This window comes from Anarhichas minor, unplaced genomic scaffold (assembly GCF_050575085.1).
Source record: "Anarhichas minor isolate MPS153535 unplaced genomic scaffold, ASM5057508v1 ptg000033l, whole genome shotgun sequence".
In the NCBI taxonomy this organism is placed as follows: domain Eukaryota; kingdom Metazoa; phylum Chordata; class Actinopteri; order Perciformes; family Anarhichadidae; genus Anarhichas; species Anarhichas minor.
The window spans coordinates 14,825,714-14,896,495 of record NW_027466479.1 but is presented as its reverse complement, the minus strand read 5'-3'; the positions used below and the strand labels follow the sequence as shown (position 1 = coordinate 14,896,495).

The following is a 70,782-nucleotide window of genomic DNA, read 5'->3' as shown; positions in this document are numbered from 1 at the left end:
ATATCCTGCCAAAGATGATAGACTATTGTGCCTTTTGTCTTTGCGCAGATCTGTTTTCCTCCAACTTAAAATGTTGTTTAGTGAGGTTTTGGCTCCTGCTCAGCGGAGCAGCCGGCGTGGCGAGGTTACTCCATGTCATTGGAATCTGTGCACAATGGACTCAAACCCCCTCCTCCTCCTTAGCACTAGCCTGTGAACCCCTCTGCAGGAGCTCTGGCTTTATTACCCCCCTCCCCCGCTCCCTTTACCCCATCATCAACACAAGGTCCCCACACACAGGAGCCCTCAGTATTAAATGGCTCCATGTAGAAGCAATATAAACATCAGTGCGTTCACTTCAAGGCCATGGATCACATGGAATGCACCCCACCGCAACTCCTTGTAGTAAGCACGTTATGTCTCTCTTTCTTTTCTCTCTCTCTCTCCTTATTTGTCTCTCTTCCCTCCCTCTTTAACTCGCTCAGCGAGAGAGAGAGAGAGGACAGAGCGTCGTTGCCATGGCACCGCCTGCCTGAGTCAGCGGTTAAAACACGGTCACTCTCCGGGCTCTCCCGTGTGTGGGATGTTCAGTCAGCATGTTGGTGCGCACCGGCTGAACGCTGCGCCGGTACTCGTGTGTGTGTGTGTGTGTGTGTGTGGGGGTGCGTGCGTGTGTGTGTGTGTATAACTCAGTTCCGCTCCGTCCCGGGATGAGACTTCGCCATCAGCTGTGAGACGAGGACCATAGTGGAAGCGCGCGGGGAAAACGTCGCACACCTGCGGCCGGATGGAAATAGATGGAGGAACAGTGCCGCTGTCGCCGCACTCGATCGATTACTCCGCCTCTTCTCGTGGTCCACGGGGGAGCGCGCTCGTAAGCTGATTTAACTCCGGTTGATGTGAATACCTCTCCGGGATTAGGAGGTTATTGGGTGAACGACAATGCCCCGCGGCTCGGTCCGGCACTCCCGGCTATTGTTCGTGCGGCTGCGGACGCAAGGTGCCCGGTCTCCCCCGGTTCATCTCCAGTAGCTGCACATCCTCCTGTGCCCGCTCGCTGCTTCGCTCCGGTCCCGTCCCCCCCCCCCCCCCCCCTCCGGTGTGGATAGGATAATATGACTTCCTGGTTCCGCACATACGGCAGCGTCCCTCTGTGTCTCCTGCTCTGCTGCGTGGTGGTTGCTGTCAGCGCAGAAGCCTCCGGCGCCGGTGAGTGGAGGCTCATTAGGGCCAATTACCTACATCACAACCCAGCAATTAGCCTGCTTCTTGTGTCATGTCAAGACATCAGCTCCCGTGCTGTGCTCCAAAATGTTTCATGTAAGCGAGCCACTTTATGAGCATTTGAGAATGATATTAACTTTCATTACGGCATATGTTTTGGGGGAGACTGTGGACCTTTGAACATAGCAGCCAGACCTATAAGCTGTCTCATTTAACATACATTAAAGCCTATTCATTTTTAAGGGAGAAACCTCTAAACCCACAACCAGGGGACCCACTCGAGAAGCCTATCATCCTCTTGTTTCAGCATGTATTCATCAATTAGAAGTTAAACACTTCACCTATTCTGAGGTTTGCCAGAGGGAGAGCTAATTGGGTCAGAGCTGCTTGTTAGTGGGCTGTTAGTGATTCTATAGGACCTGCAGCATTTCTCTGTCCTACATTACAGCCCCGCAGCTCACTGAAATGACTCTGCAAAATTAGATTTCTGAGGACAAATCACTCCAATGAATCATTAATCCCACTGCAGTAAACTAAAGGTTTATTTTGTGCCTTTTGTCACCCTGTAAAAACCTCCAGTGTCTACATCATGCTGTATTTTTCTCCCAACAGTTGCATTTGTCACAGTGTTTTCACTCCATTAAAACGTAATCATTTGTGTTGCATTCACAGATTGTCTCACGATTAGTCCTCGCTGTGCGTCTGTGTGTGTGGGTGTGGGAAATGATCCTTTGCACCACTCCAACAACTCGAGCACCTGTTCCCACACTCACAGCCGTTTTCCCACTACACGGCTTGCTGATACGTACTGAATAGCCTCACATGATATTCTAAGTGGTGCTTCCGTCGTCAGAAGTGTGCGTGAGATCTCTAAATATCCACAGGGGCTCGGCTGCATGGCTAATGAGTGTTGACCCACCCTGTCTTTCATATGCTAATCATTGAGTCTTCTCTTCATCCCATTTCTCCTTCATCTCTCTCTCTCTCTCTCTCTCTCTCTCTCTCTCTCTCTCTGCAGTTGACAGTGCATGTTGGTCTCCTAGTGTCACTTCTTGTGCAGATTGCCTCAGACGTGGACCACAGTGTGCCTGGTGCTTCAAGGAGGTAGGAATGTGTATAAAAAGTGCGTGTTTGAGTGTGACAGGGAAAGGGATAAAAGGAGAATGTTACAGCATTCCTCAGATGACACACACCGAAGCTTTGATGCCATCCACAGATGCGAATATAATGTGTATGGTCGGGCTTGGTGGCCTGCTCTATGACCTGTGTGAGTGTGTCTGTGTATATGTGTGTGTGAATGTTTCCATGTGTGCTTTCTCATGCCGCAGCAGAGACAGAGCCACTTTCTATCCATGTGTTTAGTCTAGGCACTCACACATATCACTGCACTTTTTCTCGAAGTGTGCATCCGCCTTTGTGTTTGTCTGTATCTGCTTCCTGGGTCTTGTAAAGAGCCCACCCCGAAACAACCCTGAGAAGCTGTAAAGCCTTCCAGTGCCACACCAGTCACAAAATATATACACACACACACACACACACACACACACAAACTGCACCGTCTAGACTAGACTGTCAACATGTGTGTGTTTACAGACCTCAGGTGCTTTCCCATCTTGTGAGGCCTAACCTTAACTTAAGAGGGGCCGGGCTCGTTGGTGTGTGAAAGCATTCAAACGCCAGATCTCTAACCTCCTACACACACACACACACACACACACACACACACACACACACACACACAAAACGTCACATAAGCATGCTTGAACACGGTTTGAATAGTACAGTGCTTGTAAACATTCATGATCACTTTTTGCCATTGACATTCAGTGTCAGGAGAAGTGGCAAACTAAGGAAAGTCCGGGGAAAGTCACTGTACAGCCCTCTGGTGTTCAAATTATAACCACATAAGCATGGTCACACAATTCGCTTCAGTTGTTTACTGCAGACTGTTTTGCTTATCTGCAACAGTATTTCTGTTTTAAAAGTAGCAGTAATCTCATTTAATTGCACCATTTTATTCCTTGTTTGCGTGATCTTGTTGGTTGTATCAGACTCATTCCAATCAGGCCCATGACATGCTGTGAATACACACATTTAATGATCACATTTGTTGTTGCGAGTGCTAGTCACTGTGTTGCATGTTTGTCACAGAGGAAAGTACCAAAGGTCACTAATCCACTCCAAAGCTGCAATGCGTGACGCTGTTGTACTGTACTGTCGGAGGCAGCGGCGTGGTTAGATACAGCGAGATTCATTCAATGAAGCGATGATTAAATCATATACTCAATAAGAAAAAACCAATTGGAGCATTTACTCTTTTCTATCAGAGTTGCTACTTTCATTTAAATATACTCTCCTCTGTAATCAGTATCGGAGATATTAGAGCTCGACAGAAACAGGACACTTCTTCCTGACACACTAAACTGATGAGTAGCTTCAGGATCACATGATATGGTAATGGTTCTCATGTTCACTAGGCCTAAACCTACGTCACAGATCAATACAAACGTCATGAAAATGACTGAAACGAAACCAAGGTTGAGTTATTGTGAAACTGGTTTCAAAATGCCGTGTGTGAGTTACAGAGAGATCATGGAGGTGGGTGAAATAACAAATGACACACTCTGTACTCTGGAGTGTTTGTGTGTCTACTTCTATATTTCTGAAAGGATGTAGTGGGCAACATTAGAAGAGGAGTGGAGAGTAAGTAAAGACTACAGGCTTTATTTGGCAGCATTATTGCGTCTTGCCCCTTGGGTCACAGAGGATAATGTGGTGTTCAACTTGACCCGCTTCATTGTGTCACTTGTTCTCATTCCTGAAATGCGATTATCATGATAACAGCTTAAAATACGGCTTAGTTGTATTATCTCTTGTAAGCTTTACTGCTCTGTCTTGTTTAGCATTGTTTGTGTTGCTTTCTACATTTTTTTTTTGTTGAAAACTGCAAATAAAATATATTAAAAGAAGATCATAGGGACAGAAGGACCGTTTTCAAAAGTCACCATTTCCCTTCTCTACCAGGACTTTCTGGATGGGGCGGGGCCGAGCCAGCGCTGCGACCTGCCAGTGAAGCTGTTCAGGAGAGGCTGTGATCAGGAGTTCATGGAGCAGTCAGAGATCAAGGTGGAGGTCAACGCCACCATCAGTAGCACACAAGTGTCCCCACAAGACATCAGCATCACCCTCAGACCAGGTAGACGACGGGCAACTCTGTGTTTGTGCCTCGATTGCAACATTTAGTCAAGTGTCAAATAGTGTATCTCTGATTTGTGCTGCTTTCTTATTGTCTTAGTGTGTGATGAAGCAGCTGAGGTAAAGTTTTTAATGAATTATTTCATCATATGTGTGTGTCTGCCTAGGTTCAGAGGCCAGCGTCGTGGTGGCTGTGAAGCAGCTGGAGCGTTATCCAGTGGATCTGTACTGCCTGGTTGATGTATCGGCATCTATGCAGGAAAACCTGGATCATGTAGGTGTTCATCGGTGTTGACGATTTTCACTTCTTTTTCTAAAGAAAAGAGTTTAAAAGGTTGAAACTAATTTCTGGATCATCACAACTTTCTTTCACACATATTGTTTTTATGATGGTTGGAAAAACCCAAGACTTATAAAAACAGTTAACCGTTTGGTATTACATCATTGGGGCTTATGAGATGGCTACTGTCTTTACATTTGGCATGGAATGCACTGCAAAAATGTCAGAGCTCAGACTAATTTATTTAAATGTTGTTTCAATTATTTAAGATATTTGAATGAATCTCTTTGAAGAAAGTGTTTTCTTCTCTTGACCCCGTCTCACCCTTTACCTCTTCATGCTTTTCTACTTCTCCCCCTCGCCGTCCTTTACTCGCCTCCGGCTGTCCCATTCTGCGTCCACCAACCTCGCCATGTTTTCTGCGGTCCAGTTGAAGACAGTGGGTGTGGCGCTGTCTCTTCGTATGACGGAGCACTCCTCGGACCTTTGGCTGGGTTTCGGTTCGTTTGTAGACAAACCTGTCTCCCCTTACATCAATGTCCACCCCTCCAAGATCAACAACCCCTGCAGGTAAGACACACCATCTGTTGGTTGGATTATTGATTGTTGCGAAAGAAAAGTAGGGTTAATCCTCTCTATGTAGCTCATTTTGTGAATGTTCGTGCAATGTATGAAATAGATAGTTGACACTTTCAAAGTTTGTCTTGTTCTACTCCTCCGCTAACTTTTTCTTCTTTTAATGAGACAGGAAAAGTGGTGATTTGAGTAAGTATTTAAAAATGCATTCAAGCAAGCTGCTCCCATTAGTTGCTCCCACGTGTGACTCAGTGAGAGACTCATCAGTTGCTAGGGGGCAATGAGCTGTGCTGTGAGACAGGCTTTCATTTGTCCTGACATCTACATCCTTAAATGCTGCAATCAAAAACTTTCTGGGCCGTCTCCGTCTCTCACCAGTGATTATGAGATCCGCTGTCGTCCAGCCCACGGCTTCCACCACGTCCTGAGTATGACCGGTAATGTGAGCGAGTTCACGCGTGTGATCAAACGCCAGCGCATCTCCGGAAACATGGACACACCTGAGGGAGGACTGGATGCTATGATGCAAGCCGCTGTCTGCCAGGTGTGTATATACACAAGCTAGAAAGTCATGCTCACATGAGCTACTTGTGTGTGTGCAACAAAGAGAAACAGAGTTAGCTAAATATTTTTTGTGGTGGGTCATTTTCAGTTTCCTTGAGAATTAAGGAAAATTAGGCATTACCCCAAATTTGGTCGTAAGTCTGCATGCTGGTGAAAGAAGCATTTATTCTGGGAGAATGGTGGCACTCTGACTCAGCATTGGATATTACCACTGGAATCCCACTAAGTAATGACACCACTGCTGGGGTATGGCAGACACACAGAGTTGCTTATACTATGGCTGCAGGAGGGCTTTGAGTCACACCATGCAGGGGGGCCCCGAGTAACCAGCCTGCAGGGAAACACCACGGTGGTCATCACTCTAGAAATAGACTCTCCATTATGTCAGGCCTACTTATGAACTCACTGGGTTTCCTTAAATACATACGTGCACACACACACACACAAAGTCACTCACATAAACCCATTTCTCTCACACTGTCTATGACAAGTCACTGACTTCAAGAGGGAGTCTGTGACTGGTGGAGGAATTCCTGCTGTGTTTCCTTCAGTTGGGCATTACAGAAAGAGCTGATCACCACGGGAACTAATGTAGCGCAGATGATTAAGATGTTTGAATCTGCAGTTTCTTACCACATGTGTAAAAAATATATTGCATACACATTATTTCCAGTCTGTGTAAATGTAGTTGAGTAGTGATGTAAGGGGATAAAAATGAGAGAATCTACCAAACTGCTCTCCAGAGACAGAATACACATGATTTACTCACATTACACAATGTCCTGACTCCTCTCCGTCTCTCCTTTAGAGATCGGTGGGTTGGCGACCAGAAGCCAAGCGCCTGCTGCTCCTGATGACCGACCAGCCGTCTCACCTCGCCCTGGACAGCCGGCTGGCAGGGATTGTGACGCCACACGACGGCCTGTGTCACCTGGAAAACAATGTCTACACAGGGAGCACTAGGATGGTGAGAGCAGGGGGACACTTACACATGGTGGGAAGACGGGCTAAAAAGAGCTGAACCTTGAAATTAGTCCTGTGGATTTGTGTAAGGAACAAACAAGATACACTGTTTTTTTAATTTGTCAATGTTAGAGGTTCTGGAAGACTGATTGTATTACCTTTGGCTAGCTGTTTTCGGCTGTTTTTTAGTCTAAGCTGCTGCTGACGATAGCTTCAAATTTACTGTATAGAGAAATAGTTATCTTTGTATCTAACTCTTGCCAAGAAAACAAATATGTTTATTTCCCTAAATGTCAAACTACATGCGAACAGAAATGCTTTCCTGAAAAAAGTTTTTTTAGCATTTAGTCTGATGACTGTCTCCTTTTCAGGACCATCCCAGTGTGGGTCAGTTGTCTGATAAGCTGCTTGAAAACCATATGCACTCCATCTTCGCTGTGGAGAAGCAGCAGTACCAGTGGTACAAGGTAATCTCCTCCACACTTTTGCACACAACACCATACAGTATATAAATTGAAAAAAACATGTTGCCACATAGTTTTTAGGCTAGGGAGGCTTCCATAAAGGGGAATCTATTTAAATTTTCACTCTTCTCCCTTTTCTTCTTTAGGAGTTGGTACGTTTGCTACCTGGCTCCTACCTGGGAAAGTTAGGCCTCTTCCAGGCCCCAAACCTTATAGAGCTGGTGGTGGACGCATACAAGGTACAGAGCACTCACCTCCTTTGCAACTTATTTCTCATTTTTGTCCTCCCTCTGTATAGTATTCATCTTTCAGACAACAAGGAGAAGGGCAGGAACAAGTGAAAAGTTAGAGAGAAGAGAGCAGCAGCACAGCAGGAGCTGAATATATGAGCCCACACAGTATCAGTTCAAAGTGTTTGTCTGCTGATCTGCTGACGCACATGAACTCAGCTCATAGCACTCATAGCACATTCCTGTTTGCAGCAAAAAGAATAGGTGATACTACAGAAAGTGTGCACTGTTATATTTATACAGGAGATTTAGGTTTAGGAGTGCAGAAAAAGGACAGGCACTTGTAATATAAACTTAAATTCTGAAGTTGAAGACTATTTGAGATGTTTTTGGTCACCGAAGTCCTAATGAAACAGAGAAACACGGATGAGAACAGGAGGTTATGGAGGGGTAAGGCATTGTGTGTGTGTGTGTGTGTGTGTGTGTGTGTGTGTGTGTGTGTGTGTGTGTGTGTGTGTGTGTGTGTGTGTGTGTGTGTGTGTTACTAGGGGTTTGTTCAGTTGGCAGCATTCTAGGCTATAATCTTGCCTCAGGCACAGCGCTCCATTGTTTGCTTCGAGAATCTGCCGAATCCAAAGATCCGGGTGCACAGCCATGCATACGTGCAGACACACACACACACACACACACACACACACACACACACACACAAGCAACAGCAGAGCCTGAACAGAAGCTGGCATTATAATAGCTATCAGATCCCCACGGAAACCATAAGTCCTAATCATGGACGAATACAAAGATGCTATTTTTGGCCCCATTTCTTTTCCCCCAGTATTTTACAAAGAAAGAAAGAAAGGCATTCTGGGAACATGTGACAACTTTAATTAATCACACTTCTCCCTTTCTGTATCTCTTCCTCACTCTCGCCTCATTACTTTCCACTCAGACAGCTTATATTCAACACATTTTTAAACTGTCACTGTTTTTCCCACTCCCTTTTGTCATAACCCACATTGCCTTGCAACCAGCATAATACATTGAATTCCTTGATATCAGGCAGTAAAGTTAATGTCGCTTCTTATCTGTCTCCGCACTCGCTCCATCCAGAGGTTGTTGTCGGAGGTGACAGTATCCGTGTCAGTGGAGGACAAGGCAGTCAGCAGGTACTGGGTGTCTGTCTCTCCTCTCTGTCCCAATGGATCCACCGCAAAGGACCAGAGTTGCTCGGGGGTGCAGCCTGGCCAGATGGTAAACACACAAGCGTACCTTCAGAAAAACAACAAAATCAAAGCATACATGCGGTTAAAACAGTGCCAGAATTTAGCTGAATGTTACTCGTTTTTGTACGAAAATCTTTGATTTAAGCTCCGGGATATGTCACAGGAAATGTATTGGTTGTATTGGATTACTTTTGACAAATACAAACGCACTCACACACATGTCACTGAGAGCTAAAGATTTGGTAAATAATCCGAGTTGAGCAGATTACAGGCAGTGTTTACCAGGAAAACATTGCCATGTGATTCCATGACCTATTCGTCCTAAAAATCCTTACCTTGCCCAATATGAGAGCCTTTTTGCAAACAAATAGGACATTTATATTTAGAAATAGGTCACTGGACATCCTCTTTGTGGATAAATGGAACAGGTATGAAAACAGTGGAACACTTTAAATAGTCTGCACCACTGCAGAGGAGCTTTTCTGCTGCAGTAGTAATGATAATACAAAAGACTACTCTTTTAACACTCCTCTCCCCAGTAACCTTTTGGGGCTCTTAACTTTATTCCAAGATACTTAATGATTGCTCTATAGTTACTCCATTGTGCTAATAGACTGAAGTCCAGCCCTTTAATCCACGGGTGGATTAAAGTGGATTATGGAAAGTACCCACACTAACCAGAATGGGAATCAAGTGAAAGGCCTGCCTGTAGATTCAAAGCTTTGGCATGCACATGAACAGAATAATTATTCACATGACGCATCACACTTAGAATCCACTTCCTGGTAAGATAAGTAACCAGGAAGTATTTAAGTCTTATCAGAGATTGCCAAAATGATACTATGAAAGGTGGCTCATTTTAGATTTACAGCAGGACTTTCGGACTTTGGGGAAAAATACATTTTTACTCTCAGCGGCATTTCTCTGGATCTGTGTAGGATCTCTAAAGCGACAGCAGACTCTTGAGAAGGAAATGTTTGTTGAATAGTCAATCATTCATTTGTTTACCAGCCACGACAGCGACGCTGACATTGTTTCCACCTTGTGAGGTATTCATTTTTCTGTTGGTCGGTGGAAAGATTTTGTCACCGCGATAGCGTCGCAACCGTGCCAGATGCAGTCATAAGACTTTACAGATGTATAGCTGAGATCTAAATGAAGGTTGAGTTTAAAGATGGACTCAGTCCTACCAAGCGTGCCAGGAGATAGTTTTTAAAATCTTCACCCGATGATGGCGCTAGAGACAAAAAGAAGGGAATCACAAAAGTTACTAGGATTTATTCTCTCGGCGCTATGAATATCTGTACTAAATTTCATGGCAATCAATCCAATAGATATTTCAGTTTTGACCAAAGTGTTGATTAACCTTTTCATCTTCCCATGCAGGTTTACTTCAATATCACTATCGGAATGCACACTTGTCCTGACGATGCTGAAGATGAAGACGTAACAGTGTTGGTTCGACCTGTGGGATATAACGAATCCACCGTCATTAGGATCCACTCTAAATGCGGCTGCAGTTGTGGACCGATGAGGCGCTGCAATGACGACAGCCAATGCAGAGGAAGCTCCGATCAGGAGCAGAGGCCAGATCACGGACTAATTAAGGACTCAGACAGAGATTCAAACTGGAATTGCAGAGCGGACGGGTCTGACGTGGACTGCAGTGGTCGGGGAGTGTGTGAGTGTGGGAGGTGTGTGTGCGAGCAGACCAGGCTTGGCACAGTATATGGGAAATACTGCGAGATAGATGACTTCTCCTGTCCGTACGACGGGGGACTGCTGTGTGGAGGTAAACTTCAAAATGATATATTTTGAACATCTAGTTCCTAAAAAACGTACACAGTCTGCAATTCTTCTCTGTGCTTCTGTATCACACTTTCCTTCCGCCTCTATCTGTCTTTCTCAGGGCGTGGTGTGTGTGTGTCAGGTGAGTGCGTGTGCGAGGACGACTGGACTGGTGATAGCTGTGGTTGTCCCGTCTCCACGGCAAACTGCCAATCAGCCAACGGCTTGCTGTGCAGCGGGCAGGGCAGATGTACGTGTGGCAAGTGTGTGTGCGACGACCCTCGGCGCTCTGGAGACTTCTGTGAGAGATGTCCTGCTTGCCAAAGCACCTGCCAATCATACTGGTACGTGTCGGTTTGTATTTGCGACCACAAAGCATGATGGGAGCTCTTACAGAACGGTTTGTAGCTGAAGCTGACGCCGTTGCACTCTCTCTCTTTCTTTCTCAGGAAGTGTGTGGACTGCCACTTGTCTCACGGCCTCACACAAAAAGAGGCTGGACATTGCAACAACACCTGTGCACCACTGGTGGGCTACATGGATGTTGTATCAGGTACAGCTGCTCTGAAGGCAATTTTACACTTGAGCTTTGCACCATTTGCAATTTGGTGGATCTGAGGAAAGACTATGATGCATTTAAATTAGGTTTATTTCGAAGTCTGGGCTTCCTTCTTGTCAAAAAGATTCAGCCTCTCATTCACCATTTCAATTAGAACTTAAAGAGTAACTTAACACCAGATCAAAGAGTGTGTTGTAAAGTTAGGTCAATATCCGGATTCACTGGTTCGGTCCGGTGTCTAAACCGGTTTGAACCAGTATTTGTCATTAAGACACTTTCTGGTGAATTAAAAATAGGCAACCTGTGCCAACGGTGTCACAGCGCTAACGATAGCATCGCCCTACACCGCTAAATTCAACTTGTATTGCATTAGTAATAAGCATAATGACAACATGGCTAAAATAATAACTACTAACGAAAAGCGGCCGTTCCGAGGCAGGTAACACGAAGGAGATATTCATCAGAGGTGGGTGGGAAGATGAGCACGGCAGCGCAGGTTGTGTTTTGTGTTTAGGACGTTCATGACAAGACGAGACATGGTAGAGAGCGTCTTTACTAAAACGTAAAAGTCATGGACGGCTGTCAAGTGCGACACTGAGAGCGGAAATTTGGTATACCAGTTTAGTCCGCTCTGTGGCTTAATATCAAACAGGTTCAAAGAAAATGTACGCTGGCTCAACCCTAGTCTGTTGCACCTCTGACCACACGAAACCATGATGTCACAATGCAGGTACACACCCTGCAGTACACTTCTACATCAAAACAATGAGCCAAAAGAGCCAAAAAGGTGCAGTGAGGGCAATTGCAGAGTTGGGTGATAATTCTGTGGATTTGTCACTACCAGGGATACATTTCACATTACAGATGGTAATTTGATCCCTGGTTACAGAACTATAGAAATATTGATTGGTACAGATTTAAGGTAAAAAAAAAACTAAAGAGCTTTAAAACACAGCAGCTTTCTTGTAATACTATTCTCACTGATTCTTTTGTTTGAAATAATCCTGAAGGATTTTCACTAGGCCTTGGAGCTTAATGTGTCTGGACTGAATAACATCTTACTTCAACTCTCTCTCTCTCTCTCTCTCTCTCTCTCTATATATATATATATTTTTTTTTTTTTTTCAGGCCAAGCAGGGGAGATGTGGATTCAGTGTATGTACATCAGTAATGACAGCTGTCGCTATCGGTTTCAAACAAGCTCACAGTCTGGTCAGACTCAGCTTCACATCAGCACAAGACCAGGTATAATGTCAACACACACACACACACATCTCACGCATGCCTTCATTCGAGGTCACTTCCGTTGCTACCACTGCTGCTCTACTGCACCCTGATGTATTTGAGTCAGCAAGCCTGCTGTCAGTTTTACAGCTGTATTTTACATTTTCCCCTCAGTTCCCAGTTCTCCTTCCTAATTTTCACAGCCATACACACACACACACACACATACACCCACACAAACACACACACACACACACAAACACACACACACACACACACAAACACATACATGCACAGACATGTACACACACAATTTAAAAGTCACTAATTCACACATACCCTGGGTTACACAGACACGCACACACACACACACACACACACACACACACACACACTATTGCACATTCAAGTGTTACGGTTTGTCCCCGCCTTCCCGATTTTTGGAACAGCACCGTTCATTGTGTGTCCCTCCCCCCTCCATCTCCCCCTATCCCCTCACCTCCACCCCTCCACCCAATGGGACACTCTCTTCCGGCTCACGCCCACTCCTCCCGGGTGCAGCAGGAGCCAGGTCTCCATGGTAACCCTGTTACAAAATGTCAGAGCACTCTTTGGGCTCTTTGTGTTGAGCGATGAGCCCGTCATCCACACATGCTCCCCAGCAGATTCACAGCCAGCTGACTGTTCAGTGCAGCAACACTGGCACAGCTGCCACTGACCGAGCTGCGTAAGAGTGTCTGTTTGTTTGTACGGAAAGTAATTAAGTACATTACTCAAGCACAACTTTGAGGTATTTGTATTTTACATGAGTATTTTCATGCTACTTTATAATTCTACTCCTCACTTCCAGACGTAAAACCTGCGAGCGTAAAAAACTTTTTTCTAACCCATCACAAAGAAAGGCATCCTTTCCCAGTTCCTCACAGTGAAACCCCATGTGTGTGTCCACAGAGTGTGCCAGCAACAGTCGCCTGGTAGGAACATTCCTGAGTGTGTGTGCTCTGACATTGCTGAGTGGGCTGGTGGTGGTGGCCGTGTCCCGGCTGCTGCTACAGAAGAGAGGCTTGTCACCAGGGGGCGCTGCTGAGGACGGACCCTATCGCTGCACTGGAAAGGTTCGCTCTCTAAAGTCAAAGTATGCTTGAGGCGCTCATCAGCACAGCAGGGTTTTAATTGAGATGTCCCTGGAGCCCCAGATGTATTAGGGAACCCTTAATTGTACAGGATATGTTTGTTCCTGTTTTCTGTCCGCTGAAACCAGGAGAGAGAATTCTGAGTCTGCTGTCAGAGGTACAGCTGTATTTTACATTTCCTCTCAACTCCCTGATCGCCATCTACTGCGTCCAGATTTCTGACTTCATAACGATGTACAGCACCTTTGAGAAGAAGGAAACGATGGAAATTACCACAGGGGGGCTTTCTGGAGATATATATGCCTAAACGTGTTTGGAAACCTCTCATTTATTCTACATGGTTCACCACAGATCATGGTGATCATATTTACATTAGCTGGGAGTTTTGCAAGTATTTTAAAGCTGTACATACTTCCTCAAAGACTACATGATATAAAAAATGGTTACTCTCCACTTCTTAAGCTGAACATTTATAAAATCCACATAAAATGAGCTGCTGTTACTAAAGACATTTTAGAATTCTTTACTAGTTGCATGGACAACAATGCAGTCTGTTGAAACATGTTTATAAAGTCTTCTGTTACAACTTAACCCATATGAAGGATTAAAGGTCAGGATATCTCCGCATATGCTACATTCAATTTGATCTCTCATGTCCTAAAATCAATACAACACTAAATCGAGTAGTGTGTGTGTGTGTGTGTGTGTGTGTGTGTGTGTGTGTGTGTGTGTGTGTTGCTATTACTGACTGCATTGTTTTCACTATTCAGGACCCGTCATTCATCCCAACAACCAACGAGAAGACTGTTACTTACAGGAGGGACTGTCCACCTGACCGCCCCGTGGAGATGCACATCCAGGTTCCCAAGATGCCCCTCGGTGACCCCTGGCAGTACTAGGTCAAAGGTCAAGGTCGGAAAAGAAAGTCAGTAGAGCCATAAAGAAGGAGAGTCACGTAAAGACTTCTTCTCTGCTTCTAAATCTTGGTAAATCTTCAACCAGCTGCATGTGGAGACTGATAATGATGAACTAAACTATGAAACCTCCATGGGATCACTTTTGTTAAATGAAGTGACCAAACCCTCATCGACTGTGTGACTAATGAGGCCAGTATCTTAGAAATTGAGATGAAACAAAGAGCACATATCCCCCACCTCCTCTTCCTCTGCTGCAGCAGCAGGGAGGCTGCTCCTTCCACAGGGTAAAGGGTAATCATTTCTCGCTTTTTAGCTGTGCAGCTCTAAGTTGTGTGTCAGAGTATGTGTGTGTGTGTGGAGCAGGTAGATGCATTTATGCTCTATACAGGCTTTCTATTTATGATTTTATAGTAAAACACTACATGTTTGACGTTTCTGTGATTGTGTGACACTCCAAATCTCCAACTAAACTATCTCCCTGCTGTCTTAGTCTGCCCTCCTGTGGCCAGCTTGAGGTACAACATTTTGTCTAATAATACTGTTAACACATTACCGACCTCAGCTGTACTGCCTTGGGATTTAAGTCACAGAGCACACCAATGACGCTGTATGCCTCTTTTTTATTTCATTTGTGGCATACCCTGTCTTCTAGTTTCTCTGTTGTATTTTGTTTTTGTTAACCGATCAACTGCATTGCAAATTATTGTTACTTTATGGCATTTTTCTATCATGATAAGTTTAAATATAGTTTCATGTGTTTTTGATAATCTGGTTAGACTTGCACTAGAACAGTTGTGTTGCATTATACTACTGAGGACTGTGGGGTCTCTGGGGTAGGAGAGCTGTGACGCTGGGTTTGAAACGATTGGTTTGCGATATATTGGGCATTAGAAGGCATCTATCTACGGCTACGCATTAAGTCCATTCAAAGCTAATTTAACAAATCCACAACACTGGAATAACAATGAACTGGAAAATAATGTTTAAAGTAATCAACATACTGACAATTAATGGCAACAGCACCATCAAACGCTTGTGCATGTGGCCTCTCTAACAGCGACAGAACCACAACTGTGTCCGCATACATCTGCTGAGCATCCCAGTGCCATCAGTGATGAGTTTAGACTCAACAAACCAGCTCTGAAGGTACTGAGATCAGAGGTGGAATTACACCCCTCATGCACTTGATCATCTGGATCCAGAGTGCCGGTTGCATCTTGTGAGACTTTCGCTTGCCCAATCCTGTTTCTTCTTCTTTAATTGTATTCAACACAATGTTGTTTACAGCAATAGCTGCTCTTTTACTGTAAGTCAGGAACACTAATTATTTATTGTGATTTTGTTATTGTTTTTTTTTAAACATATGTGAATTGTGCTATTTTGTGATAAGGCTACCTGTATTACAGGTAGTGAGTACTGTTTGTTTATGAAGAGCGGTCTCTGTCTCTAACCGTGAGAATAATTCAGCAATAAGGTTATAATCATCTCATCTAACCGGGCACTGAGTTCGGAATAACAACAGCACTTTTCTGTGTCGTTTTGCTGTCAATTAATGTGACTAGTTGTGTAGCATGAATTTTTTCATCACAATAAAATGTGCAAGATTTTTAAAATCATTTCTTGAGTACTTTAGCTTTTCTGAACCAACATGTTGTATAGAAATCCATGTTAGTGTGGTGAAACGTGACCATATCTATTAGAAGGCAGTAACTAATTAGGCTGTGTCATTTGACAGCTAGTATATTTTTTAATGAATATAAAGCCAATGTTTTCAGTTCAGTTGAACGTACAGCTTTGTGCAAATCTTGAAAATATATACTGTATATCAAGGTGTGACCAACGCATGTTGTCCAAAAAACTGGTGACTGTATAAACTGAACACTAGGTGGAGTTGCTCACTAAGGTATGAGATGAGTGTTACTGATCACTGTAAATATTATAGATATAAATATAAGCAATAGGCAGTTACAGAAAGTGTGCAAAATACAATCTTTGATAAATGATTCGATATTCTTTCTTCAACAGTGCAGCTCTGACTTGCAATCGTTTCAGAAGCTTAATCAGACAAATTTAATTTTCATAATCCTGCTATAGGCCTCAGTTATACTCAAATGAAATATGACTTCTATTTGTAACTGATTTAATGGTGCACATCTGTACAAACAATGTCTGGTAGACCAAAAATCAATGAATCAAATCAACAGTCAGTTTTAGAAATACGCTGAACAGATAAACTTCAGATGCCTAAAATATAAATTATGAAATAGTCTGATTAACTCTATAGCAGTTCATTTGTGCATATTTTTTTCCTGGTTTAGAATAGTCAAAATAGTTATTAGATATTAGATATATGCTGTTTTATTTTTTGTATTTATATATTTACTGATATATGCAAAAGGCTTCGGCAAAATCATACGACTTTCAGCTTTAACGAGCAACGAACAATGTCCAAACATTGTCCTGTTTTATTGAGTTATAATTCATAATCATGACTTACAAACAGAGACAAATCATGAAAATGTAGTCTTTTAACCAAACATAATTTAAAAAAACAAACCTTTAACGATATAGCATAACCTTACATTGAAATGAATTAATAAATAATTAATAAGCGCGATTATGGCCAGAAATAACGCAAATAACGATATGACAAGCCACTTCTTTAATTTCCAAACAAAAATATTTTTTGTAGAATAAATTAGGCGCATATGTTTTCAAATAACACAAGTCTGATAAGCTGTAGAGTACAAATTTATTTTTTAAGAAGGCTACAAATAAGATGAGGTAAGGACACAGAGTTCATCCACAGCTGAAGTTCATCATAAAGTGCCATTTCAATTTTTAAGTGTCCAAGAAAACACACTCCATACAGGCTGATATGTTATCGAATGCCCACGTGTTGCTTTGTAAATCATTTCTCCGCCCTCTGTCCCTCGGTGGTTTGGACAGTCTGACGCACCTGTACCCCGGGAGACTGACTCGGGCTACCGGCGAGACTATTGTCCGTGTCGCTGCTCCCTTTACCGAGTCCCGGTTCCGCGCCATCCTCTGAGCCCTCCGCGCTGTGCGTCCTCGCGTGCTTGTTGAGGTGGTCGGAGCGCATAAACCGTTTGTGGCAAGTTGGGCACTCAAATCGCTTCTCCCCGGTGTGCGTGCGTAAATGCCGCTGGAGCTCGTCGGAGCGCGTGAAGCGTTTCCCGCAGAAGAGCCAGTTGCAGACAAACGGCCTCTCCCCGGTGTGCCAGCGCAGGTGAGCCTTCAGGTGAGAGGTCTTGCCGTAAACTTTACCACAACCCGGGATGTGGCAGCTGTGCAAGCCCCTCCGCCGCGGACTCGTGCCCCCCTGGCCAAGGCTCTCCGCCTCCTGGCAGTTCGGACAGTCGCACGTGGCTCTGCCAGAGTAGCGCCTTGAGGAGGAGCGGGAAGATGCGGGCAGAGAAACCACGGGGGTTCCTGTCAGAGCAGGTGCCCCCGTCGTTGTAGACTCTGTGTAGGCAGCATGGACAGGGGGCCTGAAGCCGTCAAACAGGTGCTGAGTGGCGGGGTGCATGTGCTGAGAGGCCCCGGGGCTGAAGGCGGAGCTGTAGTCAGTGCTGTAGCCGCTCAGAGGAGAGGGTAACCCAGCCTGGCTCTGTGTGTCCACCCAGCTGGTTCCCATGTCCCACCAAGCAGCAGACCCGTTACTGACATCTCCCACTGGCTTGAACCATGAGTCGTAGGGATGAGCGTGCATCCTCGGATAAATCCCGGCTATGCCTTCCACCGACGACGGGAATTTGGTCAGAAACACAGACCGCTGTGTGTGCGAGGGATCGGGAGCACTGTTTTCTGATGGCACGGAGGTCTGGTACATCGAAATGTCATTTCCAAAAGGCGAGTTGGCAGTGGTCACTGAGAAAGCGCTAGAGGTCTCCGTAAAGCCCGTCCCGTTACTCCTGGAGGGAACCCCGACAGGGGTGAAGCAAGCACCAAGGTTGCTGGTACCCGGGGCGCCTCGTTTCCACGGGTGAAACCCCTTCACGTATCCCGGCACGCCATCGGAAAGAGCAGGGGAGCAAGAAGGGCTGGACTCGCCGATTCTGCTGCAGGTGGCGGCCAACATTGCCAGCGGTGTGCTACCGAGCCGGGGCTCCTCCTGTGGGGAACCCACAGATATTATAGGCCTGCCACTCCAGAGTCATGGCCAAACATAATGTGTGCGTAAAGACGCGCCACATATTAGATTGATCACTCGATTTGCGTAAAATGTTTGGTCTCGCAGATTAAATATTAAAGTCATGTGAATTATTAATGTGGCATAGTTTAAGTTTTACAAACAGTGTGCCTCTGGCCTCATATTATGAATAACAAATCACATGGATATATATGTTAATGACATCATCAGATTAATCACATTATAAGACGGTTTCTAAAATAAAATATTTTTCCGTGCCTCTTCCTTTTATTAAAAACATGTATACTTCTGACAGCTCTACGGGTATCAGCTTTCACTAACTGGCATGATCAGTGAAAACAACAAACTGAAGAATGAAAACAATAACTGTCGGATTAATAGAGTATACCAATTATATGAATGAATATTACTGGTTAATGCAGCAACACGACAGGAGTTAAACACCTTAAAGTGCGAAGTTAACTGGGTTCCCTGAATACCACAGACACACTGAGTCATTTAATAACATTATAACATCATATAACCAATACTTTAGAGATTTCTTGGATAAGGATGTTCAGCAAACACAACTTACCCCTAGCAGTGTAGCAGCCATGGTATCTCCGTGTGTGTGTGTGTGTGCGCTCGCGGTAACCGAACGTGATGATTCTGCGTTTCCTCTCCGACTGCTTCAGTAGTTGTGACTTCTTCGTGCCTTTGAAGTGCCGCTGAGAGTCCGGGGACCAATCAGAGAGCAGCTCAGACTATCACTAAACATTAGCGCTTGAGGTCGTCGTAAATTTGAAAAGTGAGATCTCGCGACTCTCACGTGCTCCAAATTGCAGAGAGAGAATATGAAAAGAAAACACGAAGTTCAAGACAATAAATCCAGTTTAACCAGAACACACACCCTTCACACTAACGCACTCTCTTCACTTCAAACAGTCATGACTGACCTTGTACATGTGCCATCTTGTTATTAGACATGGTAGCAGTTTTAATTAGCAGTTATCAAGTGTTTGTATATTTAACCTAGCAGTTGTTTTTTTGTATTTCTACAGAGCTCAAACACCAAAAGGCTCCATTATGAACCAGGAAAAGTGGGGGGGAAATGGCCCTACTGGACCTTAAAGATCCAGGTCACTGTGGGAACCAATTCAATTTTAAATTTGTAAATTGTTTGTGAATAATACCCACAATTTAACCAACAACAAAGATAGCAATTGAAAAACTCAAAAGCAACAGCACTTTCCAGATAGAGGAGCACTTTGTGGACAGTTTAGACAAGCACGTTTTAGTGCGTTTAGGTAAAGGTTAACCTTGCATGTTTCAGACAGGAAGCCTTTGTTTCAGCTATACAGCCTGATGGTTTTTTTAACTGATGTTGTGAAGTCATACAGAGATGGATGCTGATGAATGAGAGGCAGGCCCGGTCCATCCCATCCTGTCCCTGGGGCGTATCTAGTCAGCCCTGGGGCAGGGAGGGGAGGACACCACCACTGCCTCCACAATTTCATCTCATTCAACACAAAACAAATGTTGTCTTTCAAAAAACACCTCTTCCTGTGCTTTCCTCAATTCTATAGATCATTTAAATACTCGTCCCAGCTCACACTCAAGCTGTATACACTGTGAGGGAGAGCTTTTATCAATATATACTCCTATTCTTAAATCATGGGTGATTGACCAATATGACAACGCACTCCCAGAAATAACCCAGAATGATCTTCAGCCTCTTTATATATGAGCAAAGCCACAGAGGGAGCATTTCATTTGAATTTCAAATTTAATAAAACAGCAGGATTTAATCCATTTCCTTCATTTGTTTGGTATTAACTGCTTCCCTGCCCGTTCTTCATCTCTCTTGTTCTATCATCCTGAATGAAGTCAGCTGGACACACATAGATGGAAAAGTTAATCACATTCCTCATCCACTCAACCCCCCAGCGCACACACACACACACGCACGCACGCACGCACGCGCACGCACACACACACACACACACACACACACACACCGTGTACACTGGGTGATTGATAGTGCGCAAGATTAATTTTGGTGATGCTATGCAAAGACAAATAGTTCACTCTATGAGCAAGCTTACATTCAACACGTTTTAGGAGATAATTTTTTAAATGTATAAAGATAAGAGTAGGTTATGTACATTATGTTGAAAAGAAGGCACATGGAGGTACCTCTAGTGTCTGATGTACAAATACACATACTAATTTTTCCACTCCTTTAAACAGATCTCTGTGCAGGTAGTCTATAATTTGCTCAAAGGGTTATTTACATTTTGTTCATCTTAGTTTGTGGGCTTTAAAAGCGGCTTTTGCACTTACTGGATTTTATTACAGCACGTTGACCGCAGAAAGTTAAAACAAGAGAGCTCTGTTGTCAGATAGCCACGACTATGCTAAAGCTAAAAGTCATAGATTTAATCGATTATTTATGAATGAAAGATATCCGTTTGTTGTTCCACATAGCCAAATGAGGCTTTAGCTAAATCAAACTATGATGGAGAAAAAACAAACAGCTAAACACCTTTTAACTATTTTAATCAGCAATAGATGCAATCTCAGCTGTTGACCAGAGTGGAACGCGTCCGATTTGGTGTGGCTACCTTCAAACCACATGATCGAATGTATTAAGTCTGTAAATTAATCTGTTGTATTTATTTCAGTATTAATTTAACGATATCCAACTAGAAAGTGCAGTTTCTGCATTTTACTGTTCAGCCTAAAAAGGTATAAAATGAGGATATTACAACCTTTTTATCTGCCATGTAAGTGCTGTCCACTTGATTTCTGGGATTTCAGAAATCAAATGTAAGACAAATCACAAATCATGTGATTTCTTGGACAAATCACATGAAAATATGGCCTCCTATGAATATATTTTGGTGTCATTGTTGGTAGGCCGCGCACACTAATACACACGTCCCGTTGGACCGCACAAAATCACAGGTTCCCACGCTGGCCCTTGCGTGCCCCCACAGCCTGAGGCATGGCCGTATGCACAGGTGGAGTTTACAGTAGGCCATCTTGCCGTCCTCACGAGCCACCCAAACAGCTGTCCCTCTTTTAAATGCATTCTTTTCCCACACTGAAAGTGTGTGTGCGTGTGCGTGTGTGTGTGTGTGTGTGTGTGTGTGTGTGTGTGTGTGTGTGTGTGTGCGTGTGTGCTTTAAAGACCCCCAATGAAACCCTGTCTGAGCCTCAACCTGTTCCTTTAGCGATGATAATGACCACATTATCACGCGCCATCGGACATCAACAAAAAAAGATTGTCATGTGCTTTCCAATCACTTCATGGGCACTGAGACAGAAAAAGCAGAGAGAAAGGAGTGAAATAAAGATCTGGCACTTCTCGGGAAGAGGGATGGGTGAAGTATTTTATTTCTCCTTGGTGTTTTCCTCAACTCCTCTTTTGTTGGCGGTGTATAGTCGCAGTGATCCAGAGGGCAGGGCGGCCATCTTGGTCAGCTGCCCTGCTGGGACAATTAGCAGGAGAATCAGAGTCAAAAGACAAGCTGCGAAACATGACACAAAAAAAATATTCATTACAGCCAGGGGGTCAGTCAATCAATTTGTGTAAAACAAAGGGAAATAAAAGCAAATAGTTGCGAGATTTGAAGCTGTCCTGTGGTGCATTTGTGACCATGATGTAGGTGCTTCATGTGCAGATTGACACTGTTTTCATGCAATCTGAATCGACTGAAACATCCCCCTTCTCCCTGCAGCTTTGTTGCCATCTCATTTCTCTTTTCCATCTTTATTCAAATGTTAAATGAATATCATGAGGCTGGTGATTTTTTTCCTTTCTCATTTTTGGTTCCCAGAAATTTTGGTGATCTTAGAACGCACTCCACCAAAGTCTATTTCTTTTAATAATGAATTGCTAATCCACTATTGACTTAGATAGCTGCTGCTGTCCATCTGTATCTTTACAGATGGACAGATATATGTGCATATGTGCACTTTTGTCTAAATGTTCATTTTATATTTTAATAAGCTGTGTTTAACATGTTGTACGTTTCTGTTGTATGTGATTTGTTATTAGGAATAGCAGGGACAAGTTCATGACAAAATTAACCTTTGAGACAATATTGTGAATAATAAACTAAACTGAAAGTAGTTACCAAACATTATTATTATCATGTCTAATAACAGTGTTAACCTACTTCTGAATACTGACATAAAACTTCTGAAATCATAAAATACGAGTATTGAAGGTGCCAGAAGAAAACATGTTTTCTGTGTCTATTTTTAATTTACATGTCTCGCCACAGAGGAGTATCTCAGACTGACTGACCCATATTTATCTTTTGATGCTCTTTAAACTCAACCCCTATAACAAATTGAGAGAGGAAAAAGTCATCCAGGTGAGCCGAGTGCCAGGATGTGCCTGGAGCAGCTCCTCCCCGGCTTCCTGTAATTACTGCGTGGAGAGGGCACGTCCGCCGTCTGTCAGAGCGGGGCTGATGGACGACTGTGGCAGCGGAACAGGGAAAACGTGTTCGGGTTGCTGTGATGAAAACTTTCACATAAGCGATTCACAAGATCCCATTTCAGCCGCACTTACAATAACGGATCAATAAGCACTGAAACCCTACTTTTATGTCATGCAAACACAGAAACTCACTTTCCTTCTCTAACTGTCTTTTGCTATATGCATCTTGTGCACACTGTCTTGCACGTTCTCACATCAAATAAGCTTTTCTGCGCACACACGTGCACACACATGCAGGGGTCAGAAAGAGCATCTCTCATCAGTCTATCTATGCAGCAAACTGAGGGAATCCTGGCCAATGTAATTACACTGTTGAAGCGCTTCATTCACATTCATGTATACAGCACATCTACATACACCAGTAGACACGCTCATTCATGAAATGAAGGTGGGGGGAGGTGGAGGAGGATGGATTCATGGGTGAGCAGAGGAGAGGCCTCTGTTTGTAAGGCACAAGTTTAGGCTGAAGGTGAATTGAAATTGTACTTCATGAGGAGCATCTCTCTTTGTTCCACGCACACGCGCACACACACACACGCACACACACACTTAGGTTAGGGTTGATGGATGCCTGGGGTTTGTTAAGTCATACATCACAGAGGTCATTTAAGCTGCCAACACATCTGCTGTCTCTGCCCTCAGAAAGAGAGGAAGAGGTGGAGAGAGTGGAAAGATTTATAAAGGCGAGGGGGAGAATTATGCAGGGTGAGAGAGAATGAGACTGTGATTAGTAACTGGAGTGGATGAACAGCAACACACACACACACACACACACACACACACACACACACACACACACACACACACACACACACACACACACACACACACACACACACACACACACACACACACACACACACGCTGTAAAACGGTATCTTTGCCGAAGCTGCTTGCGTTGAGTTTCTCCGCTCTTCCATCAACTTTCGTCTTGTCTCTGTTAACTACTGACAATAAAGTTGCTGATTTATGCCGAGCAGCCTTTCTGCGCGCCAACATATTAATGAGATGCGTCTGAAGGAGGAGTCCTCATTGATTTCTTCAAATGCTGTTGACATTTGTTAGGTGGCTTTTTCTCTGACGTTTCAAACGGAGCGTGTTGATTGCAGATCAATAGCTTTTATCTCACGTTGACTTACTACAGCTGCCTCTTAGACAGTGTCTCCTCTGTTACTAGACCTGCAGCTCCCTTTAGGTCCCTTCCGAAATAAGGAAGATTATACTTTACTATATGAAATAGATGCTAGCAGATAGAGGGAACACAAATCAAGACTCTGGCTTTAAATCTTACTCTTTCAATGTTCAGAATAAAGTTCTGTACTTGATCACATCCAATAACAAAAGCCTTTGCATAAGGTGGTGAATGTGACAATGAGACAATGTTTCAATTTTCCAACTGGTCAGGTTTGCATCAAAAAAGACGAAACTCAAAATGTCCAGAAATTGTAAAGAAAAATGATTTGGTGGAAATGACGCTCGACTGTTGGTCATACAGTTGTCCTTGAGTTGCCTCAACGCTTGTGATGTGCTTTCTTACGCTGTGACAAACGTGAATGAAGCATTATGTTATTAGTTTTTACTCATTTTGCGTGAGGTGGAGGGGGTGTGCTAGCTATCTAATTGTCTCATTTGTAGTCTGATAAACAATAAATTCATCAAATTCAGCGGTAGCAAAAGTGCAAATAGGCCACTAGGTCAGCAGTCACCAAAACAGGAAAAGCAAATGTATATTAAACCAATGAAGTAACACAAATGGTACGCTTCCAGTGATTGGTTCGAATGGTTTTAACACCAGAAATGAACCGCTTCAGAGTTCACTTGACAGCGGTCCGAGACCACCCCTTTGGTCTGCAAACCATTTTCAATTCGGTGGTCACACCAACTCAAACGCAACGCACCAAAGGGGGGGAATTCTCCAGAGTTCAGCTCAACCGGACTAAACAAGGCTGGTGTGAACGCGTCTTTATTCAACATCAGCCTGTGACATTAAAATATGGGAACCTCACTGCTGAAGTGTGTCTTACTGCTGTTTCTCTAACCTCCTGTCACTGTGACGTCCGTTGTGTCACCTGATATGATTTATGTTTTCACAGGATGACTAGTGACTGCAGTTTGTTTCTGATAACACACATTCATCTCCCTCCTCCTTCAATTCACCTTGCTCTGCTTGTATCCATCCCTTACTTGCGTTCTTGGTGTTTTGCCGTCAGTCAGCCATCATTAATATCTGCTCTGGTCGACACAGCCAACTCTAGCACATAACATCTCAGAAAACCACTACTGTTGTTCTTACACTTCTTTTTTTAATGGATGATACTATTTGGGGGCTATCGGTTTCCAGTCTTTATGCTAAGCTAAGCTAACTGGCCGCTGGCTTTAGCTTTACACTTAACAGACAAATATATGAGAGTGGTATCGATCTTCTTATCTAAATATTGGCAAGAAAGCGAACAAATCACAACAAACTATGGCTTTAAACATTAGTTTTGTGGTGTATTTCAGGAGGTAGCTATCCAATGTTATTGGTGAGAAATACAACAATGCCATGGACTAACTTACCAATAACTAATAGACACAGAATGGTTATACAATAAGGCAATGTTCGTTTCTCTCTGTCAAAATGAACATCCCACTTTAGGTATTCAAATTACACGTTAGCAACAATGCCTATGGAAAGTAGGATCCTTTTTCGTGACTCACAAATTAAATGCATCCATGTGATATGCAAAGGTCAGGGCTAGTGACGTAGTATTAAACAATGTGTTATTAAACAGTGAAAGAGACACACAGGGCGGGAGGGAGGGGAGAATGATGAGTCAAACAAACAAGTCTTTAAACTATGAGACCGGTATCAAGAACCGGTGTTAGAGCCAAAAATGGTATTATAAATACAACTGTACTTCTTTGTGTGTACATTGGGTGGCGCTGTATTCCTGTCCGGGGCTCGGGTATATAGGTCCTGAAATCACTGTGTTTGTCAGGTGTTTGACCCCGGAAGGGCAAAAGGTTTTGACCGCGATACTATACACATTTTACCACATCGTGAGAAAGAGTGGCTTTCTGTACATTGTTCCACGACGAAAATAAATGTGCTATCGATCAGCAAACAAAGGTCTCTGTGATGTGTCAAAAGCACCACACCTCACAGATAGTTTAGCATAGCCTACCGCAAGCGCGTCAACCAGGCTACTCCGAGGGAGGAGCACCTCAGGAGCTTACAGACACACGACTGGGCTTCTTTAACAACCGGTGTTTGTGTTCCTTTTGTTGCCTAAATCGAACATTACATTGTTTCCTTGGTGTTGGCGCGTAATTTGAACCTGTTTCGTGCCACCACCATGAAATGCTGCAGTTCTTTGTTTTACTCTGAAAATAAAAAGGGGCTCTTCTTGTCCTGTTCAACATCGATGAACAGAGGGACCAGTAGCACTTTTGCATGTAGCAAGTGGTGAGTGTGTAGGGGTTAACATGATAAGTAGGAGCGGATGTGGCATTTAAAGTCTGTTATTATGGTCTATTTGCCACAGCTGGCTCTGACACACAAATTGAGACTCATCCAACACACACACACACACACACATAACCACTTATGAATTACACAAGCTCCAATAGCACCGTGTTTTGTGCACCAGGGAGGAAGGCTGATGAGAGGGAGAGAAGAAAAGGGAGAAGATGAGGAGCGGGGGATGAAGAAATAAGAACAGAAAGGCCGGTGATGCTACACATGTTTTGATTCCTCTAATCTCTTTAAAAGCTTGGTATGATTTTTCTCCCCTTATAACTGAAGCTGGTAATGTTCTTCAGCATCAACCAGTGAAGACTCACCACACCTCACTCACATACACAAACTTGCTCTCACTCTCTCCTTGATTAAATCCTGCTCTGACCGTGATCTCTGTTCTCTTCACCAATAACACTGTTCATCCCTCTTTCTACTCTTCACCAACACACACACACACCTCAGACAAGGATTAATTTACTCGTGTTCATTTTTCAAGTTCTGCGTCTTCTCTGCGTTTAATGTGTGGTCGAATGTGTGTGTGTGTGTGTCCGTTGATTGATGCGTAGAAGCCCAGGAGCATAATCATACACTTCCAGACGTCATTTTTCACTTTCAGTGTTGATGGATAGACTTGATGCATCTGATCACTGCTACCTCAGCGTGGGGGGTCTAGGTCATCTCCGAGGTGTGTGTGTGTGTGTGTGTGTGTGTGTGTGTGTGTGTGTGTGTGTGTGTCTCATTGGCCAGCAGTCCATCTGTCTGTCTGAGGCTAGTAGTGATTGAGTAGACTCCCCCATCCCACCAGAAGGCCTGTTTGTGGGGTCTCTTCTCCCTTTGCTACCCTGAGGACAACCAGCCATGACAGCCAACTGTGTGTGGATGTGAGTGCGCACTTGTGTGTCTTAAGTGTGATTTTTAAAAGGGAAAATCCACTATTTTACTCCCCCCCCTCTGTTGTAGAGATTTGGGGAAGGTGTCATCCTGCAAGAGCATTGAAGACGTGCCAAATAAAAATTACCCAAAAGGTAAACTGAGACCCCTGGAATTCCCTGTAGCTGTTTCAACAGTTCAACTACTTTTAAGCTGTTACACATCTACTAACAGATCAACCGCCATCAATGCTTGCATGTAAACTGAAACTTCAGCTGCTTTAAGTGCACAAAATTAGCTCCAGCGCTTCCACTACTTAACTGCTTTCAGCACTTACAAGTCAAGAGGCGTTTTATACAACAGTTCAAGTTTTCTTAGCGCTTTTCCTTCAACAGAAATGTCACTGATTAACCGATAATTGGCATATCAACAATTTCATCTCTAACACTTCAGCTCCTTTCAGTGCTTACACTTCGATTGACCCTTAAACTTCCTGTGTGGCATCAATAAAGTTAGTCTCATCTATTAGAACATGACATTAGCAAATAATTACAATTTAAAAGATTTCAAACGATTTACACTATTTCAAACAAAGAATCAAATCTTTAGACATTTGAGAAGATTTAAATGTATCCAGTTTAAGTGGGCTTTCGTCTTCAAAAAATGACGCCTTGATGCGTACTTACTTTTTAATGTGTAGTGTGTGAATAGGGTTACCATGACTTATTCTATGTAGACCAAAGCACCCAGCCGTGCACATACATATGCATGCAGATACACACACACACACACACACACACACACACACACACACACACACACACACACACACACACACACACACACACACACACACACACACACACACACACACACTATTCATGCTATGTTCCTGGTTAACTAGCGCTCCTCCCACTCATTGCGCTTCACCTCGCCACAATGCCAGCCATAAAATTCGGGGGCTGAGGGAGCAGAAGAAGAGTGGGGGTTAAGAAAAGCACAGAGAGATGGCTTGATGTTAAATTGACTGGAAAAAAGCTGCTCGCTTTTTCATGCTAATTGCTGTGCAACAAATTGTTAATTTATTCCACAAAGAAGTGCAAAACACCCCCAGATTTAACTGAAAATGTGTGCACTATAGGACAAGCTTAAAGCAAACTCTTTTATTTTCACTCTTCTCTGCACACACAAATCATACTTAACGTGGTCATCAATTGGGATTGGGTGTTTAAAGGCGTGAATCAGATTAGAAAAAAGAATGCAGGTCCTTCAGGTTCTCTCTCGCTCTTACTCGCATACACACTAACACGCTCTCTCGGACCAGGTTCAGGTGGTTTTGAGGTGATTTCATGGCTGCTGTTTTATTGATGGTTCCCGTCAAACATGAAACGTTTCTTTTCCCACCTAACCGCACACACATGCACTGCCTCTGGGCTGTCATTCAGGACATACACAGACAGCAAGTAACAAGGGGTTGGCGTCAGCTCTACTAGGCCCGCAAGTCATGTCAGGTCCTGCACTGAACTACACACACACACACACACACACACACACACACACACATCCACACACACACACACACATTTACACACTTATCTAGGATCTTTATAGTGTGCTGCACCCTTCACTTACCACTGCTGTAAAGGTCTTCCTGCACTCGTACAAGAGAGCCATCTTCAAAGAGGTCCATGCACGCACACACAGACACACACACCGAAGAGCCACACAGACTTCTAAGCGGACTTAATCATTTCACATTTGGCTTCAAAGAGACTATTTAAACACATGCTTGCTCACTGTCTGAAAGCACAGCATGGGTCCCGTCCTCTTTAATAGTGTTTCAATTCAGCTTAATTCTGCGTCTTTGAGTTCAGCTGCATTTGGGGAGTGAAGTTATAACAGAATCAGCTGAGATAATGGAGAGAACATGTCCTTCTCAAAGCATTTCTCAATAACACCCGCCCCTCATTAACAAAGAGAGACGTTTTCAGTGTCTTGAACTGTACAATACACCTCTAGGAATCTTGTTATTCTTGCAGAATACAGTTATCTGATGGAAATTTGTTTTCACAACGTCCAATTTGAAAAATTTGAAATTTTGAATATACATTTTACTGCCTTGTTTGCCAACAGCCGAACCAATCACAACACTTTTTCAACTTCATTCAAAAGTCAACTTAAAGTGTGATTTATGGGGCGTATGGTTCAACTCAAGAGTTCAATCTCAGTTCAAGGTTTTGCTCCTATCTCTCCCGTAATCATGTTACATCTTACAGCATCTCATCTCCTGTCCTGAGGAGCTCTTTGTCTTGACTTTTGAACCTCTGAGGTCAGATACCTCTGGAGGCTTACCGCAGGTTGACTTTTCCCCTCTCTTGGTGCGCATGTAATGTCTCCAACGTCATCTGTGCATGTGTGGTTTGATGAGAGGGAAGGTAACTGACCTGTTGTATGAACACTCAGAGGTGCAAAATGCACAGGCACATGCACACAGCGGCACGGATGAATGCATGTAGTAAATACCTGCAGTTGTCGCCAGCATATACATTCTGCAGATTATAGTCGTTCCGACTCCGTCTTTGAAGGTGTCTTCTGAATCGCAGGACTTGTAATTAGGTTCAGCTCTCGGCCTCACTGTTGTTGTTCGAACAAAGCTGTAGACGGAGCAGTTAACAGTTTGTTAGGACTTGAAGTCCAGCGAGTCGTGTCTGCACGCAGCAGTTCAACATGTCAGGGACCTGTTTGTCAAGACATTATCGGTTAGTAGTCAATATTTCACAGTCCCTCGTAACTAACTGTATACTTAAGAGATGTGAGTCTTACAGTGTGACATTGTTCCTTGAATTCAGAAAGAAATGTCAACTGATTTACAGTATGGATGGTACCAAGAAATGTCTTGATTGATTTATAGTCTGATCCATAAAATATCGGAAAAATATGACTGCAACGTGCTGTGTAATTACTCCCAGTTTACAGCGTGACTGTGCACCACAGTGCACACTGATACAACAAGATAGAAGTTAGGGAATAAGAGGGTTAAATTCTAGGAACTTAAAAATAATTTTAACTTCAGATATTTTTTAACTACCTGATATTTATTCTGTTATTACGGGATACAGTATGCACATTACTGAGCTCTGATGGTTTAGTGTGACAGACAGTTTCAACCCAAAGACTTTGAGTATCGATGAATCAATTACTTGTTTCGGCTTTAACAGATTGCAGCTTTAAGGAACAATATACAGCACATATTCGCAGGTAAGAGTTGAGTTTAAATGGCAAAAAGTGAAACAATGTTGAAGAGCCATGTTGTCATCTTGTAAACATATCAACTTGGCTCAAAGTAGGTTGTCTTATCAATCAATGTAATGTACAAATGTTATATTTTATCATTTAATTAAAATGCAGAAATGAAAAGCACAAGTCTGTTTTTATTTACAATCCAGCTCCATCTATCATATGTAGTCCATTTACAAGCAGCGCGTCTTTGCTTTTATGATTAAAAAACAGCCATATCAAGACATTTTCATATATATTCATTCATATAAGGTTATTAAAAATGCATTTTAAATAGTTTCAGTCAAGAATTCACCATTTGGGCAAACTGGTATTTCCCAGCAAACTGCTCTCTCTCTCTCTCTCTCTCTCTCTCTCTCTCTCTCTCTCTCTCTCTCTCTCTCTCTCTCTCTCTCTCTCTCTCTCTCTCTCTCTCTCTCTCTCTCTCTCTCTCTCTCTCTCTCTCTCTCTCTCTCTCTCTCTCTCTCTCTCTCTCTCTCTCTCTCTCGACCAGAAACATTCATTTTCAAGCATTAAAAGATTATTATTCCGGACAATTAAACCTTATTTGACAAACGTTTTGGGCGAAAATATTGTTATTTACTTTTAGAGACACTCACGCTGCTGTCAGCCTAATCAGAGTCCTGTAACATTTCCAACAGAGACAGAAAATTAGGCAGGGTGTGACAACCAGCGTCTGTCGTGACAACACATGTTTCTATATTCAGATGTCACGCAAGTTCATTACTTATTGTGTAAATATAATAACCTTTCTTCATTTCCACCCGACACACTGTAACATCACAGCGACAGGCAATGTATTAAATCAAATATCACTTGCTGAAGCTAATGCAATCTTTTAAAATTAAAGCATCTGGTTTGAGGCAGCTTCTTTTTTTAATCTACAGTGATTCTTTTTCAGTTTGTTTGCACAAGCAGCTCTATAAGTGTTAAAAATAAAATATGCTCTCAAGTGCATACACACAGCTGATACATTCTGTGGAATCATACTGTCGCATGTGTGCTTAAAAAAAAAGTAAAACATCCAGCCAGAGAGAGAGAAACAAAATCAAGTTTACAAAGGTGCGGGTTAGAAACATGTCACACCCACACCCTGAACTGGCATCATGCCCACTGAGACACACCGGTTGTTTTCCACTTGATCCAGACACGACGAAGCATCAATCAGTCAACTATCATTACAGTGAGATGTTGCCAACTTTCACAGAGCTTCACAACAGTCTAGTCCAGTTCGGAGTCATGTTTCCAGTAATAATAAAAAAAAAATACATTCTATCACACCAGGATTCATCTTCCACAAGGTTCAAACATCAACACATTAAATTTACAGCTACAGCTTCCCGATCATCCAAAATTCCTTGTGTGTGTGTGTGTGTGTGTGTGTGTGTGTGTCTGTATGTGCATATGCTGTAGTGTAATACCAGTAGGAAGTTGTGGTGATGAGCCATAGCAAACACAATGACATCACCTGTTCTCATTCAGATTTACTGGCACAATAGAATGAGTACAGAATGACTGTCTATCCATCTATAATAACAGCTTGTAGCTTGTTAGAGGAAAGTTATGTGAAATGTGTCTGTTATCACCTGTCAAGTTCTCCAGGTGTACACACACACACACACACACAATTTATGAACAACAGAGGCAGCTGCCAAAAGCTGTACTCATGCTAGAAGTCATAAATCTGTCCATCCCAACTTAACCTTTAGGAAAGGGAGACATTCTGACGCCGAGAACCCGTGTGACAAACGCACACCTACGCTTACGAGTGCACAAAGAAAACCATAACTGCACGCAAGCGTGCACTGACTCACACATGCCAACCTGCTTATGTGCAGCATAGGTGCACCATTTCAACTTTACATTCCTGTGCACGCAATCATGTTTCATATACACTCAAGACATATGGAAGTGACGTGGAGAGTGCAATTATCTCCTGGATGCATAACAAGCAGTTCATCATTAAATAAACTTTTGACTGGGCACAAAGCAAATTCCCGGATTTGATCCATCTTCACGTCAAGATTTTAGAACAACAAAAAAACATGGATCTGCTCTCATGTTTCAGCTGATTCTGGGCGCTTAACATATTGTTATGACACTTCAAATCAAAGGCATTTTGCTCTTCTCTCAGTTGGAGTTTGCAGGTAAGCGATGCAAACTGCCAAAACTGAAAGTGCACGGCTTTAAAGATCGAAAGAAAATCCTACTGTTTGCTAAAACAAATGTTTCTTGTGGGCTCAAAACGTCTAAAATGCTCAATTCTGGCTCATTTTTCGTTCAGTAGTTTTGTCATTAATGTATTCCAAAACCAACTACAATGAGCTGTATTAAAGCAATATATACCGTAAGTTTATTTGCAATTTTTATGAACATGTTGGAGCTACGTACTTCTTCTTCACGTCTTCTATTCAAAAGTCATTGCAATGTTAGGCCTATTAAAAACCAAGCATGCCTCAACTTGGAATACAGAAGGAAGAGGAAAGCAACCTAGTTCTTCATCAAGCTGAAATAGAGTTATTGCATACTCATACTCTCTTTTAAAAGATGAAAGTTCAGCAGAGAAATTAACTAAAAGTATAGGCTACATTAACTCAAATACTACAGTGAGTGTTTTTACAAGAAAGTACTCCTACTTTAGTTGAGTATTTCTATTTTATGTCCTTCATACTTTTCATCACATTTCAATGGGAAATATTGACACCAATAGTTACTAGTTGCTTTACAAGTTAAGTTATAGATTTAACTACCCAACATAAAAATGTAAACATTTTCACTACAATAATTACTTTCAACATTAACATGCCGCTTACATATTATTAATAATAATGCAATAATAGAACATTCATGATAAAAGAGTATTTTTACATAATCAATGTTCTGAATACTTCTAACACTGAGAAAGGTGGAGGTATAGAGTAAACAGTCTAGGCTTATATTTTCTTATTTGAATTATTTTGTACCACTTTTTATTTATGCATCATGTTATTTATATTTTAACCGAATTTCCCCTCAATAAATGTATTTTATCTTTTCGTATGTTAGTAACTATAAAGCCCCCATATCTGGTATGTGGCGTCATCTAGTGGCAGCAGCTGGGAAACAAGTATTACTTTCACTTTCTTCACATTGACGGAATATCCGTTCATATTGTAGCTTTTGCTGATCCTAAATTGATCTTATATTTGTAGAGGCCCCAATGACTTTGGACATGAGTAAGATCACTAAAAGTTAAATGTATCTTTATTGAGGATTAATGACAATGTCAATTATTTCTACTTTTACAACATTTTAGCACTAAAGATTGGATTTTTTTTTTTTGTGTGGCATAGTTATCTGTACCAGATCATCTACCATCATCATCATCACCACCATCACCACACAGGCAACAACCCTTGTTCAGACCAGAACTCGTTGCCTAGCAACGCCCTGTCGACTGGCCCAGGGGGCGGGACCAACGCACTTGGCTTCCGCAGTAATTACAGTGCATGTTGTGTGTGTGTGTGTGTGTGTGTGTGTGTGTGTGTGTGTGTGTGTGTGTGTGTATCTGTGTTTCTGGGCCACTCCAGGTGTGTGTGTGTGCGTGTGTGTGTGTGTGTGTGTGTGTGTGTGTGTGTGTGTGTGTGTGTGTTGTGAAATCACACGTAGAACACGAGCAGTCTCATGACGAAAAAGAAACCACAGGACTTGAGTATTATCGGGCCTGCAGTAGCAGCCATGTTCAATAGTTATTTCTCTTCAGGTCTCTGATGAGGAGAAGTCAGATTTTAAACTCTTAAAAGTTTGTGTTGCAGCATGATGACACTCATCAAAGTGAGACCACATAACAAATCCGTACATGTTGGTGTACTTTTTGCATCAAATTCCATGTTGGATAAGAGCCTCGAAAGGTTGAACTCGTACATTTTTCACATATTTTGAGGGATCATAAAAAGTATTTTCAAACCTATAACAATAAACAGCTTCCAGTATCATCCGGACTTGTTTTAATGACTGGGTGCATCTTAGAGAGACAGTGCCACTGTGGCAGAGTATTGCTCAGGCTGACAGCATATCAGCCTAAATATTTCCCTTGTGTGCCGTGGGCATATCCTCAGTTGGCTGCCCGCTAATGATGTTTTCTGCTTGGTGAACCGGGGCTTTGACTCCACTTGGCTTAAGTCACTCCTTGCTCACGGAGGGTTTCTGTGAAGGAGAGGACAAACTGGGCAGGAGAAACCCCTGCCTGGGACCATATAGGCCTGCTACGTCAACATGTAGCTGTGTTTGCTGGGATGAATTTAACATATAAATTTCCCTTTGGGAGATTGAAAGAGGTTTGTGCACGTGAGTGAGGCCATGACTTTTGTTCCAGACTGGTACACAAACAAGACACTTCTGTGTGATTGCTGCTACATGCAAACAAATAAAAGCAGTTAAGTTCTCTGCTTTTCTTCTCCGGCTAATTAGCCATGATTCAAGTCTCTCCAAATGCATTTGCTAAACGGTGGTAGTCCTTTTTAAAGTCAAATATTACTTTTTATACTTTTTATGTACTCAGTTTGCAATGATATACAAGTGAGAAAAAGCAGCACCTCCTCATATTGGAGAGGTTGGGAACATTTGGCATTTGTGCATGGTAAATAACTGGATTGTGGAATATGAATAGGAGGAAGTCCACCTAAAGGGTATACTCTATGCAATTTATTGAACTATGGTCAACACAAAACCAAAAAAATAGAGTGGGTGGATCAGCAATGAATGCCTAAGGGCGAGCCTAATCAGCCGACAACCCTTCCAGGTCAGCTGAGGTTGGCCAGGAAAGCCTAGAAGACAGTAAGGGGGGGGGGGTCGCATGGTAATTTCTTGTCCATAATCACAATTAGTAGGCCAATTGTTTCATCTCCAAACCAGGCAAAGTACTAAAGTACTGCTTTCTCCCTATCAGATTCAAAGACTAAAGATGTGGGGGAAACTGGGACAGGGACAGACAAGGGAAACGATATTAGTGGCAAATAAATAAAGGCAACATTGTGACATTATTCACATTTCCATGGGTAATAAAAAACAGCTTGATCTTCTTCTTCTTTCCTACCCGAGCTGTCATCTTGTGACACCAGTGCACCGAGTGGAAACCAGCACACACGCCTCCCTTTCCCGTTCGCCACCCCCCCCACAACACAGAAGTCTCCGCCTTTCCCTCTCGCTCTCTCTCTCTCACACCAACGTGACTACCAGCACCGACGCACCGGAGCATCACGGGAGCTGTAGTCTCCGCCGCCCAATAGAGCCCGAGAAGGCGAGGCCTCGCCAAAATACAACTCCCATCTCGACCCTCGCACGCCGAGCCCCGTCGACCAATCTGAATATGTGGGAGGAGCGCGTCCGCCCACAAAAGCCACAGCTATCTCCCCGTGTCTTCCCCTTAAAAAAAATCAATTGTGCACGAAAAAAATAGGGGAATAGGCGTAAAATACAAACACTGGTGACGGTTTGTTTTAGGGTGCGCGACGGACGGCGACGAGGCGTCCCCGCGTCGTGCGGCGAGAGAAACAGCGGCGACAGGCAGGAGCAGCGGAGAGGGTGTTGTCCTGATGCTTAAATGGAAGTGGGTGGGCCTCTACGGTCACACACTGACAACTTCTCTGTGGATATTATTCTGACAAGCGCCAATTTGCTCGTTTATGGACTGGCTATCCGGTAAAAGAGACATACGACGGGGCTGCGAGGGGGCCGACGGGGTCCGGTGACGCGCACGGTGTTCTCCGCTATCTCCGTTATTCGGGGCTGCTTGATTGTGCCTGCGCTTGGCACCGCCCTTCCTGGCCAGTGGGTGGTTTCGTCAAAACGGGCAGATCCGCCACGGCCCAGCGCCGAACATTTAGGCCGTCCTCCGCCTCTGTACCCGGCCGGCCTTCTACCGTGAACTACACCCTCTCCCTCTCGGTATATTAATGCGTTATGAGTGGTAGGTACCCTCCCCCCTCTCCGTCTCCACCCCCCTCCCTCTCTCTCTCTCTCTCTCTCCGTCTGACAGATAGAAGGCTCGCTGTACCTTTGATATTGAAGATGAGGTTACTGGTTTCTCCTTTACCTTTATTGACCACCTTTGTTGTTATCTGTAATATTATCAGATTTGTTTTTTTGTTAGGCGGCTTAGTGTCTGCATGAGTGTGCCTCCTCCTGGGACTCTGTACTACTCACATTTTAACTGGAGATATTCTTATATATTCTTATATATATGATCTTATAGATATTATATTTTGTTTCTTCTCTCTTTTGACAGACTCCAAGAAGGAATCATCTGGAACTGAAGGAGGGAAACCATCTAAGAAGGGGAAAAGTTCTGGATCACAGGTAAAAGAAAAATAAATAAGTTTATATCATACTTCATTACTTTTGCTTTGCCTGTTAGGCCAAAAATGCACTCCCTCCCTCCCAGCCAGACACCTCTGGGGGCGTTTCTCTGGTGAATTCCACTTCCTGCTTCTGTGCAGAGCCAGACCAGAGCTTGTTGAATAGGCTTATACAGCTGTCACACTTCAGCCACAGTACTTTTGAATTGTCCGTTTGAATTAAGGTCAAAATGATTTAATTCTGCATGTGCATTTATTATAAAGACCTGCAGCGTTGGTATGTGGCTCTACAACTGTGGACCCTCCTTTTTTATCAGCTTTTTGTAGGTTGTATATATTCAATATATTTCAACTAGGCAGTTGTTCTTAAGGGCATTCTTCTGTTGTCGAGCGTGTACGACAAGCATTGTTGTTATTCCCCGCTCTTGTACTTGTTACAGAACCCAGGCCGTTTCCGAGGTGTATAGCATAAGAACATTGCCTGCGACCTAGTTCCTTTGAAAGGGAGGAGAGAGAGAGAGCGAGAAGGCGGCATTTTCCTCCAGTGTTCTGAGAAAAGAGAAATGTGGTTCTCACACGCCCACCCACTCACTTCCTGTAATACCGCCCACTTCCACTGACAGCTCTCTCTCTTTTTCTCTCAGCTTTTTGTTTCTTATTGGCACCATGTTTTCCCCTCCCCTCTCTCTTTTACTCTCTCATCTTTATTTCTAATTGTTCATTGTGTGAGTGCATAATGATACCTGCCCATCTTTTCCTTTTGGCTTTTTTTTTACTTACATGGTGTACTTTCCTGTGTGTGTACATTTGGTTTCCCCTTCTTCCCTCGTCACTCCTGTCTAACTGTTCCGCTCTCTGCCCCTCCCCACAATCCATCCTCCCTCCCCCCCACACTCCGTCTCCTTCAGGATTCCTCGCAGCCCTCTCCGTTGGCTCTGCTAGCGGCCACCTGCAGTAAGATTGGAGGGCAGGAGGGGGCCCAGGCCCAGGTGGGGGCCCAGCAGTACCAGGTCCAGGCTGGTCAGTTCCAGCTGCAGCCAGGTCAGCTCCAGGGGCAGATACTGTTGGACACAGCTGGAGGGCAGACCCTGGTGCCCCAGCAGCTGGAACTGGTCCCAGCTCAGTTCACGGGGAACGGCTGGCAGATAATTACAGCAGCACCTACAATGGCCAAAGACAACACCAATCAGCCTGTTGCTGTGACAGTGGCCACCACCTTGGCTAATGACAGCTCACCGGGGGGGCGCAAGGTGAAGGAAGTGGGGGAAGCAGTGGGTTTGAGCACATTTTTTTTGTTTTGTTTGCCAACGTTTGTGATCTTAACTGTTTTCACTGCTCCTTTCCTGTTGGGCAGGTGAAGTCATTTTGTGGGACCAACAGCATTGCAGCCAATCAGCAGCAGTTCCAGATCATCCAGGTTCAGAACCTGCCCAATGCCGGGGGCGGGATCCAGTATCAGGTCATCCCTCACCTGCAGACTGCAGATGGGCAGCAGATCCACATCAGCCCAGCTCAGACGGCCTCCATCGGCACTGTACAGGAGCAGGTCCAGCTCATCCAGACCCAGAGCTCCGGCCAGACCCAGGCTATCCTCCAGCCAGCCAACCAGCAAACCATCCTGACAACTACAGCCAATCAGACGGTCCCGCTGCAGATCCGCCCTGCACAGTCGTTCCCACTGCAGCTGCAGACTCTGCAGGGCTCCCAGACTCCTGTTATGACCACAGTACCCATAAACCTTGGTGGCATGACCCTGGCTTTGCCAGTGATCAATAATATTGGAGGGGGCGGGGCCGTGCAGCTTATCCAATCAGCAGATGGCACATTCTCCGTTGCCAACGGCAACCAGCTGCTGACAACAGCATTGTCTGGGGCAGCTCACGCCACAGCAACGACTGGCTCGATGGTGGTAGCCGAAGGTGAAAGCGTGTCCGATGTGACGCACGTGGTGTCTGTTGGATCAGAGGGTGGAACAGCTGACACCCAAGTGCAGAGCAGCGAGGCCGACTCTCAAAGCCAGAACCAGGCCAATGGGCTACAGAACCAGATCGATACAGCCGGAACCATTCAGCAAGTGATAGTGGGCCAAATGGGGCACCAGTTGGTGCAGCAGATCCAGCTACAGCCTCAGAGTCAGCTTCAGGGGCAACCTCAGCACATTCAGACCCTCCAGCTGGCCCCAGGACAAACCCTGCAGCCCATCCAGGCCTTCCAGAACCAAGCCCAGGTCCTCATCCGTACTCCAACCCTGTCTCCATCTGGGCAGATCACCTGGCAGACACTGCAGCTGCCCGGTGGCGTCTCCCTGCAGGCCGGCCTCGGGGCAGGCATGCCACAGCAGCTGACGCTGGCCCCCGTGGCCGGTGGGACGACGTTGGGGGGTGGAGGGCTGGTCTCCCTGAGTGGAGCTCCCCTGACGCTGAGCTCGGCCCAGATCAACCCGGGGTCTGGAGTACAGACGGTCAGCATCGCGGGGCTGGGCACTGCTGGTGTTCAGGTGCAGGGGGTTCCCCTCACTATTACTGGTCTACAGGGTAAGACCGTAATAAGAGTAACTGTGTGAATGTGAAGTGACTAATCCATCACGGATCCATTCACTAGCAGAAACAAAAATGTGGTATTAGCAATGAGGTCAGTTATTAAAGACATATGAAGCTCTAATGACTCTAATCTCCAGTATTGTGGTGAACTACGGCATACATGAACCATTCAGTATAACCTGCTCGCCCATTCAAATTGTGTGACACTTTACTCAAGTCCATTTTGGATCTTGTTTTTTCAGCTTTTCTCTATTGTCATATTTTTGAGAAATAAGTTTACACATTTTGTCTTTTTTTTTTTTTTTTTAAATCACCTTTCAGGTCAACCACAGGGTCAAGATGGGGTCAAAGTTCAGTCGTCTCCAGTGACGGTCACTGTCGGTAACGTGGCATCGGGCTCATCGATGAGTCCAGACCAGCTGGGCTCAGTACAAAGTTCTTCGGACCAGGAGGGACAGCCCAGCAAGAGGCTTCGTCGTGTCGCCTGCTCTTGTCCGAACTGCAGGGACGGAGAGGGAAGGTACGAACACATTAGAAACACACAGCTCCGCATGGAGGATTGTTTGACCGTCTACAGCTACGTTTACCTAAACTCGTGCTCACATTTTTATGACCACTCCAAAATGAGTGATGACTGTCATGTCATGGTGGGACAACTGGTTTGACAGATGGTCCGAACACAGTGTAGCTTGTATCCTAAAGTGAGCGATCTGACCTCTCACCCCCCAGCACTTTGCAATGAGGAGCATGCACCCAGAAATACACCGAGAATATTCAGAGACCGGTCAAATGTGTTCAGCTTTGCTAGAATAATCAGTGAATACATTTGTTAAAAGTCTGACTAAGATTAAACTTCCCTGAGGGAATTCGTTTTTGGGTGTGGAGATTACTTCCGCGACTTCTAGACTAGCTGTGTTCCCATTTGTTTCAAGTCCTGAAAGCTTTTATGAAACAAACACACACACACACACACACACACACACACACACACACACACACACACACACACACACCACCTGCAGCTCACGCCTAACTCCAATGTGTGTGTGTTGTAGGAATAGCGGTGACCCCACAAAGAAGAAGCAGCACATCTGCCACATGGAGGGCTGTGGGAAGGTTTACGGCAAGACGTCTCACCTGAGGGCTCACCTGCGCTGGCACACCGGCGAGAGGCCGTTCGTCTGTAACTGGATCTTCTGTGGCAAGAGGTTCACCAGGAGCGACGAGCTGCAGAGACACCGGAGAACACACACAGGTAGGACGAACGCGTACAGGGATGTAGACTGGAGATGTGGCTCACCCTGGTCCCGTTGGAAGGCCTTGGGGTGATAGAAACTAAGTATTTTTCTGTGGACTGACTAGTTTCAGCTCTAATTCCCTTATTAACGATACAATTCTACTTTTCCATGTGATTCAATTTCTTGCCCAACAGCTACACGTGTATTTAGTTGTAAACATAAGAGAAAACATCTCCGAGAAGGCACCAACCAAAGCCGGGGGGGGGGTCCTTTCCTGATTTATTTTGATCTAATTCTTTGTCCTCTCCTCTCTAGGAGAAAAGCGTTTTGAGTGCCCCGAATGCTCCAAGCGCTTCATGCGCAGCGACCACCTCTCCAAGCACATCAAGACCCACCAGAACAAGAAAGCCGGCGCTGCGGTGGCGATCATCACCACCGATGACATGGAGGAAGACGCCCCCGAGGGCATGGACGCCTCCCCTCAGATTGTCGCTGTGGCAACCCTCTCACGTGACTCTGACCCCGCTACACCCACCACATCCAATCACATGGAGGAAGAGGAGGAGGAGGAGGAGGAGGAGGAAGGGGGGGAGTTTCAATAGGCAACTGACTCCCGTTGCTTTGCTGAAGGCTGACTTCCTGTTTCTTTGGGAGTCTCTGCAGGAACTAGTAGGGGGTGGCTAGTTTTTATTTTATTTTTATTTTTAAACTTTTAATTTGACATTTTAAAAATGTTGTTCTCTCGTGACAAAGGGACTCAAAAGAGACGGGATCATGCGATGAACAGAAAAAGAAAAATATAAACATCACAATCTAAAAATAACTAACGCATATAATAACAAAAATTAAGCTGAAACATATGAAAGATTAGTTTGGCATTTATAAAATGAATCTATAACAATTCCAATCGCAGTGGGGAAAGGAATGTAAGTAGTGTCTAGATTAGCACAAGATTAGCCTGCTGAATCTAAAACCATCCAACATGGAGGGACGTTGTCTGAATTGCAACAGAATCAAAACTCTATGCACAAAGTTGTGTTCCTGTTTCATACCTGTCGGACTGCGCTGAGAGTCAATCATGGTACAGGACTGTTGCAGAGCAGCGATAGAGCAGGGGGCAGTCTGGGACGGTGCGTGAGTGCATGTTTGACTTGTATGAACGAGTGTGTGTGTGTGTCTGAATTCCCACGCTGTCACCGAGAGGATCTACCTAATTTGAGTTTTATTCATGGTTCAGGTTTAGTCCTCAGATCAGATTCAGGTGTTGTTTCCTCCGAGACCAGTCAACGGATAAACTGTTATTGAAGAAGAGAGGGGAATTCAAAAAAATGAAAATAAAAAAAAGAGTAGAAAAAAGCACATATTAAAAAGATTTATAAATAATGCATTCCTATTGAGGCACAGTGGCCATTAGACAAAAAATGTTTCTATAGAGAAAAACAATCTAGCTTTCTACAACCTTGTTTGTGTAGTGAAAGCAATACTTTAATGACAATCCTAGTGAAACCATGTTTACATTGTCAGGGGAAGTTTTCTCTGTTGATAAAACAAGCCAGAATAGTGAGAATATGTGAAAGCAGTGCTGTCGTCCGAACAAATCCTGTTGCTTTGCAGATACCACAGGGTGGCTTTAACATCGCGGCTGCAGTCCATCCAACGCCAGTTTGTACTTTTTATACATTTAGATTTCCATCAGATGGTACCTGGCAGATGGGACGACAGTTTTGTCGGACGGCGGCACCGTCACTGATGTTGCTTTTTTTTTTTCGCTCTCTGTGCTCTGGCGACGGCCCCTCTGCACCTCCAACCCCGCCACGTGACCGATGTGCCACAATTGCCTTAACACAAGCTGTCGGTACGGAGGGAACCTCGGAGTTAGCTGGATGGAGAAAGAGGGGAGCGGTCCTGCATTACGAGGAGGCGACACGGAGAGCACAGCACAGAGAGGTAAAGAGCCACAGAGTGACGAGAGCTGTGGGTGGGAGAGGGTCGGGCTACTTAGCTATGTGGATATTATGAGACGTTTTCTGGTGGTGTTGCTCTGTGTGTTAGTTCAGTGCGTACATTCTTTTGAAATTAAAAGATACTTTTATTTGTTAGAATTTATCAGTTGTTCCCCTCACAGTAAGTTAACACACAGGACCCCACTGTGTACGGCTAATTTATTATTTATCCTTGAGTTGTACTATTTGCCTTTTGCTGGACTTGTGTTTGTGTGCGTTGATTCTGAGGTTGTGTACAGCATGTTTGAGTTTTTTGCCGTAGCGCTGCTTCTCTCTTCTTTAATCTTTGTGCTTCTGTTTGCTTTTTCTACGTCTGACCATTGCTGTTCATTTCTTCTTCTTCTCTTTGCGCCATAACGTGTTTTTTGGAGGAAAATAAATAACAAAAGAAGAAGAAAGCAAAAAAGTTACTATTCTTTAAAGTTGAAAAGGTTGATACCAAACGAATTTAGATGTTTTTGGTAATATTTTGTGTGACAACCAACTTTCTTTTCTTTGATATTTTGTAGTGACATCTCATTTGTAAATCTTTTTCTAAAAAGATGTTTGTTCGTCTCCATAACATTTGATAATGGGTTTTTGCCAGGTTAGCCTCAAAGGCCCCAGTTTATTGATATTTTTAAAACTGGTTTGTACAAACGTGTTATGTCAATAAAAAAAGGAAAACTTCAAGCAGAAAAGATGCTTTGCCTGCATAACACTCGGCAATAAAGTGATTGAAACGGTCTTAAATTCCACGCTGATGCTCTGGTATTTGTGTGACCAATAGAAAACACGGTGGAGCCCTCACAATATCTACACGTGGTACACTCTGACTTTAACACACACACACACACACACACACAGTCTCTATAACGTCTGCTGCCCGATTATTACTGGGTAATCTCTCAGTTGTGTTGCGACAGCAGTGATATCCGTATTTCCTTTGGGAACAATTACTGTTCCCAGTTACAGTTTCTGCCGTTGATGGACTCCAAATTGATGCTGTGAGAATCGAACCTGTGACTATTCAGTTACCACTCAAGAACACACAGCTGCTTTGAACTAATTGAGTTATGATGAGTACATTTTTGTTTATGTAGACGGATAATGAGCCAATAAACCGTCTACTTCAGAAAACATGAACTACAAAACACCCCGAGTGTAACTCCGCTACGATCAAAGTGACTTCTGGGAGTTCAGCAGCAGGTCACTCTTGACTGCAAGTATACAAAAATAATCAAGTAGTAGGCAGCTCACGCAAACCTTTGACACGTCGTTCCTTTGAAGCACTTCAAAAAAAAAAACAACACCCAAATCTACAACCTCTCTCTGCACCCTCAGGCGATTTTGTGGATCTGTGAAGGTAAAAAAACTAAAAAGTTTACTGTAGTGAACTCTCAAAGGTTCACTGCAGTAACAAGGACAGGTTTTGATGTTTTGATTACACCGGCGCGAAACCTTTTCCAGGACCCGTCTGCAGATCTGTATCACCACAGTGTGCACACACACAATGAAGATCCTCCATGGGACCTCAGGTTGACCTCTGACCCCTGCCCTGCAGCAATGCTACCTGGTCATTACAGGAGATCAGCTGACTGGCTCAAGAGCAGCAGTTCACCTGGACCTGACCCCTCTCACCTGGAGAAACAGGTACACAGCAGCCGCGCACACACAAGCAGCAACCTTTTAGAAAACTTTGGTGCAGCTTAAAAAGGTATAAGCACCTCCCCTAAATGTACAATAATGTTAGCATGGCAAATCATTTACACAATGCCATTCTTTATTAGAATTTACAGTGGACTGAGAACAACAATACTGTAAAGTTAGTCACTTTAAGAAAGGTAGTTGGTATATAAAAAAGGCTCCTTTTGCATCGATAGTGTACATTTGTTCTAGTTAACATCAAGAAATATTCAAAGGAAAATATACAACTCAAAACGGAGTACTGACTTAAAAACAACAAAAACATCCCTGCATATTATGAAGCCTTAAACCACGATATAAAAAACATATAACAGTGTATGTGCCTTGTGTTAAGGCAAGATTAAACAAACATCCGTTTGCTTTCGTTTCTCTAGTTAGATAGAAAGGTTGATCTAAACCTACAAATGTGCGTTAGAATGAGTTCTACGGTACTGTGCAGCACGAGAGCCTGCTCCAGGTTTTAGCCGTACGAGCAGGTTCTCCTCCCTGGTCTTCGCTCTGGACTTTAATGCAGATCCCTCCGAATGCTGCAGTGGAGACAAAAGCAAACATGAGCTGCTGCCACAATCGTTCTGTGTGGCTGCAACTAATCATTGTTGTCTTAAATATCAGGAAAAAAAACGAAAAAAAAACCATTATAATTTCTCAGAGCTCAAGGTAACGTCTTCAAATTGTATATTTACGCTCCAAAAACCCAAAAGATATTACAACATTTAACAAACATCTAGTGAGGCCGTTTTAGAAACTGTGCATTCAAAAAACAATCAATCACTTGACACAGATATTGAAAGTCGTATGTAGAATTGGCTTAATTTAGTATATTTATATTTTCTTAATTCCAACAGTTATTTTACACTGACTGCGCATATTTTCTTGATTAAATTCCTAAAATGTTCACATCGTGGCAGTTTTAGGGGAATCCCTTACAGGCCTGTAGCCGTGAGAATGAAGTGACGTACCTCTCCAGATACTTGTGGACGTTGTCGTGGCCGCTGTAGCGAGCCAATCCCACCAGGATGCCGGTAGCGCAGCGGCCCTCCTTCTTACGACACAGGCTGCAGTTACACATCTCTCGGCAGATGGGGCACGACCACGTCTACGGAGAAAATGTCCACATTTAACAACCGTGTTGTTACCCGACTGCGCAAGTGAATCCCTGTTGAGGTTTTATGTCCCTTCCACCGATCCATTTTCTTTCCGTTTATCCGGGGCCAGGTCACGAGGTCACGGTGGCAGGAGGCTTAGGAGTGTATTAAAGACGTCCCTCTCCCCAGCAACGCTTCCCAGGCCAGAGGCTCTTACCAGCTGCACGTGCACGGAGAACCTCTAAAGAGGATCGTGATCAGATGCCCGAACATCCTCAGTTGGCCCCTTTTGAAACGGAGTAACGACTCTCATTTCCTTCAACCCTCAAGTCTTACAAATTTTCAAATCACCTGCTTTTGCTACTTGTGGGACTGAATACTTAAACACACACTTGTGATTTTGTCGTACTAAACTTTGCACAAACAGGCAAGCATTCACAATAAGCCACACACTGACGAATATTCAGTGTGTTTGAGATTGTTCTTATTGTTCTTTCGGCAGGATATTGGATGATACGTGGTCACTGACTTGGTGCTTTGCGCTGCATTTCCCTGTGATAACTTCCCCACATTGTCACCAGTACTTTGACTGAAAGACAGCCGCTCCTGAGACTGTGATAAGCACAATGTAAATATATCTAATATGTTTTGACATATGTGCAAGCTTCTGTTAGCATGCCTACCTACTCTCTTCTTGTGTTTAGTTTCACTTGTTAACCGAACGCTGTTCTAAACAGAAAAGAAATGAGAGAAAGATCCTCTCACTCTTAATAAAAGCGACAGGAAAACATTAACCGTGGAGCAAAAAGTTGTCGGTGGTTTTCACACACAGGCGAACATGCCACTCCATGTACGCAGTGATTCATGTTACATTCTGCATGCTTGTGCTTGTGTTTGCCAGTAATGAAGTGGAAGTTTCTGTAGGTGGTGCTCTTTGCTTTGTTCAGCCATGTTGGTTCACACCTCTTCTGTTGAATACTCCGTTCGGCTTTTGATCAAAACAAACAGGGTGTTTGAAAAAAATATATAAAAAGTTTTCAACAACGAGATATCAATCGGCATAACTGAAAAGGTATTTATCTGAAAGCCTTTCAGATTCTCGCTGTAAAAACACATTATTTAAAAAAATCTGAAGAGCAAGGCAAAAAAAAAAAAACATTCAAGAATATAAAATATAAAATCATGGTTAATATACATTTTAGGGGAATACTCTAAGACACTTAAGACCTAGCAATAGCTTTTCACATAAAGTGACAGGATCTAAAAACAAGACAAATGGGTTTTTAAGTCGGTTTGTAACTTAATGTAACTGACATTAAAATTCAGCCACTTCAGGTTTAATGGGCTTTGTTTTGCTTCCGACGACCCCCACATTCATCTCAAGTTCAGTCCAAAGTTAACGTGTGTAGTCGCACTGACCGGGTCGAGCAGCACATCGCATACGTCTTCTCCGTAGCGGTTCTTCAGGCACGGCCCGCAGAACTGGCCTTTTCCCCCCACACAGAAACCGCTGCGACACACCGTCTTGGTGTCCAGAGTCTTCTGTCTGCACTGGTGACACGAGCTGCCCTGGAAGAATGAATGAATGAATGAATGAATGAATGTAAGACAGACAGAAAACCTGACAGTACAATACAGAACCAAGACCATTGAATGGGTAAAAGCCTGATGTGACTCACATTGTCTTTGTCCCAGATCTTGTCTTTGCTGCGGTACGCTACGTTGTCCAGTTCTTCTTGGGTGATGTCGTCAACTGACCTCACTTCATACTGGCTCCTCCTGGGGCTCTTCCTCTTTTTCTTTTTCTTTTTCTCACCAACATCCTCGTCCACCTGCCCAATCACAACCGACAGATTGCAGATGAATAATGTACTTAATTATAAGTATAATTGTTTTTGTATTTGTAGAATGCCTGCTGGGATTAACGTGGGATTAATGTGTTCATCACTTTAATGTTGAAGCTGGTAAAGGTGGAGCTAATACAACATTGTATACTTGATGACATACTACTTAATAATACATCATAGTATATTTGTTGATTTATATTTTGTATTTAGAATCTGAATCTCCAATGTAGCTTGTAACTAATATTGTCAAATAAACATAGTAAAAAAAAAAAAAAAACATTTCCCTCTGAGATGTAGTAGACTAGAAGTATATAGTTACATAAAATGGAAATACTCTCAAAATTGTACTTAAGTAAAGTACATTCCACTACCAAAGCAAAAAAAAAAAACTTGTTTACGAGAGCACAACGTTCTTCGTAGATCTAGCCACCTTCATTTTGCACCAGATTGATGCATTTAACTTTAAAACGTACATCATTTCCCCCTCTAGGGAGATCTGCGGGCACGCGGTGAAGTGTGTGTTGCTCATCGTACCTCCACCAGTCTCCTGATGTCGACATTCCTGGGTTTTCTGATGGTGAGCGGCTCGCTCTTCTCCTCCACTGCAAAGTTCTCAGGAGGACGAGCCTTACGAAACGGGTTCCTCCTCTCTGACCCCACATCGGGTTCAAACCTGCGTTTCCGTGTGGTCGCTTTCTCTGACGCCAGCTTCTTCTTCTTCTCCTTCTGCGTAAAATAAAGCAAAGTAAACATGTGGTCTTTCGTGAACATCGACACACACATTGATAGTAGTATTAGATTATAGTTTTACAATTTTGGAAGACGTCTCACTTTTGTTGCAATGGAGTTTGAATGAACTTACTCTAAATCGCTTTGGACAAAACAGTCAGACACAGTTTAACCAAAGTCTATGGTTGTGAGAAAGTGGTGCTCGTGCGTATACTCACTTCAGGGGTGGTGGGCAGATTCAGGTCACCCATGGTGCTCAGACCAGCAAACAGCTTAGCCAGCTGAAAGACAACAGCAGAGAAGAGTAAAGGACGTGTAACAAAAAGGAAGGAGGGATATCATGTTAGTACACCCATCACACAGTTTGTCAGAATGAGGAGAAAACACAAAAAGGTTGTAAGGGTTCATTACCATGGCCTTGTTTTCCTGAATGTTCTTGTCTCGTTTCCGGAGGCTCTGAGACAGGTCCTCCTCCTCCTCCTCCTCCTCCTCCTCTTCTTCATCCTGCTGCTGCTGCTTCATCCTTTGCCTTCCTCTGGCTCTCCATGAAGGAGGAGATTCTTTGACTGGCTTTTTGACATTTTTCCCTTTCAGTTCCTGTTTGGGGGTAGACAGTCTTTTGACGGGAAACCTGAAGAACAAGATTAAAATAAGAATGAACACATTTATCATAAAACAGGTCTGTGTTTCTGACCAGGTCCCTTGTATGGCTGGGCAATAAGAGGAATCTACGCCCAATTCCTTCTTCCTGATCTGGATTTGAACCCTCAAATGTGACACAAATAATTAACCTCACGAGTAGTTACAGCGGGACCCGCAATAAGAGGCTCCGTTCACTCATCAACTTTGCCTGTTCAAGACCAAGTCGAATAATTTTCTCATAAACAACAGGTGGCCAGTAGCATTGGCTTCACTTTTCAGAACCGGAGGTTGCCTTCTGTTAAAGACACATCATGTAGGTATATGTTTGTAGTGCAATAACATCAGATTCTTTGCTAGCAGCACTTAAGGATATTATACATAAACAAACAGCAGACTTCGACACATGGATGTAGGTGTTCCAACATACTGAGATACAGCGATCATCTCTACGTTAAAAAACTATCCGCTTGCTTATTTACCAATTGACACACACACACACACACACCTCAGGGCAACTAAAAGGCTCTTCCTCTTTGGCGGGGGGGCATCCTCGCCATCAGAGTAGAAGCCCGTGTCCACGTCGCTGTCCTCCTCTGATGCCACCAGCTGGAGAAAACCAGAGAGAATAAAAAGCATTGAGTCTGGAGCTTATTTGGCTGCGGTATATCGCACACGTGTTCATCAATTAATACAACCAACAATAATCATTTCATACCTTTTTCTTTTGCCGTTTGTTAAAAGATGGCTTGTCCTCTTCTTCCTCATCCTCACTGAAACCTTCAAACTCCTCCTCGCTGTCCGACTGGCTGAACAGACGAGCCAGCTCAGCTGTGATGAACTTGGATTTGAAACACGGCGCCTGTTGGCAGACATATTAACAATGATATTAAACTAGGTTTGGTGGAATAGATGACGGGGCATTTTTTTACTCGGTTTTTTTTACGAGTGGGTCCCCGTTTAGTTTTTCTCGTGCACATGCCCTCTGGTGACACGGTACACAGTCCTGCCGCTGGTGTCGAGCTATTCCACTAATGAACAGGTAATGGTAAACAAGCCAATATATGCTGCAATGCACCAGCAAAGACAAGAGAGAAGACCGCACGCTAGAAAACACAGATGTAAACAATACTGGCTAAAAAAAATAAAAAAATCAGCTTAGCAAAAGTTCAATGGGGAAGAAGAGCACTCAACGTGTCAGAGCTCAAGGATAACACAATGCATTTTCAGTGAGTAACACTGACTTTAACCAGAAAACCCCACAGGACAATAATGAACCATTTTCACACTTTACACCAGAGGGAGCACCATCCCATCAGTGGACACACCCTTGACTTCACTGAGTGAATAATGTGGGAATATTGAATATACACTTAAACCTTGTACTTTGTTGACTTTTGGCTTTACTTCCTCATAGTTTAGGTTCCCAAAGACCTCAATGCTGCGTGTGTAATGAATACATAATTAAAAATAATTAAACCATTTGTCACTTTCTTCCTCTTTGATTCCGACCTTATTAAAACCAAATATGTATAACGGTTTCAAAGTGGTAACGCATCCACTATTTGGGGCACATTAAAAAGAAGGTAATCAAATACAGAAAATATATAACCACATCACATAGTTATTTCACAAAATACGGAAATATTTTATGTTTTATATTATATGGGCAATGCATGAATATATAAATTTCTAATTAAGGTACTGTCCACACCATCACAGCAGCGGTCTAAGGATCAGAACATGTTTTCTTTGGGAGGCTTCATGAGCATGTCATCAGTTCAAAATCATCTTTATAAGCAACTCCCATACAATTAGGGAACTATATGACGTAGCAAGCTGATAAAACAATGTAAAGTATATTTTTGAGCTGTTAAAAGAGGACATCAGGGTTAAGTATTAACATATTATTATGCTTTTTTTTTTAAAGCCTGGAGTCTTTGACACATATTTGCACGTGAAACTGTAGTTTTTATTGGGTGAAACAGAGGCATGCTGTGTCTGATCCATTTGTTGATGTCTGCAGAACCAGGAGTGTTGACCTCTGACCCGTTGACAGAACACTGAACATTGCACTCTTTTACTTTGAGCATCAGTTTTACAGTTCAGGCATCTGGCCAAAATGTAATGGATCACCTGAACGTTGATGTGAAGCAGCTCACGTGTAAGCTAGCTGTGCAAACCAGGTCAAAACAAAGACCTGAGAAGTTTAGACAGAATGGCATTCATTGTGACTTTTCTTCCAACACAAGAGCCACCATAGTAGAGCTGCATTTAAACGTACTGCTCTGCTGTCTTACCTTCGACGCGAGGGTCATTTTTATCTCCGTTTATCGGCAAATTTCCGTTCAACAGAAACTTTAGTCTTGCAGCACGAAAGCGTAGCGGTGGGTTTAAAAACGAACCACTAGAGAATACTGGTCATTGCAAAAGTAGGGGTTTAGTTGTCGTTGGGCTTATATATTAGTTAGTAGTTATGTCCAACACTTGTACTTTGAAGGCTCCACCAACAGCCGACCAATAAAAAAAAGCCCCCGCTCCCTTACATCGATCAATTAAGAGGTTTCTACCCATATTTAGAAGTAGTCTCTCTTCACAGCCTCCCCCCACATTGACAATGGTACAGTCCACCGTTCGCGCGAAAAGGGCTAATGGGCGTGGTAATCTATAAGAACCTGATAAGAGTCTGCCCCTACCATAGAAAGGGCCTAGTAACGTGTGTGTGTGTGTGTGTGTGTGTGTGTGTGTGTGTGTGTGTGTGTGTGTGTGTGTGTGTGTGTGTGTGTGTGTGTGTGTGTGTGTGTGTGTGTGTGTATATTATAGAAAGCTACAGTGAATTTACCAGTTTGGTCTGTTGGTTTCTTTGCATCTGCCCTGGAATTGTAGACACAAATGCTTTTGTATTATTAACAACATACTCCATGAGATCGTGTATGTCACTGGTACCCTCCTGGCTAAATAAAGGATACATAAAATAAACATAAACAGACTTTTAGCAGTGGTGAAATCTCACTATGTATTTTCACCATCAATTTTGAGGTAGGCTACTTGTACTTTTATGTACTTTATTTCCATTTATGCTGTTATTATCTACACCATTTCAGAGGCAAACACATTATCCGTTTTAATCCATTGCATGTATGTAGAGTTTACAGTTATAAGTTACTTTGCAGGGAAAGATTTTACATCAGTTTCTAAAAGAAATTGTGTTGATTTAGCCAGTATTTAGTTAGAGCTGCAATTAGCAATTAGTTTCATGGTCAATTCATCTGTCAACGATTTTATGAACTAATAGTGTAGTCTATGTATGTTAAAATATTAGAAACAAAATGCAAATCACAATTTGTCAGAGCCCATGGTGACCTGATACATGAAACTGCCTATTACATAAGATAACAGTAAACACGGATGGTTATTCTGCTGCTTAATTAATATTTTTTCTTATGATACTTCAAATACATTGCTGAAACATACTTGTATGTATAATTACTTGTATTGGAGTATTTGCACATTGTAATAGGCCTATCACTATTTTTTTAGTAAAATATCTCTATTTTTTCTACACTGACTTTCAGGCATTGCCTAATCTTTTGAGAGGATTTTCTGCTGGTGAAAGTTAAAACATTATTTTTGATGGACTCAAGTTTCCTGGATCCATGGGTGCCATATTTTGTATTTGGCCAGGTTCAGCAACCTACAGGAGTCTTCACCAGTTGTCTGGCAACTACTCAAAGCAAGAATTACCTCAGCACATGTTTTGTATGGAACATTGTATTGAACAAATCAAATGTGATAGTAAGCTTCAGAGGTATACAGGCCTATTTGGTTATCGTTGGACAGAGCCAGGCTAGCCGTTTCCCCAGTCTTTAGGCTGAGCTAGGATAGAAGACTGCTGGCTGTAACTTTTAGGCCAAAAACTTTAGGCTCAATATTTTCCTAGCACAATTGTACTCCTAGCAGTATGCAGAGAGCTTTGAGATACCTTCAATTTGGAAAATGAAAATATAGCCTACAGACAATATATAGTTAAAACCAGGGGAAGGGAGCCTTGATCTATGACCTGATTATTTTTTTTAAAGCCTGGCTATGACCCAAATACTTACTGTCACTTGTTTTAATTTCCAAGGGCACTCTGCCAGATTGACAATCACACACCACCTGCATCACCGTCTATGTATTCTGTTTGTCTCACCTCCTTCATTACTACTTTCATTACTGTTGTTTAGTTGTCAGAAGCCTGCTGGGTAAAATACACATCAGGATGACTGCAAAATAATAGTGGTTAGCAGCGTCAGGAAACCATATTGCTACACCCCGGGTCCAAACCAACGCTAACCAGACCTCCACACACACACACACACACACACACACACACACACACACACACACACACACACACACACACACACACACACACACAGCACATGGCAGGGAGTGCTTACCACTTCTAATCACAGTTCATGCCAGCTGGATTCAGCAGAGATGAGACAAAGGCAGCTGTTTACACATTGCAAAACTGTTCTGCCTTTCCCTCCACTGCAACTATAAACTCTTTAGCTTAAAGTCCACAATTAGTCTTTCAAATTGAAATGGTCTCCTCTCCATCTCTTCCTCCTTCTCTCATTTCCTCTCGCTGCTCGACTCTTGTTATGTCCCTCGCCCTCTATAACGATCCTCCTGTTTTGGGTCATTTCAGGGATATACAATTTAAACTTTTAATACTGTTGCATTTGATCTGTTTGCATGAGTCAACAGTATAGGGAAAGATTATGTGCACTTTACATCCATCGAGTTAATTCCCAAAAACGCTTCAGTGAAATAAAACTGGCAAGGTGTAAGTGGTTGTTCACCTTTTTTTAAATGTGATCAACTTTGTGTTTTAGTTATACTTTTGGGGGAAGTATTTTTGGTCCCTCTTGCATCGAAAGCAAATAATCATTAACCTTTTATGAAATGCTGAACAAGTCAGGGATGTGATGTGGGCAGTGATTAAGAGGTCTGGAACCAGGCTTCATGCTCCCACTTTTAGACTCATTCAGTCATTCACATGAGTTGAGTTAGTGCCATGTGACGTGATACTGTATGTTCAGAAAGTAACAATACAGAGAAGTTAATCATCAGTACTCAAGTCAACATGCGGGGAACTTATAACGCAGAGATATTTTGAAGCATTTCCTCTTCAGTTTTCATACTGTTGTTATTTAAGGTTTATCAGAACTGATTACTGTTTTATACATTTTTGAGATGTGCATATAAAATGGATTAAGTAGTTATAATTTTGTCAAACCGTTAAACCTGTGTTGTTCCCAGATTTAATACACGCACACACACACACGCACACACACACACACACACACATACACAGTGGATGATGGACAGCTGGTGCAAAACACCAATTCGGTATCTGGTATATTTTATTATCATATTATTTATTTTGAGAGTATTAAAAAGTAGTGGAAATATTCCCTTTGATCAACCACGAGTTACGTGTGAATTTCCAACACTCGTGATAATAAAGGTTATTAACAGTAACCAGGTTCAATCAGACATATGTGACATCTCAGTTACTAAGGACAGTTTGTGCGAGATGCACAAACAAAGGGAAAAGTACATGAACATTGGTCGTCGTTCCATTTCAGCGCTCCAGGATAGTTGGTCTGGACACAGTGTTCATATCCTTTGATGTGGTCTGGCTGTCCATTGCTCCAATAGACAAAGTTGACAGCAGATCCATCAGACCACATCCATGTTCCTTCTTTGTGAATGTCACTCAGTCCATACCAGGTCACTCCCTCAACAGGGTCAAAGTTCTTGATCAGGGATTTGACAAAATTCTGTTCCTCCAGACTGTGGATTGACACCAGGTTGGCTCCCTCTGACACACAGTAGAACTCTGCATCAGCCCAGGTCATGTCTGTGGCAACGTACTTGTAGCAGCGGTTGTTGAAGCTGTACCAGAACATGGGACAGTTGGCCCTCTGTAGCTTCACTTGATGGTCATCAGAAGGAGACACAGCACCCAGAGCCAGACCAAACAAGAAGAGGAACAGAAGCATGTTGGTGTCTCTCTGTCACAGGAGCAGGATGAGGGTTGTTGTGTTGGTTGGAGTTGATCTGCACCGTTGGATATGATGGAGACAGGTGACAGGCTGCTTTCTTATAGAGGCTTCAGAGAGGGTGTTTTCACTGTTGGCATGATATTATTGGTCAGCTGAAGTTGGCGAACACTTTCAGCAACTATCTGAAGATAAGCCGAAATAAAACGACAAACTCACCTGGAGATGTCACGTACAAATCATAATTTATTCAAATGATTTCTCAAGGTTTTCATTTTTAATTTCCTCCCCGATAAAGACCATCTGAGGTAAAGAGCTGTACGTGGGTTTAATTAATGAAATGATGACAAACACTTCTTTTATACTTTTTTGCACTTTACAAAAAAAGACAACTTTAGAAAGACAACAAGCTCATCCAGAGGTGTCACATAAAAATGACAATTTATTAATTTCAGTCAAATGTTGACATAGTAAAACGCTGCTTTAGAAAAGACATGTGGCTTCAGCTGTCAGAAGGTTGAGGGGACACGAGGGGAGACGTATTGCTTTGAGACTGACCAATTTTTCATTTACAACTGATAATTAATAACATACCAAACATGGGCATATATGTATATCAACAATATTACAATAGTACAAAGCCTTCAATGTTTCCTATCTTGCATTGTGAACTTTGTGTTTTTTGTTTTAACCTGCAAACAGGTTTTAAACAACATTGCTTTAAACAAACGTAACTTTACAGTCATGACTACGGCTGATGAAACACTAAATACACCTTCCTGTTGGTTTCCTGTCCGCTACAGCATCTGACACCAGAGGAAAGAGAAGAGCGTCATCTCACCCACTTGCTCTTCTGCTGCTCTCAAGTGGCCACAAAACAGAACTACAAGTACTTTTACATTCCAGCTTCAAACCACAAACTTGTCTTCTCAAGAATGAACTGACACATTGTTGAACCTCATATTAAGTTGTGTCGTCTCAAAATAGAATACACAGAATGTATGAATATTACTTATAATCTTGGATGGTTTGTCTAATACTGTGAACAAAAATAACTCTTGAGAAGCAAAGATCTCAACACTAACATGTATAGCTGCAAAAAACATTTACCGTACAATAAACTGACTTCTATAGTCTTCAGAATTTACACTCATTTCATATAAATTACTTAGATGGCTCAAGTAAGTTATCAGCATGGGTTGCCTTAACCGGGTCCTTAAAACTGGCTACATTTCAATTCAGGGAAGTATTGGTGACAAGAGATAAGAGTCTGTTTTAAGTGTTTTAATGCAGAGACAAGGACACAGCTGCTCATCAGATGGTTATTGTTTAAAATTGGGTCTTTAGCACAACTCTACAGTCTATATGCTGCAGGGTCATGTAACATTCACCTCTGAAGAGTGAATGTGTCTATATTATTTATTATTATTATCTATTGTAACAAAAACAAAGTCAAATGAGAAAGATGTGTGAGGAATGATTTGATAAAAAATGAATCTGGAATCTAAAATGAAAACAAATCAATAACTCAAATGATTTAGTTTGCTCTTTGGACCAAGTCCTTTTATTTCGGCACCTAGCGCTTCATTGGAACACCACTAAATTACTCTTATTACTACAGTGAGTTAGGTTTTTCATGGATCCAGTGAAATAATTCACATTTTCTTGTGAAGAAATGCAGCGTAGATTTATGAGAGTCTGAGGTGCCGTCATTAGATGGCAGTTAAGAACTGACTGGACCTTAACAATTATTGCTTTAAAATTGTCGTTGGTGATGCATAGAGAGTTGAAATATGTGGCTTTGTTTTTTTTAAATTAGGAGATTATCAAAAAGGTGTGGAAATAGTCTCTTTGATCAACCACAGGAGTTACATGTGTGAATGTCCAGCATCAAAATTAAGGTTAGTGAAACAAAGTCTACCCAAACACACACGTGAACATTTGTATCTTTATTGTAGAGGCCAAAATGCATGTCAGCAGAGCAACAAGTGAACAGTGACCAGGTTCAATCAGACATATGTAACATCTCAGTTGCGAGATGCACAAACAGAGGGATAAGTACGTGAACATGTGTCGTCATTCCATTTCAGCTCTTTAGGATAGTTGGTCTGGACACAGTGTTCATTTCCTTTGGTGTTGTCTGGCATTCCACTGCTCCAATAAACAAAGTTGACAGCAGATCCATCAGACCACATCCATGTTCCTTCTTTGTGGATGTCACTCAGTCCATACCAGGTCAGTCCCTCAACAGGGTCAAAGTTCTTGATCAGGGATTTGACAAAATTCTGTTCCTCCAGACTGTGGATTGACACCAGGTTGGCTCCCTGTGACACACAGTAGATCTCTGCATCAGCCCAGGTCACACGTGTGGCAACGTACTTGTAGCAGCGGCCGTTGAAGCTGTACGAGAACATGGGACAGTTGGCCCTCTGTAGCTTCACTTGATGGTCATCAGAAGGAGACACAGCACCCAGAGCCAGAACAAACAAGAAGAGGAACAGCAGCATGTTGGTGTCAGAGTCTCCGTCTATAACGTGATGTGAACTGTTGCACGTTATCAAGAATCTTAAGGAGACAGTTGAAAGGCCACTTTCTTTTATATGCTTCAGAGAGGGTGTCTGCAATGTTGGTGTGATACCATTGGTCAAATGCACTTGGCAACTTACTATCTGAACATAAGACAACAAAAACACATTAAACATTATTATCATCAAGCAATCTCTACTAATCATTGATAGAGTTATATGACAAAGTACCCCGTGACGTGAGTCATATTCTGCCTGACCTTGAACGAGATATGAAGCATTAACTTGTCTCATTTAGAATAGGATTTATTTTTGCTTAAAGTTCCCTCAGTGACACAACAAGAGTGCATCCTCTCCACTCAAGAAGATGATCTCTTCCATTTCAACAGCGCTGAACCCAAACACAGTATAGGTGAGTCTACTACGACAGGCCCGTTTGGATATATTATACCTCCTCTGTCTTTTAGCAGCTGTGAGGTTTATGTAACAATTCAGGGTTGTTTCCTTTATCATATGAACTTTCAGAAATATTTCCACTATTTCTTTATGTTTTCTTTGAGATGTATATTACATACGTTGGACAGACCTGTCTGGGTAATACATTACATTTTATAAATGTTTTCACCCATCCATGAAATGGGCAGATCAATTAATCTAATAAGACTTTCTTGACATCTTGAAGTATTCTGTATAGATTGAGCCTTTATAGCTTTCTAATATTACAGTTATCCATAAGTACAAACATCCAGAGGTACAGTAGACCAAGACAAATGAAGTCAGGATAGTTCAATATATTCTCGCCATATCCAATTATATATCGATATCCAATCATCACAGCCATGTATTATCAGAATCAATGTGACATCCTGACAAGGAACCAAATAACTGACTAATTGACATTAAGGCTGGTCTAGATTCATGAGGACAGTAATAAACAGTAAGACATCTGCATTAAACTCAGTGTTTTATAGAATAGATCTTATTCGGGTTCCTGCTGTGGCTCCTAATGGATTCAGGAAGCAGTTCAATAACTAGCATGAAAATCAGAAGGGATCCAGCGTCTCACAGACGGGTTGATCTCCCCAACAAGAACTGTGATGATCATATTTTTTCTGATCTGGACATCACAGGGGCATTAGAATTGTAACATACATTTATGCACAAGGACCAGATGCACTGTGTTTAGTGTTTGTAGCGAAATGCTAATTAACACCTGTCCACATATGCCATTAACGAGTACGCTGGCCTTGGGTTGATAAAACATCAGCTTAATCCAGCTAATAAAACCCTCCCCAAGACCATCAGTACTACTGATCAAAGAGCTTCTCAGCATCAAGTGAAATGATCAGACCTTGCACTTTATACATGTTTATGTTGAATGCCACCCAAGTTTCTCTGTGAGGGGTCTGATCTGCTACACGTGATCATTGACCAGACGTCATTCCAGGGCTAATTTAAGGACATTCAATTCTGTGGTAAAAAAAAAGAAAATACAGTGATCCCTAAACAAACCACTGATCTATGCTGCAGGACTCAGACATTTCTTACTGAGAGATATATAGAATCATATTTACAGTACAATGTAGAATTATCATCTATCCAAACTAAAATAAAGTCCAATGAGAAATGCATGAGTAGTGTTCGGATAAATATGAACCTGAACACCAAAATGAAAAATAAAAGACAACAGTCACTCAATAGTTGTTGAACTCTGCACCTTCAGGAGAGCAGTTTATATTTATATAGATTTATGGAATCATAACAAATGCTTATAAAGATTATCCTAGTATCAAACAATGGGCCGGAGATAAAACAGAAACTTTATAGACTATCCCTCCATGACACAGGCACTTAGCTCAACGGGCAAGTGATTGATCATAGATCCATAAAGCAGTCGTCATTCCCTTTTATTTTTGCCCTGAGATTTACTTTGGGGAAAAGCTCTAAACTCTCTTGATACCACCAATACGTTCACCATCATACAATCCCTTGTGTTCATGATTAGAGTTATAAGGAACTGTTGTATCCATATTGTTAACAGTTAGATTCTTATTTTGCTAAATCTATATTTTCTTTGGCTAAATAAGGAAAAACGTATTCAAAATGTTTATAAATATTTCCTTTTACCCACAATTTAAATGACCTGTGTTAGTGTCAAACATTCATGAAAATGAAGATTAATGAAATTACTTCTGTGCACACTTTTGTATCTTTATTGTTCAGGCTCAATGCATAACAACAGAGCAACAGGTGGAAAGTCACAGAGTTCAATCAGACATAACCTTTTTAGTTACTAAGGACAAATTGTGCGAGATGCACAAACAAAAGTATGTTCATGAGAACATGGTATATCATTCCATCTCAATTCTGGGCCAAAGTTGTAATGAACACAGTGTTCAACTCCTGCAAGGTTGTTTGGTTCCCCTCCATGCCAAAAGACAAATTTGACGGCAGACCCATCAGACCACATCCATCTGCCTTCTTTCTGAGTGTCGCTGAGTCCGATCCAGGTCCTCCCCTCAGCAGGGTCAAAGTTCTTGATCAGGAAATTGATGAAATTATGTTCCTCCAGACTGTGGATTGACACCAGGTTGGCTCCCTCTGACACACAGTAGAGCTCTGCATCAGCCCAGGTCATACGTGTGGAAACGTACTTGTAGCAGCGGCCGTTGAAGCTGTACGAGAACATGGGACAGTTGGCCCTCTGTAGCTTCACTTGATGGTCATCAGAAGGAGACACAGCACCCAGAGCCAGACCAAACAAGAAGAGGAACAGCAGCATGTTGGTGTCAGAGTCTCCGTCTATAACGTGATGTGAACTGTTGCACGTTATCAAGAATCTTAAGGAGATAGTTGAAAGGCCACTTTCTTTTATATGCTTCAGAGAGGGTGTCTGCAATGTTGGTGTGATACCATTGGCCAAATGCACTTGGCAACTTACTATCTGAACATAAGCCAACAAAAACACATCAAACATTATTATCATCAAGCAATCCTTACTAATCATTGATAGAGTTATATGACAAAGTACCCCGTGACGTGAGTCATATTCTGCCTGACCTTGAACGAGATATGAAGCATTAACTTGTCTCATTTAGAATAGGATTTATTTTTGCTTAAAGTTCCCTCAGTGACACAACAAGAGTGCATCCTCTCCACTCAAGAAGATGATCTCTTCCATTTCAACAGCGCTGAACCCAAACACAGTATAGGTGAGTCTACTACGACAGGCCCGTTTGGATATATTATACCTCCTCTGTCTTTTAGCAGCTGTGAGGATCATGTAACAATTCAGGGTTGTTTCCTTTATCATATGAACTTTCAGAAATATTTCCACTATTTCTTTATGTTTTCTTTGAGATGTATATCACATACGTTGGACAGACCTGTCTGGGTAATACATTACATTTTCTAAATGTTTTCACCCATCCATGAAATGGGCAGATCAATTAATCTAATAAGACTTTCTTGACATCTTGAAGTATTCTGTGTAAATTGAGCCTTTATAGCTTTCTAATATTACAGTTATCCATAAGTACAAACATCCAGAGGTACAGTAGACCAAGACAAATGATGTCAGGATAGTTCAATATATTCTCGCCATATCCAATTATATATCGATATCCAATCATCACAGCCATGTATTATCAGAATCAATGTGACATCCCGACAAGGAACCAAATAACTGACTAATTGACATTAATGCTGGTCTAGATTCATGAGGACAGTAATAAACAGTAAGACATCTGCATTGAGCTCAGTGTTTCATAGAATAGATCTTATTCGGGTTCCTGCTGTGGCTCCTAATGGATTCAGGAAGCAGTTCAATAACTAGCATGAAAATCAGAAGGGAAACAGCGTCTCACAGACGGGTTGATCTCCCCAACAAGAACTGTGATGATCATATTTTTTTCTGATCTGGACATCACAGTGGTATTAGAATTGTAACATCCATTTATGCACAAGGACCAGATGCACTGTGTTTAGTGTTTGTAGTGAAACGCTAATTAACACCTGTCCACATATGCCATTAACGAGTACGCTGGCCTTGGGTTGATAAAACATCAGCTTAATCCAGCTAATAAAACCCTCCCCAAGACCATCAGTACTACTGATCAAAGAGCTTCTCAGCATCAAGTGAAATGATCAGACCTTGCACTTTATAAATGTTTATGTTGAATGCCACCCAAGTTTCTCTGTGAGGGGTCTGATCTGCTACACGTGAACGTTGAACAGACGTCATTCCAGGGCTAATTTAAGGACATTCAATTCTGTGGTAAAAAAAAAGAAAATACAGTGATCCCTAAACAAACCACTGATCTATGCTGCAGGACTCAGACATTTCTTACTGAGCGATATATAGAATTATTTGTACAGTACAATGTAGAATTATCATCTATCCAAACTAAAATAAAGTCCAATGAGAAATGCATGAGTAGTGTTCGGATAAATATGAACCTGAACACCAAAATGAAAAATAAAAGACAACAGTCACTCAATAGTTGTTGAACTCTGCACCTTCAGGAGAGCAGTTTATATTTATATAGATTTATGGAATCATAACAAATGCTTATAAAGATTATCCTAGTATCAAACAATGGGCCGGAGATAAAACAGAAACTTTATAGACTATCCCTCCATGACACAGGCACTTAGCTCAACGGGCAAGTGATTGATCATAGACCCATAAAGCAGTCGTCATTCCCTTTTATTTTTGCCCTGAGATTTACTTTGGGGAAAAGCTCTAAACTCTCTTGATACCACCAATACGTTCACCATCATACAATCCCTTGTGTTCATGATTAGAGTTATAAGGAACTGTTGTATCCATATTGTTAACAGTTAGATTCTTATTTTGCTAAATCTATATTTTCTTTGGCTAAATAAGGAAAAACGTATTCAAAATGTTTATAAATATTTCCTTTTACCCACAATTTAAATGACCTGTGTTAGTGTCAAACATTCATGAAAATGAAGATTAATGAAATTACTTCTGTGCACACTTTTGTATCTTTATTGTTCAGGCTCAATGCATAACAACAGAGCAACAGGTGGAAAGTCACAGAGTTCAATCAGACATAACCTTTTTAGTTACTAAGGACAAATTGTGCGAGATGCACAAACAAAAGTATGTTCATGAGAACATGGTATATCATTCCATCTCAATTCTGGGCCAAAGTTGTAATGAACACAGTGTTCAACTCCTGCAAGGTTGTTTGGTTCCCCTCCATGCCAAAAGACAAATTTGACGGCAGACCCATCAGACCACATCCATCTGCCTTCTTTCTGAGTGTCGCTGAGTCCGATCCAGGTCCTCCCCTCAGCAGGGTCAAAGTTCTTGATCAGGAAATTGATGAAATTATGTTCCTCCAGACTGTGGATTGACACCAGGTTGGCTCCCTCTGACACACAGTAGAGCTCTGCATCAGCCCAGGTCATACGTGTGGAAACGTACTTGTAGCAGCGGCCGTTGAAGCTGTACGAGAACATGGGACAGTTGGCCCTCTGTAGCTTCACTTGATGGTCATCAGAAGGAGACACAGCACCCAGAGCCAGACCAAACAAGAAGAGGAACAGCAGCATGTTGGTGTCAGAGTCTCCGTCTATAACGTGATGTGAACTGTTGCACGTTATCAAGAATCTTAAGGAGATAGTTGAAAGGCCACTTTCTTTTATATGCTTCAGAGAGGGTGTCTGCAATGTTGGTGTGATACCATTGGCCAAATGCACTTGGCAACTTACTATCTGAACATAAGCCAACAAAAACACATCAAACATTATTATCATCAAGCAATCCTTACTAATCATTGATAGAGTTATATGACAAAGTACCCCGTGACGTGAGTCATATTCTGCCTGACCTTGAACGAGATATGAAGCATTAACTTGTCTCATTTAGAATAGGATTTATTTTTGCTTAAAGTTCCCTCAGTGACACAACAAGAGTGCATCCTCTCCACTCAAGAAGATGATCTCTTCCATTTCAACAGCGCTGAACCCAAACACAGTATAGGTGAGTCTACTACGACAGGCCCGTTTGGATATATTATACCTCCTCTGTCTTTTAGCAGCTGTGAGGATCATGTAACAATTCAGGGTTGTTTCCTTTATCATATGAACTTTCAGAAATATTTCCACTATTTCTTTATGTTTTCTTTGAGATGTATATCACATACGTTGGACAGACCTGTCTGGGTAATACATTACATTTTCTAAATGTTTTCACCCATCCATGAAATGGGCAGATCAATTAATCTAATAAGACTTTCTTGACATCTTGAAGTATTCTGTGTAAATTGAGCCTTTATAGCTTTCTAATATTACAGTTATCCATAAGTACAAACATCCAGAGGTACAGTAGACCAAGACAAATGATGTCAGGATAGTTCAATATATTCTCGCCATATCCAATTATATATCGATATCCAATCATCACAGCCATGTATTATCAGAATCAATGTGACATCCCGACAAGGAACCAAATAACTGACTAATTGACATTAATGCTGGTCTAGATTCATGAGGACAGTAATAAACAGTAAGACATCTGCATTGAGCTCAGTGTTTTATAGAATAGATCTTATTCGGGTTCCTGCTGTGGCTCCTAATGGATTCAGTAAGCAGTTCAATAACTAGCATGAAAATCAGAAGGGAAACAGCGTCTCACAGACGGGTTGATCTCCCCAACAAGAACTGTGATGATCATATTTTTTTCTGATCTGGACATCACAGTGGTATTAGAATTGTAACATCCATTTATGCACAAGGACCAGATGCACTGTGTTTAGTGTTTGTAGTGAAACGCTAATTAACACCTGTCCACATATGCCATTAACGAGTACGCTGGCCTTGGGTTGATAAAACATCAGCTTAATCCAGCTAATAAAACCCTCCCCAAGACCATCAGTACTACTGATCAAAGAGCTTCTCAGCATCAAGTGAAATGATCAGACCTTGCACTTTATAAATGTTTATGTTGAATGCCACCCAAGTTTCTCTGTGAGGGGTCTGATCTGCTACACGTGAACGTTGAACAGACGTCATTCCAGGGCTAATTTAAGGACATTCAATTCTGTGGTAAAAAAAAAGAAAATACAGTGATCCCTAAACAAACCACTGATCTATGCTGCAGGACTCAGACATTTCTTACTGAGCGATATATAGAATTATTTGTACAGTACAATGTAGAATTATCATCTATCCAAACTAAAATAAAGTCCAATGAGAAATGCATGAGTAGTGTTCGGATAAATATGAACCTGAACACCAAAATGAAAAATAAAAGACAACAGTCACTCAATAGTTGTTGAACTCTGCACCTTCAGGAGAGCAGTTTATATTTATATAGATTTATGGAATCATAACAAATGCTTATAAAGATTATCCTAGTATCAAACAATGGGCCGGAGATAAAACAGAAACTTTATAGACTATCCCTCCATGACACAGGCACTTAGCTCAACGGGCAAGTGATTGATCATAGATCCATAAAGCAGTCGTCATTCCCTTTTATTTTTGCCCTGAGATTTACTTTGGGGAAAAGCTCTAAACTCTCTTGATACCACCAATACGTTCACCATCATACAATCCCTTGTGTTCATGATTAGAGTTATAAGGAACTGTTGTATCCATATTGTTAACAGTTAGATTCTTATTTTGCTAAATCTATATTTTCTTTGGCTAAATAAGGAAAAACGTATTCAAAATGTTTATAAATATTTCCTTTTACCCACAATTTAAATGACCTGTGTTAGTGTCAAACATTCATGAAAATGAAGATTAATGAAATTACTTCTGTGCACACTTTTGTATCTTTATTGTTCAGGCTCAATGCATAACAACAGAGCAACAGGTGGAAAGTCACAGAGTTCAATCAGACATAACCTTTTTAGTTACTAAGGACAAATTGTGCGAGATGCACAAACAAAAGTATGTTCATGAGAACATGGTATATCATTCCATCTCAATTCTGGGCCAAAGTTGTAATGAACACAGTGTTCAACTCCTGCAACGTTGTTTGGTTCCCCTCCATGCCAAAAGACAAATTTGACGGCAGACCCATCAGACCACATCCATCTGCCTTCTTTCTGAGTGTCGCTGAGTCCGATCCAGGTCCTCCCCTCAGCAGGGTCAAAGTTCTTGATCAGGAAATTGATGAAATTATGTTCCTCCAGACTGTGGATTGACACCAGGTTGGCTCCCTCTGACACACAGTAGAGCTCTGCATCAGCCCAGGTCATACGTGTGGAAACGTACTTGTAGCAGCGGCCGTTGAAGCTGTACGAGAACATGGGACAGTTGGCCCTCTGTAGCTTCACTTGATGGTCATCAGAAGGAGACACAGCACCCAGAGCCAGACCAAACAAGAAGAGGAACAGCAGCATGTTGGTGTCAGAGTCTCCGTCTATAACGTGATGTGAACTGTTGCACGTTATCAAGAATCTTAAGGAGATAGTTGAAAGGCCACTTTCTTTTATATGCTTCAGAGAGGGTGTCTGCAATGTTGGTGTGATACCATTGGCCAAATGCACTTGGCAACTTACTATCTGAACATAAGCCAACAAAAACACATCAAACATTATTATCATCAAGCAATCCTTACTAATCATTGATAGAGTTATATGACAAAGTACCCCGTGACGTGAGTCATATTCTGCCTGACCTTGAACGAGATATGAAGCATTAACTTGTCTCATTTAGAATAGGATTTATTTTTGCTTAAAGTTCCCTCAGTGACACAACAAGAGTGCATCCTCTCCACTCAAGAAGATGATCTCTTCCATTTCAACAGCGCTGAACCCAAACACAGTATAGGTGAGTCTACTACGACAGGCCCGTTTGGATATATTATACCTCCTCTGTCTTTTAGCAGCTGTGAGGTTCATGTAACAATTCAGGGTTGTTTCCTTTATCATATGAACTTTCAGAAATATTTCCACTATTTCTTTATGTTTTCTTTGAGATGTATATCACATACGTTGGACAGACCTGTCTGGGTAATACATTACATTTTATAAATGTTTTCACCCATCCATGAAATGGGCAGATCAATTAATCTAATAAGACTTTCTTGACATCTTGAAGTATTCTGTATAGATTGAGCCTTTATAGCTTTCTAATATTACAGTTATCCATAAGTACAAACATCCAGAGGTACAGTAGACCAAGACAAATGAAGTCAGGATAGTTCAATATATTCTCGCCATATCCAATTATATATCGATATCCAATCATCACAGCCATTTATTATCAGAATCAATGTGACATCCCGACAAGGAACCAAATAACTGACTAATTGACATTAATGCTGGTCTAGATTCATGAGGACAGTAATAAACAGTAAGACATCTGCATTGATCTCAGTGTTTTATAGAATAGATCTTATTCGGGTTCCTGCTGTGGCTCCTAATGGATTCAGTAAGCAGTTCAATAACTAGCATGAAAATCAGAAGGGATCCAGCGTCTCACAGACGGGTTGATCTCCCCAACAAGAACTGTGATGATCATATTTTTCTGAAACAAAAGCATAAATATAAAAAGTTGACACCAGCTCAACTTTAATTTGTAGTGTAAGTGTACACTGGCAATGGGTTAGTAATATATCAACTTGCTAATCATTCTAATAAAACCTTCCCTGTTACAATCAGTAATTGGTGGATAAAACACAGATACAGACTCAGAGTGTAGAGTAAATATTGCAGGAAAAAGTGCAATGAGGATAGTAAGAGGTTGAGGAGGAGCAGCGGAGGCTGATAGTAGCAGGACAGGCTGATAAGAGTGAGATTGTGGCTGGTGGAACAGCTCGGGGTTTAAAAAAATTAATAATAAAAAAAAATAAAAATAAAAATTTACCGTGGCTTACTGGGTTAAGGGGGTTGTCTGGTAACCGCAGGGTCAACGGTTCGATCCTTGACTGGGACGTATCACGTGTCCCTGAGCAAGACACTGAACCCCTAACGGCTCCCCGGGCGCCTGTCATTGGCAGCCCACTGCTCCCTATATACAGGGATGGGTCAAATGCAGAGACAAATGTCCCCTTCCGGGATCAATATAGTATAATAAAATTTAAAAAATAAATAAATAAATGAATTATGGTAGTTGAGGTAGGCAGGGCAGTGCGAAGGAAATTATTGTGGCGACACAGGGAAACAGGGTAAGGTCAGGTACATCAAACATCAAGAAGAAATAACACTGATTGCACAAATCAGAGCGGCCATGAGCCATGCTCTGGTTGCAACAACGATCTGGCACAAGATGCGTAACGAGCCGGGGTTTAAAGGAGAGGTCACGACCCTATTGCTGGCAGGCGCTCAGGTGAACAGGGATCCAGGTTCACAGCAGGACAAGGAACAATACACACAAACACAGAGAGACCAACAGGGGACACGGCAGGAGAGGGACAGAGAAACACAAGAAAACCATACTGAGGCACTCCCCAAGATCAGAATGATACTAAACAAGTACTCTATTTTATCAAAGGTCTTCTCAGCATCAAGTGATATGATAAGACCTTGTGCTTTATGAATGTTTGTATGTTGAAGGCAACTCAACCTTATTTTATATGCTTAGGAGAGGATGTCTGCTCTGTTGGTGTGATATCAGTGGTCAAATGCACTTGGTCAACACTTTCAGTTGTACACAACTTACTATCTGAACATAAGCCAAAAAAACACATTAAAAATGATTATCATCAAGCAATCCATACTAATCATTGATAGAGTTATATGACAAAGTACCCCGTGACGTGAGTCATAGTTAGTTCAATATATAGTTCAATATATTCTCGCCATATCCAATTATATATTGATATCCAATCATCACAGCCATGTATTATCAGAATCAATTTGACATCCTGACAAGGAACCAAAGAACTGACTAATTGACATTAATGCTGGTCTAGATTCATGAGGACAGTAATAAACAGTAAGACATCTGCATTAAAGTCAGTGTTTTATAGAATAGATCTTATTCGGGTTCCTGCTGTGGCTCCTAATGGATTCAGTAAGCAGTTCAATAACTAGCATGAAAATCAGAAGGGATCCAGCGTCTCACAGACGGGTTGATCTCCCCAACAAGAACTGTGATGATCATATATTTTCTGATCTGGACATCACAGGGGCATTAGAATTGTAACATACAGTACATTTATGCACAAGGACCAGATGCACTGTGTTTAGTGTTTGTAGCGAAACGCTAATTAACACCTGTCCACATATGCCATTAACGAGTACGCTGGCCTTGGGTTGATAAAACATCAGCTTAATCCAGCTAATAAAACCCTCCCCAAGACCATCAGTACTACTGATCAAAGAGCTTCTCAGCATCAAGTGAAATGATCAGACCTTGCACTTTATACATTTATCTAATAGACTGGATGGAAAACCAAATGCACTTGGTCAACACTTTCCGTTGTACACAACTACACAGTATCTGAACACAAGCCAAATAAAGACAACAAGCTCATCAGATGTCACATAAAAAGTACAATTTATTAATTTCAGTCAAATGTTGACATAGTAAAACGCTGCTTTAGAAAAGACATGTGGCTTCAGCTGTCAGAAGGTTGAGGGGACACGAGGGGAGACGTATTGCTGTGTGACTGACCAATTTTTCATTTACAATCAATAAATAATAACATACCAAACATGGGCATATATTGACACATCAACAATATTACAATAGTACAAAGCCTTCAACGTGTCCTATCTTGCATTGTGAACTTTGTGTTTTTTGTTTTAACATGCAAACAGGTTTTAAACAAACGTAACTTTGCAGTCATGACTACGGCTGATAAAACACTAAATACACCTTCGACGTACTTGTAGCAGCGGTCGTTGAAGCTGGACCACGTTGTGGGACAGTTGCTATCCTGTAGAGTCAATGGAGGGTCATCAGAAGGAGACACAGCACCCAGAGCCAGACCAAACAAGAAGAGGAACAGCAGCATGTTGGTGTCTCTCTGTCACAGGAGCAGGATGAGGGTTGTTGTGTTGGTGGAGTTGATCTGCACCGTTGGATGAGATGGAGACAGGTGACAGGCTGCTTTCTTATAGAGGCTCCAGAGAGGGTGTTCTCACTGTTGGCTCAATATTATTGGTCAGCTGAAGTTGGCGAACACTTTCAGTACACGATCACACAGTAAACATTTGGCTCCAAAGACCACCAGCTCACCCAGAGATGACGCATGAATCCCATAATTTATTACAAAAACTTTCTAAAGCATATTTTATTGTTTTAATTTCCTCACAGATAAAGACCATCTGAGGTAAAAAGCTGTGCCTTTTTAAAGCCAGACTAAATTAAGGGTTTTAATAAAACCTTTCTCCAAGCTTTGCCAGAGCGAGCCAGAAGAAGGTTTCTTAGTGTTGGTGATAAGTGATGAGAGTCTTTCAAAAATACTTTTTAATGCAAAGACAAGGACTCAGCTGCTCATAACAGTTTGTTTTGGTTTAAATCCTCAAGATCCTCTTTGACTTCTGTCTTGTAATGAATCAATGATGGTCTAAAATCACGGCTCTCCCCTGTTCATTTAATTGTTGGAATGCTGTTAAGCATTCCAACAATTAAATGGACGTGCGTCACCGTGATGTCACCGCTAGAGTGAAGAGCAGCTTGAGATTCTTGTGAAAAAAAGATTTGTGTTTTGCCACCGAGTCCACAATCTTCACTCTTCATGCATAATTTCTGGTTTTAAAAGTAACTAATCTTGTCCTTGTCGTAGACAAATGACTGTGGAATCCCACAGATTTCCACATTTGACACAGAAGCCTGTAATTGAGAGGAAAACCAACTTTCTGCTCCATAGAGACCAATGTTAAATTTTGCTTCAAAAACATCTTCCACAGAACACGGTACCCCATTTCTAGATCGCCAGTTAAGCCACCTTTTTTACACTACAGACACAATTTTTACAGGATCTGTTCTTCAACTCATCCTTCCTCTCATTTATTAATATCGGAGCAATAGGAGCTACGGTTATGGGAGTTTTAATGATTTGTTTGAGAGGTGTTTCCCTGTTTTATCTCCATGAAAAGGCTGGAGGCACACAGCTGTTCATGATTGAGCTCATTAGAATGCTCTTACTAATACTGCGACAACTACTACTACTGCTGCTGCTAATATTTCTAGTATCACTACTACTACTACTGCTACTACTACTTCTACTGCATCTTTTGCTGTTGCTACTATTACTACTACTACTACTACTACTGCTATTACTGATACCATCAATATTATTACTACCACTACTGCTATTACTACCACTACCACTATTATTATTACTTATACCACAACTGCTACTACTGCTATTCCTGTTACTACCAGTACTAATACTACTACAGCTATTAGTACGACTGCTACTAGTACTACTACTACTGCTACTTCAAAAACTGACTTTACTATTATTACTACTACTTCTTCTACTACTACTACTGTTATATTAAATA

The 70,782-nt window shown here is 42.3% G+C and overlaps 9 protein-coding genes across 14 annotated transcripts; 2 read left to right on the top strand and 7 right to left on the bottom strand.

Annotated features, from left to right (window-relative positions):
• The first annotated feature begins 1,094 nt into the window (after nt 1-1,094).
• On the top strand, nt 1,095-14,301 carry itgb8 (integrin, beta 8). The gene is made up of 16 exons (XM_076106365.1): nt 1,095-1,188; nt 2,222-2,307; nt 4,228-4,399; nt 4,566-4,672; nt 5,109-5,248; nt 5,633-5,798; nt 6,627-6,785; nt 7,153-7,248; nt 7,392-7,484; nt 8,586-8,726; nt 10,085-10,490; nt 10,608-10,830; nt 10,936-11,039; nt 12,174-12,290; nt 13,221-13,384; nt 14,173-14,301. The coding sequence occupies exons 1-16, from the start codon at nt 1,095-1,097 to the stop codon at nt 14,299-14,301; spliced, it is 2,397 nt and encodes a 798-aa protein (XP_075962480.1).
• A 2,823-nt stretch (nt 14,302-17,124) lies between these two features.
• On the bottom strand, nt 17,125-19,088 carry sp8a (sp8 transcription factor a). The gene is made up of 2 exons (XM_076106353.1): nt 19,068-19,088; nt 17,125-18,454 (listed from the first exon to the last, which is right to left on the bottom strand). Exons 1-2 carry the CDS (start codon nt 19,086-19,088, stop codon nt 17,231-17,233), a joined length of 1,245 nt encoding a protein of 414 aa, XP_075962468.1. The 3' UTR covers nt 17,125-17,230.
• Nucleotides 19,089-36,026: 16,938 nt separating this feature from the next.
• sp4 (sp4 transcription factor) lies at nt 36,027-50,248 on the top strand. Of its 6 annotated transcripts, XR_012957608.1 has the most exons (11): nt 36,027-36,601; nt 36,920-36,990; nt 37,898-38,239; nt 38,344-39,523; nt 39,851-40,049; nt 40,585-40,784; nt 41,083-42,714; nt 44,220-44,402; nt 45,672-45,840; nt 46,044-47,410; nt 47,879-50,248. XR_012957608.1 is itself a non-coding variant. In XM_076105500.1 (8 exons), exons 4-8 carry the CDS (start codon nt 38,156-38,158, stop codon nt 41,367-41,369), a joined length of 1,950 nt encoding a protein of 649 aa, XP_075961615.1. In that variant the 5' UTR covers nt 36,029-36,601; nt 36,920-36,990; nt 37,430-37,586; nt 37,898-38,155; the 3' UTR covers nt 41,370-43,507. The 6 variants fall into 6 exon arrangements, 2 of the variants coding, with proteins under 2 accessions (XP_075961614.1, XP_075961615.1); XR_012957607.1 differs by having other exon boundaries at nt 45,672-47,410; XR_012957609.1 differs by lacking the exons at nt 45,672-45,840; nt 46,044-47,410.
• cdca7b (cell division cycle associated 7b) lies at nt 44,512-51,211 on the bottom strand. The gene is made up of 10 exons (XM_076105502.1): nt 51,057-51,211; nt 49,475-49,618; nt 49,265-49,365; nt 48,529-48,748; nt 48,336-48,398; nt 47,923-48,105; nt 47,221-47,373; nt 46,961-47,110; nt 45,416-45,552; nt 44,512-44,983 (listed from the first exon to the last, which is right to left on the bottom strand). The coding sequence occupies exons 1-10, from the start codon at nt 51,072-51,074 to the stop codon at nt 44,962-44,964; spliced, it is 1,191 nt and encodes a 396-aa protein (XP_075961617.1). The 5' UTR covers nt 51,075-51,211; the 3' UTR covers nt 44,512-44,961.
• Nucleotides 51,212-54,323: 3,112 nt separating this feature from the next.
• On the bottom strand, nt 54,324-54,812 carry LOC142965423 (galactose-specific lectin nattectin-like). Its single transcript, XM_076106354.1, has one exon. It carries the CDS (start codon nt 54,810-54,812, stop codon nt 54,324-54,326), a length of 489 nt encoding a protein of 162 aa, XP_075962469.1.
• Nucleotides 54,813-56,839: 2,027 nt separating this feature from the next.
• LOC142965232 (ladderlectin-like) lies at nt 56,840-57,319 on the bottom strand. The gene has a single exon (XM_076106034.1). It carries the CDS (start codon nt 57,317-57,319, stop codon nt 56,840-56,842), a length of 480 nt encoding a protein of 159 aa, XP_075962149.1.
• Nucleotides 57,320-59,630: 2,311 nt separating this feature from the next.
• LOC142965437 (ladderlectin-like) lies at nt 59,631-60,119 on the bottom strand. Its single transcript, XM_076106366.1, has one exon. The coding sequence runs from the start codon at nt 60,117-60,119 to the stop codon at nt 59,631-59,633; it is 489 nt and encodes a 162-aa protein (XP_075962481.1).
• Nucleotides 60,120-62,431: 2,312 nt separating this feature from the next.
• LOC142965438 (ladderlectin-like) lies at nt 62,432-62,920 on the bottom strand. The gene has a single exon (XM_076106367.1). It carries the CDS (start codon nt 62,918-62,920, stop codon nt 62,432-62,434), a length of 489 nt encoding a protein of 162 aa, XP_075962482.1.
• A 2,312-nt stretch (nt 62,921-65,232) lies between these two features.
• On the bottom strand, nt 65,233-65,721 carry LOC142965446 (C-type lection lectoxin-Enh3-like). Its single transcript, XM_076106374.1, has one exon. The coding sequence runs from the start codon at nt 65,719-65,721 to the stop codon at nt 65,233-65,235; it is 489 nt and encodes a 162-aa protein (XP_075962489.1).
• Between the last annotated feature and the right edge of the window lie 5,061 nt (nt 65,722-70,782).

Coding starts and splice junctions, on each gene's coding strand:
- sp8a (XM_076106353.1), bottom strand. CDS start 19,088: ATGGCTGCTACACTGCTAGGG. Junction 18,455..19,067: donor TGGCTGCTACACTGCTAGGG/GTAAGTTGTGTT, acceptor GGTTCCCCACAG/GAGGAGCCCCGGCTCGGTAG.
- LOC142965423 (XM_076106354.1), bottom strand. CDS start 54,812: ATGCTTCTGTTCCTCTTCTTGTTTGGTCTGGCTCTGGGTGCTGTGTCT.
- LOC142965437 (XM_076106366.1), bottom strand. CDS start 60,119: ATGCTGCTGTTCCTCTTCTTGTTTGGTCTGGCTCTGGGTGCTGTGTCT.
- LOC142965446 (XM_076106374.1), bottom strand. CDS start 65,721: ATGCTGCTGTTCCTCTTCTTGTTTGGTCTGGCTCTGGGTGCTGTGTCT.
- sp4 (XM_076105499.1), top strand. Junction 36,991..37,897: donor GGAAAAGTTCTGGATCACAG/GTAAAAGAAAAA, acceptor CGTCTCCTTCAG/GATTCCTCGCAGCCCTCTCC. Junction 38,240..38,343: donor GCTCACCGGGGGGGCGCAAG/GTGAAGGAAGTG, acceptor CCTGTTGGGCAG/GTGAAGTCATTTTGTGGGAC.
- cdca7b (XM_076105502.1), bottom strand. Junction 47,374..47,922: donor ACATCAGGAGACTGGTGGAG/GTACGATGAGCA, acceptor GTGATTGGGCAG/GTGGACGAGGATGTTGGTGA. Junction 44,984..45,415: donor GTCCACAAGTATCTGGAGAG/GTACGTCACTTC, acceptor TCTCCACTGCAG/CATTCGGAGGGATCTGCATT.
- LOC142965438 (XM_076106367.1), bottom strand. CDS start 62,920: ATGCTGCTGTTCCTCTTCTTGTTTGGTCTGGCTCTGGGTGCTGTGTCT.
- itgb8 (XM_076106365.1), top strand. CDS start 1,095: ATGACTTCCTGGTTCCGCACATACGGCAGCGTCCCTCTGTGTCTCCTG. Junction 10,831..10,935: donor AGCACCTGCCAATCATACTG/GTACGTGTCGGT, acceptor TTTCTTTCTCAG/GAAGTGTGTGGACTGCCACT. Junction 13,385..14,172: donor CCTATCGCTGCACTGGAAAG/GTTCGCTCTCTA, acceptor TTCACTATTCAG/GACCCGTCATTCATCCCAAC.
- LOC142965232 (XM_076106034.1), bottom strand. CDS start 57,319: ATGCTGCTGTTCCTCTTCTTGTTTGTTCTGGCTCTGGGTGCTGTGTCT.